Raw genomic sequence first — 72,089 nt, 5'->3', positions numbered from 1 at the left:
TTCTGGAAGTTGTTCTGGATTTGGGGACTGTGAAAAGACCCCTGGTGGCATGTCTGGCGGGGTAAGTGTGTGTGTGTCAGAGATTTGTGTAAGTTGACTATGCAAACAATTTGGTATTTAACGACTGTTTCTTATAATGTTGCAATCAGTCTCTCCTCTACTTCCATCCCAGAGAGACTGTATTGATCTTAGCCTTCTGATGACAAGACATGCCGCTCTGTTCTGGGCCAGCTGCAGCTTAACTAGGTCCTTCTTTGTTGCACCTGACCATATGACTGGACAATAATCAAGCTAAGATCGAACTAGAGCCTGCAGGACTTGACCATATGACTGGACAACACTCACGATAAGATCAAACTAGAGCCTGCAGGACTTTACCATATGACTGGACAACACTCACGATAAGATCAAACTAGAGCCTGCAGGACTTGCTTTTTGGAGGGTGGTGTCAGAAAAGCAGACACATCTCCCCATCTTTACAACCATTGAATCAATATGTTTTTACCATGACAGTTTACACTCTAAGTCAACACCAAGTAATTTAGTTTCCTCAACGTGTTTACCAGTTGAGGTATAGTTATGGTGCTGGAGGTGATGGCTGCTGTTTTACAGGCTCCTAACCAACTGGGCTATTTATTTTATTCACATTGTTTGTAACTTATTGTGTACATAATGTTGCTGCTACCGTCTCTTATGACCGAAAAGAGCTCCTGGTCATCTGAACAGCGATTACTCACCTCGAACTGGACGCAGAGTTTTTTTAATTTAATGAGTTCGAATGGAGGATGTAATGCTTTGTCAAGACGAGGCCCAAATCCCTGTCATCAGCGTGAAGAAAAGGGGAAGGAGGAAAAGGGGGAGGAGGGCGGGGTGCATTCTAAGAATTCGTAGACGAGTAGGTAAACCACGACTCCCCTCCGTATTATAAACCACGACTCCCCTCCGTATTATAAACCACGACTCCCCTCCGTATTATTGGCCAACGTGCTCATTGGAAAACAAACTGGGCCATCTACGATTTAAGACTCCTACCAACGGGACATTAAAACTAGTAATATGTTTCACCGAGACGTGTTTCCAACAGTTTGCCCATGTTTCTTCCTCCTCTCTAAGTCACCTCCCCCCGATGCCTGGCCAGGACAGTGTGCTGAGATGGGCTGGGAAGAAGTACGAGGAGTTGCCAATAGCACATATCAAAGCCACATATAACAAGTAAGCTGAGAGACAGTGATGTGAATAACTGATATATTTTAATGTCCAGGTGACAGACTGATGTGAATAACTGATATATTTTAATGTCCAGGTGACAGACAGTGATGTGAATAACTGATATATTTTAATGTCCAGGTGACAGACTGATGTGAATAGCTGATATTTTAACGTGTCCCCTCCAGTACACATGTCCAGGTGATATATATTAATGTCCCCCTCAGTACACATGTCCAGGTGATATACAGTGCCTTGCGAAAGTATTCGGCCCCCTTGAACTTTTGCCACATTTCAGGCTTCAAACATAAAGATATAAAACTGTATTTTTTTGTGAAGAATCAACAACAAGTGGGACACAATCATGAAGTGGAACGACATTTATTGGATATTTAACTTTTTTAATAAATCAAAAACTGAAAAATTGGGCGTGCAAAATTATTCAGCCCCCTTAAGTTAATACTTTGTAGCGCCACCTTTTGCTGCGATTACAGCTATAAGTCGCTTGGGGTATGTCTCTATCAGTTTTGCACATCGAGAGACTGACATTTTTTCCCATTCCTCCTTGCAAAACAGCTCGAGCTCAGTGAGGTTGGATGGAGAGCATTTGTGAACAGCAGTTTTCAGTTCTTTCCACAGATTCTCGATTGGATTCAGGTCTGGACTTTGACTTGGCCATTCTAACACCTGGATATGTTTATTTTTGAACCATTCCATTGTAGATTTTGCTTTATGTTTTGGATCATTGTCTTGTTGGAAGACAAATCTCCGTCCCAGTCTCAGGTCTTTTGCAGACTCCATCAGGTTTTCTTCCAGAATGGTCCTGTATTTGGCTCCATCCATCTTCCCATCAATTTGAACCATCTTCCCTGTCCCTGCTGAAGAAAAGCAGGCCCAAACCATGATGCTGCCACCACCATGTTTGACAGTGGGGATGGTGTGTTTAGCTGTGTTGCTTTTACGCCAAACATAACGTTTTGCATTGTTGCCAAAAAGTTCAATTTTGGTTTCATCTGACCAGAGAACCTTCTTCCACATGTTTGGTCGTCTCCCAGGTGGCTTGTGGCAAACTTTAAACAACACTTTTTATGGATATCTTTAAGAAATGGCTTTCTTCTTGCCACTCTTCCATAAAGGACAGATTTGTGCAATATACGACTGATTGTTGTCCTATGGACAGAGTCTCCCACCTCAGCTGTAGATCTATGCAGTTCATCCAGAGTGATCATGGGCCTCTTGGCTGCATCTCTGATCAGTCTTCTCCTTGTATGAGCTGAAAGTTTAGAGGGACGGCCAGGTCTTGGTAGATTTGCAGTGGTCTGATACTCCTTCCATTTCAATATTATCGCTTGCACAGTGCTCCTTGGGATGTTTAAAGCTTGGGAAATCTTTTTGTATCCAAATCCGGCTTTAAACTTCTTCACAACAGTATCTCGGACCTGCCTGGTGTGTTCCTTGTTCTTCATGATGCTCTCTGCGCTTTTAACGGACCTCTGAGACTATCACAGTGCAGGTGCATTTATATGGAGACTTGATTACACACGGGTGGATTGTATTTATCATCATTAGTCATTTAGGTCAACATTGGATCATTCAGAGATCCTCACTGAACTTCTGGAGAGAGTTTGCTGCACTGAAAGTAAAGGGGCTGAATAATTTTGCACGCCCAATTTTTCAGTTTTTGATTTGTTAAAAGTTTGAAATATCCAATAAATGTCGTTCCACTTCATGATTGTGTCCCACTTGTTGATTCTTCACAAAAAAATACAGTTTTATATCTTTATGTTTGAAGCCATAAAAAATGTGTCAAAAGGTCGCAAAGTTCAAGGGGGCCGAATACTTTCGCAAGGCACTGTATATTAATGTCTCCCTCCAGTACACATGTCCAGGTGACAGACTGTGAGGGCCAGTTCATGGTCAGAACATCGTGTGGAACCGAGGGGTTCAAGAACGTCAAGAAGTCCACTCCCATCGCTGCTCAGACAGCAGGCATCTCAGCTGCAGCGGTAAGATGAGACCACATGGAAAATATAGATCAAGTAGACGTATAGTTAATAGTTGTAGTCTGGCTGCTACAGACAACAGAGACATCGGTTCTCCACTAGATGGCACTAGAGCCTAAAACAAACTGGCAAAAAGATGAATTTGTGTTTCCTGATGAATGGTCCTGTATTCTTCTTCTCCTGGGCAGAAGGCCACAGCGGTGGGGGTGACGTTTGTCCGCGTGTTGGTGAAAGGTCTGGGTCCTGGACGCTTGGTGAGAACCTTTTTTGATGAAATGCAGAATTCATACCGTAGAGATAGTGTTCACATGATGCATCTCCCCCCACTCTGACGTTATCCCAGCAGTTTGCCAGCAGCAGACCACCCTGTATCCCACTGCTGGCTTTAACCAGCAGCAGACCACACTGTATCCCACTGCTGGCTTTAACCAGCAGCAGACCACACTGTATCCCACTGCTGGCTTTAACCAGCAGCAGACCACCCTGTATCCCACTGCTGGCTTTAACCAGCAGCAGACCACCCTGTATCCCAATGCTGGCTTTAACCAGCAGCAGACCAACCTGTATCCCAATGCTGGCTTTAACCAGCAGCAGACCAACCTGTATCCCACTGCTGGCTTTAACCAGCAGCAGACCACCCTGGCTTTAACCAGCAGCAGACCACCCTGAATCCCACTGCTGGTTTTAACCAGCAGCAGACCACCCTGTATCCCACTGCTGGCTTTAACCAGCAGCAGACCACCCTGTATCCCACTGCTGGCTTTAACCAGCAGCAGACCAACCTGTATCCCACTGCTGGCTTTAACCAGCAGCAGACCAACCTGTATCCCACTGCTGGCTTTAACCAGCAGCAGACCAACCTGTATCCCACTGCTGGCTTTAACCAGCAGCAGACCACCCTGTATCCCACTGCTGGCTTTAACCAGCAGCAGACCACCCTGTATCCCACTGCTGGCTTTAACCAGCAGCAGACCACCCTGTATCCCACTGCTGGCTTTAAACAGCAGCAGACCACCCTGTATCCCACTGCTGGCTTTAACCAGCAGCAGACCACCCTGTATCCCACTGCTGGCTTTAACCAGCAGCAGACCACCCTGTATCCCACTGCTGGCTTTAACCAGCAGCAGACCAACCTGTATCCCACTGCTGGCTTTAACCAGCAGCAGACCAACCTGTATCCCACTGCTGGCTTTAACCAGCAGCAGACCAACCTGTATCCCACTGCTGGCTTTAACCAGCAGCAGACCACCCTGTATCCCACTGCTGGCTTTAACCAGCAGCAGACCACCCTGTATCCCACTGCTGGCTTTAACCAGCAGCAGACCACCCTGTATCCCACTGCTGGCTTTAAACAGCAGCAGACCACCCTGTATCCCACTGCTGGCTTTAACCAGCAGCAGACCACCCTGTATCCCACTGCTGGCTTTAACCAGCAGCAGACCACCCTGTATCCCACTGCTGGCTTTAACCAGCAGCAGACCAACCTGTATCCCACTGCTGGCTTTAACCAGCAGCAGACCACCCTGTATCCCACTGCTGGCTTTAACCAGCAGCAGACCACCCTGTATCCCACTGCTGGCTTTAAACAGCAGCAGACCACCCTGTATCCCACTGTTGGCTTTAACCAGCAGCAGACCACCCTGTATCCCACTGTTGGCTTTAACCAGCAGCAGACCACCCTGTATCCCACTGTTTTAACAAGCAGCAGACCACCCTGCATCCCACTGCTGGCTTTAACCAGCAGCAGACCACCCTGTATCCCACTGCTGGCTTTAACCAGCAGCAGACCACCCTGTATCCCACTGCTGGCTTTAACCAGCAGCAGACCACCCTGTATCCCACTGCTGGCTTTAACCAGCAGCAGACCACCCTGTATCCCACTGTTTTAACCAGCAGCAGACCACTCTGCATCCCACTGTGTTAACCAGCTGCAGACCACCCTGCATCCCACTGCTGGCTTTAACCAGCATCAGCCCACCCTGCATCCCACTGTGTTAACCAGCAGCAGACCACCCTGTATCCCACTGCTGGTGTTAACCAGCAGCAGACCACCCTGTATCCCACTGCTGGCTTTAACCAGCAGCAGACCACCCTGTATCCCACTGCTGGCTTTAACCAGCAGCAGACCACCCTGTATCCCACTGCTGGCTTTAACCAGCAGCAGACCACCCTGTATCCCACTGCTGGCTTTAACCAGCAGCAGACCACCCTGTATCCCACTGCTGGCTTTAAACAGCAGCAGACCACCCTGTATCCCACTGCTGGCTTTAACCAGCAGCAGACCACCCTGTATCCCACTGCTGGCTTTAACCAGCAGCAGACCACCCTGTATCCCACTGCTGGCTTTAACCAGCAGCAGACCAACCTGTATCCCACTGCTGGCTTTAACCAGCAGCAGACCACCCTGTATCCCACTGCTGGCTTTAACCAGCAGCAGACCAACCTGTATCCCACTGCTGGCTTTAACAAGCAGCAGACCAACCTGTATCCCACTGCTGGCTTTAACCAGCAGCAGACCAACCTGTATCCCACTGCTGGCTTTAACCAGCAGCAGACCACCCTGTATCCCACTGCTGGCTTTAAACAGCAGCAGACCACCCTGTATCCCACTGTTGGCTTTAACCAGCAGCAGACCACCCTGTATCCCACTGTTGGCTTTAACCAGCAGCAGACCACCCTGTATCCCACTGCTGGCTTTAACCAGCAGCAGACCACCCTGTATCCCACTGCTGGCTTTAACCAGCAGCAGACCACCCTGTATCCCACTGCTGGCTTTAACCAGCAGCAGACCACCCTGTATCCCACTGTTTTAACCAGCAGACCACTCTGCATCCCACTGTGTTAACCAGCTGCAGACCACCCTGCATCCCACTGCTGGCTTTAACCAGCATCAGCCCACCCTGCAGACCACCCTGTATCCCACTGTGTTAACCAGCAGCAGACCACCCTGTATCCCACTGCTGGCTTTAACCAGCAGCAGACCACCCTGTATCCCACTGCTGGCTTTAACCAGCAGCAGACCACCCTGTATCCCACTGCTGGCTTTAACCAGCAGCAGACCACCCTGTATCCCACTGCTGGCTTTAACCAGCATCAGACCACCCTGTATCCCACTGCTGGCTTTAACCAGCAGCAGTCCACCCTGTATCCCACTGCTGGCTTTAACCAGCAGCAGACCACCCTGTATCCCACTGCTGGCTTTAACCAGCAGCAGACCACCCTGTATCCCACTGCTGGCTTTAACCAGCAGCAGACCACCCTGTATCCCACTGCTGGCTTTAACCAGCAGCAGACCACCCTGTATCCCACTGCTGGCTTTAACCAGCAGCAGACCAACCTGTATCCCACTGCTGGCTTTAACCAGCATCAGACCACCCTGCATCCCACTGTGTTAACCAGCAGCAGACCACCCTGTATCCCACTGCTGGCTTTAACCAGCAGCAGACCACCCTGTATCCCACTGCTGGCTTTAACCAGCAGCAGACCACCCTGTATCCCACTGCTGGCTTTAACCAGCAGCAGACCCCCCTGTATCCCACTGCTGGCTTTAACCAGCAGCAGACCACCCTGTATCCCACTGCTGGCTTTAACCAGCAGCAGACCACCCTGTATCCCACTGTTTTAACCAGCAGCAGACCAACCTGTATCCCACTGTGTTAACCAGCTGCAGACCACCCTGCATCCCACTGCTGGCTTTAACCAGCAGCAGATCACCCTGTATCCCACTGTGTTAACCAGCAGCAGACCACCCTGTATCCCACTGCTGGCTTTAACCAGCAGCAGACCACCCTGTATCCCACTGCTGGCTTTAACCAGCAGCAGACCACCCTGTATCCCACTGCTGGCTTTAACCAGCAGCAGACCACCCTGCATCCCACTGTGTTAACCAGCAGCAGACCACCCTGTATCCCACTGCTGGCTTTAACCAGCAGCAGACCACCCTGTATCCCACTGCTGGCTTTAACCAGCAGCAGACCACCCTGTATCCCACTGCTGGCTTTAACCAGCAGCAGACCACCCTGTATCCCACTGCTGGCGTTAACCAGCAGCAGACCACCCTGTATCCCACTGCTGGCTTTAACCAGCAGCAGACCACCCTGTATCCCACTGCTGGCTTTAACCAGCAGCAGACCACCCTGTATCCCACTGCTGGCTTTAAACAGCAGCAGACCACCCTGTATCCCACTGCTGGCTTTAACCAGCAGCAGACCAACCTGTATCCCACTGCTGGCTTTAACCAGCAGCAGACCAACCTGTATCCCACTGCTGGCTTTAACCAGCAGCAGACCACCCTGTATCCCACTGCTGGCTTTAACAAGCAGCAGACCAACCTGTATCCCACTGCTGGCTTTAACTAGCAGCAGACCAACCTGTATCCCACTGCTGGCTTTAACCAGCAGCAGACCACCCTGTATCCCACTGCTGGCTTTAAACAGCAGCAGACCACCCTGTATCCCACTGTTGGCTTTAACCAGCAGCAGACCACCCTGTATCCCACTGTTGGCTTTAACCAGCAGCAGACCACCCTGTATCCCACTGCTGGCTTTAACCAGCAGCAGACCACCCTGTATCCCACTGCTGGCTTTAACCAGCAGCAGACCACCCTGTATCCCACTGCTGGCTTTAACCAGCAGCAGACCACCCTGTATCCCACTGTTTTAACCAGCAGACCACTCTGCATCCCACTGTGTTAACCAGCTGCAGACCACCCTGCATCCCACTGCTGGCTTTAACCAGCATCAGCCCACCCTGCAGACCACCCTGTATCCCACTGTGTTAACCAGCAGCAGACCACCCTGTATCCCACTGCTGGCTTTAACCAGCAGCAGACCACCCTGTATCCCACTGCTGGCTTTAACCAGCAGCAGTCCACCCTGTATCCCACTGCTGGCTTTAACCAGCAGCAGACCACCCTGTATCCCACTGCTGGCTTTAACCAGCAGCAGACCACCCTGTATCCCACTGCTGGCTTTAACCAGCAGCAGACCAACCTGTATCCCACTGCTGGCTTTAACCAGCAGCAGACCACCCTGTATCCCACTGCTGGCTTTAAACAGCAGCAGACCACCCTGTATCCCACTGCTGGCTTTAAACAGCAGCAGACCACCCTGTATCCCACTGTTGGCTTTAACCAGCAGCAGACCACCCTGTATCCCACTGTTTTAATCAGCAGCAGACCACTCTGCATCCCACTGTGTTAACCAGCTGCAGACCACCCTGCATCCCACTGCTGGCTTTAACCAGCATCAGACCACCCTGCATCCCACTGTGTTAACCAGCAGCAGACCACCCTGTATCCCACTGTGTTAACCAGCAGCAGACCACCCTGTATCCCACTGCTGGCTTTAACCAGCAGCAGACCACCCTGTATCCCACTGCTGGCTTTAACCAGCAGCAGACCACCCTGTATCCCACTGCTGGCTTTAACCAGCAGCAGACCACCCTGTATCCCACTGCTGGCTTTAACCAGCAGCAGACCACCCTGTATCCCACTGCTGGCTTTAACCAGCAGCAGACCACCCTGTATCCCACTGCTGGCTTTAACCAGCAGCAGACCACCCTGTATCCCACTGTGTTAACCAGCAGCAGACCACCCTGTATCTCACTGCTGGCTTTAACCAGCCGCAGACCACCCTGTATCCCACTGTTTTAACCAGCAGCAGACCACCCTGTATCCCAAATTAGAATGTGTTCTCAGTCAATTTACCTGGTTAATTAAACATCTGGTTTTGAATCTGTCAGAATCTTGTAGAGATGAGGAAAAGTAATTTGACTCAGTTCTGATGCATTTCTCTCTGTGTGCAGTCTGCCATCAAGGGTCTGACCATGGGAGGATTGGAGGTTGTGTCCATCACAGACAACACCCCCGTACCACACAATGGTTGTCGCCCTCGCAAGGCTCGAAGAATATGAACAGGACCGTACCATCATGGACTGCAGGGGTCCAGCCATCTGTCTTGTAACATGCTTAATGTTGTTGTATGAAGACTATTTTTTTACTGGTATTTAAGCATTTTGGAAAATACTTGTACTTGCAGAAATGTTTAAAACATTCAGGGCCTGTTTCCCAGACACAGATTCATCCCTGGACTGAAAAACAAGTTCAATGTAGAATCTTCAGTCCAGGTCTTAATCTGTGTCTGGGGGAACTGGCTGAACCTGAATGCATGGACCAGCACATCTAGTAACAGATAGAAAATGATTCATCGATGTTTATTAAATCCATATACACCCAAACCCCTGTACAACATGTGTTTATAAATACAAGGCTTCCAGCAGGAGAGAACCTGGTCAGATCAGTCTAGCAGGAGAGAACCTGGTCAGATCAGTCCATCGGGAGAGAACCTGGTCAGATCAGTCCAGCAGGTTTGTCACTATAACTAACATGAGGTGAACAACCAAAACATGCAGTTATACAGAAACTAGTCAAATGTTGCTGACTTCCTTATTCCATCAAGGTGTACTGATAGGAGGGGTCAAACGTTGCTAACTTCCTGGTTCCATCAAGGTGTATTGATAGGAGGGGTCAAACGTTGCTAACTTCCTGGTTCCATCAAGGTGTACTGATAGGAGGGGTCAAACAGAACATCTCTGCTACTGTAGTCTAGTGTCTACAGTAGGTAACAGAACATCTCTGCTACTGTAGCCTAGTGTCTGTACAGTAGGTAACAGAACATCTCTGCTACTGTAGCCTAGTGTCTGTACAGTAGGTAACAGAACATCTCTGCTACTGTAGCCTAGTGTCTGTACAGTAGGTAACAGAACATCTCTGCTACTGTAGCCTAGTGTCTGTACAGTAGGTAACAGAACATCTCTGCTACTGTAGCCTAGTGTCTGTACAGTAGGTAACAGAACATCTCTGCTACTGTAGCCTAGTGTCTGTACAGTAGGTAACAGAACATCTCTGCTACTGTAGCCTAGTGTCTGTACAGTAGGTAACAGAACATCTCTGCTACTGAAGCCTAGTGTCTGTACAGTAGGTAACATAACATCTCTGCTACTGTAGCCTAGTGTCTGTACAGTAGGTAACAGAACATCTCTGCTACTGTAGCCTAGTGTCTGTACAGTAGGTAACAGAACATCTCTGCTACTGTAGCCTAGTGTCTGTACAGTAGGTAACAGAACATCTCTGCTACTGAAGCCTAGTGATCGGGAGGTCTATTACCATGTTATCCAACTGGTCTGACTAGCCAAAGAGATCTATTATCATGTTATCCAACTGGTCTGACTGGTCAAAGAGCTTTATTACCATGTTATCCAACTGGTATGACTGGCCAAAGAGCTCTTATCATGTTCTCCAACTGGTCTGACTGGCCAAAGAGCTCTATTACCATGTTATCGGACTGGCCAAAGAGCTCTATTACCATGTTATCCAACTGGCCAAAGAGCTCTTATCATGTTATCCAACTGGTCTGACTGGTCAAAGAGCTCTATTATCATGTTATCTGACTGGCCAAAGAGCTCTAGTACCATGTTATTCAACTGGCCAAAGAGCTCTTACCATGTTATTCAACTGGTCAAAGAGCTCTATTACCATGTTATCCAACTGGTCTGACTGGCCAAAGAGCTCTTATCATGTTATCCAACTGGTCAAAGAGCTCTTATCATGTTATTCAACTAATATAAACACCTGGAGTTTGATAAACGGCGTTGGTGCTTTGGTCACTCCCACCAGTGGTATACAGTATGTAATAGTGAGTGCTATACGGAATAGGGGGCGCTGTACGGAATAGTGGGCGCTGTACGGAATAGTGGGCGCTGTACGGAATAGTGGGCGCTGTACGGAATAGGGGGCGCTGTACGGAATAGTGGGCGCTGTACGGAATAGGGGGCGCTGTACGGAATAGGGGGCGCTGTACGGAATAGGGGGCGCTGTACGGAATAGGGGGCGCTGTACGGAATAGTGGGCGCTGTACGGAATAGTGGGCGCTGTACGGAATAGGGGGCGCTGTACGGAATAGGGGGCGCTGTACGGATAGCTTCTTAGTCAGATGTTTTATATCAGCTCGAAGGACAACTTGTCATCAACCAGACTCCCAGGTACTTATATTGAGAAACAAGCTCAATGTGGGCTCACACTTGTCATCAATCCAGACTCCCAGGTACTGATATTGGGAAACCAGCTCAATGTGGGCTCACACTTGTCATCAATCCAGACTCCCAGGTACTGATATTGGGAAACCAGCTCAATGTGGGCTCACACTTGTCATCAATCCAGACTCCCAGGTACTGATATTGGGGAAACCAGCTCAATGTGGGCTCACACTTGTCATCAATCCAGACTCCCAGGTACTGATATTGGGGAAACCAGCTCAATGTGGGCTCACACTTGTCATCAATCCAGACTCCCAGGTACTGATATTGGGAAACCAGCTCAATGTGGGCTCACACTTGTCATCAATCCAGACTCCCAGGTACTGATATTGGGGAAACCAGCTCAATGTGGGCTCACACTTGTCATCAATCCAGACTCCCAGGTACTGATATTGGGAAACCAGCTCAATGTGGGCTCACACTTGTCATCAATCTAGACTCCCAGGTACTGATATTGGGAAACCAGCTCAATGTGGGCTCACACTGGTCATCAATCCAGACTCCCAGGTACTGATATTGGGGAAACCAGCTCAATGTGGGCTCACACTTGTCATCAATCCAGACTCCCAGGTACTGATATTGGGAAACCAGCTCAATGTGGGCTCACACTTGTCATCAATCCAGACTCCCAGGTACTGATATTGGGGAAACCAGCTCAATGTGGGCTCACACTGGTCATCAACCCAGACTCCCAGGTACTGATATTGGGGAAACCAGCTCAATGTGGGCTCACACTGGTCATCAACCCAGACTCCCAGGTACTGATATTGGGGAAACCAGCTCAATGTGGGCTCACACTTGTCATCAATCCAGACTCCCAGGTACTGATATTGGGAAACCAGCTCAATGTGGGCTCACACTTGTCATCAATCCAGACTCCCAGGTACTGATATTGGGAAACCAGCTCAATGTGGGCTCACACTTGTCATCAATCCAGACTCCCAGGTACTGATATTGGGAAACCAGCTCAATGTGGGCTCACACTGGTCATCAATCCAGACTCCCAGGTACTGATATTGGGGAAACCAGCTCAATGTGGGCTCACACTTGTCATCAATCCAGACTCCCAGGTACTGATATTGGGAAACCAGCTCAATGTGGGCTCACACTTGTCATCAAGCCAGACTCCCAGGTACTGATATTGGGGAAACCAGCTCAATGTGGGCTCACACTGGTCATCAACCCAGACTCCCAGGTACTGATATTGGGGAAACCAGCTCAATGTGGGCTCACACCTGTCATCAATCCAGACTCCCAGGTACTGATATTGGGGAAACCAGCTCAATGTGGGCTCACTCTGGTCATCAATCCAGACTCCCAGGTACTGATATTGGGGAAACCAGCTCAATGTGGGCTCACACTTGTCATCAATCCAGACTCCCAGGTACTGATATTGGGGAAACCAGCTCAATGTGGGCTCACACTTGTCATCAATCCAGACTCCCAGGTACTGATATTGGGGAAACCAGCTCAATGTGGGCTCACACTTGTCATCAATCCAGACTCCCAGGTACTGATATGGGGGAAACCAGCTCAATGTGGGCTCACACTTGTCATCAATCCAGACTCCCAGGTACTGATATTGGGGAAACCAGCTCAATGTGGGCTCACACTGGTCATCAATCCAGACTCCCAGGTACTGATATTGGGAAACCAGCTCAATGTGGGCTCACACTTGTCATCAATCCAGACTCCCAGGTACTGATATTGGGAAACCAGCTCAATGTGGGCTGATGGAATGGCAGCACATATGCAGATTTCCTTGGAAAACTTCCTGTTAACAACGTTAAATTAAAAATGTGGGCTACTGAGACGGCAATAAGAGGTGATGCACACTTCAGCACGACCAGGCTCCAAATGATCAGGGGATTCGATCATGTCTAACGTTAACAAAGCATCCAGGACTTCTTTATCAGTGAATTTCAGAAAAAAGGAAAACTCCTGAGCAGCATTTCCACCAAGCTGCCTTTGATATACATTCAGAGATAAAGGTGATTTAAACCCATTAATGATATCCATGTTGTCAGTAATAGGGCCAGGGAATCTAAATGAATTCATGTATTTTCACTATCATTCAATAGATTTCCACCAAGCTGCCTTTGATATACATTCAGAGATAATGGTGGTTTAAACCCATTAATGATATCCATGTTGTCAGTAATAGGACCAGGGAATCTAAATGAATTCATGTATTTTCACTATCATTCAATAGATTTCCACCAAGCTGCCTTTGATATACATTCAGAGATAAAGGTGATTTAAACCCATTAATGATATCCATGTTGTCAGTAATAGGGCCAGGGAATCTAAATGAATTCATTTATTGAGGGAGAGAAGAAGAGATACATCCCTTCAGGGATTTTAACAGCTTCCCAAAATGTAGCTGAGTTCCCTGTACATTCAGATAGTGTATTGGCTTAATGGATTTAGCTTTTTAAAACTTATTTTACACGGATTTCTCAACTTCCTGAAAGACTGCCAGTCTGGGAATCTAGCTTTGGCCCAGGCAGCATCCCTGATGTGCATGACTTCAGATAGCTCTGGACTGAACCAAGGGCAAGACCTACTTTTAATTCTATTAATTCTAAGGGAACATGTTTATCTACAATACAATGTAAAACATGAGACGTGGTTCAGAGCCCACTCTGGGTCAGGTACAGAAGCAATACAATGTAAAACATGAGACGTGGTTCAGAGCCCACTCTGGATCAGGTACAGAAGCAATACAATGTAAAACATGAGACGTGGTTCAGAGCCCACTCTGGGTCAGGTACAGAAGCAATACAATGTAAAACATGAGACGTGGTTCAGAGCCCACTCTGGGTCAGGTACAGAAGCAATACAATGTAAAACATGAGACGTGGTTCAGAGCCCACTCTGGGTCAGGTACAGAAGCAATACACTGTAAAACATGAGACGTGGTTCAGAGCCCACTCTGGGTCAGGTACAGAAGCAATACAATGTAAAACATGAGACGTGGTTCAGAGCCCACTCTGGGTCAGGTACAGAAGCAATACAATGTAAAACATGAGACGTGGTTCAGAGCCCACTCTGGGTCAGGTACAGAAGCAATACGATCAAAGTCACCAAAATAAAGGTCACCAATAAAAGGCCAGTTCGTTGAAATGTTTAAAATGTCTCTCGTTGATAAAATGAGGCTTGGATCGAGGCATCTGGATATCCCTGACACAAACAATGGGACAGCGGTCACTAATATCCACAGCAAATACCCCAGAATATTACTCTGGAGTATTTGTAAATATGAGGTCAATCAAAGTCGATTTCATAGAGTCCTTTAAGTTTGGACGAGTGGGCTTTGTAATCAGCTGGGTCAAATTTAGATTAGTACAACAGTTATGTAGGCAGTCAGCTTCCAGCATCCATGCAAGATTAAAATATCCAGCGATCAACACCTCTGGGGTAATAAAAATGGTAATTAAATCAGGGAGTTTGTTTAGTACACACTTCTTGGCGGAAGGTAGACGGTAGATTCCTATAACTGTTATTCTTGACTTTGAACACAACTGAAGACTTAAAGCCAACAAGTATAATAGTTTAGGACTGGAGGTGGCCTTTAACAGAGACACAGAAAGAAGATTCCTTGTGTAAATAGCAACACCACCACCGTTGCCTTTCCTACCAGCCCTAAACACATTGTAACCATCCATAGAAACACCACCACCGTTGCCTTTCCTACCAGCCCTAAACACATTGTAACCATCCATAGAAACACCACCACCGTTGCCTTTCCTACCAGCCCTAAACACATTGTAACCATCCATAGAAACACCACCACCGTTGCCTTTCCTACCAGCCCTAAACACATTGTAGCCATCCATAGAAACACCACAACCGTTGCCTTTCCTACCAGCCCTAAACACATTGTAACCATCCATAGTAACACCACCACCGTTGCCTTTCCTACCAGCCCTAAACACATTGTAACCATCCATAGTAACACCACCACCGTTGCCTTTCCTACCAGCCCTAAACACATTGTAACCATCCATAGAAACACCACCACCGTTGCCTTTCCTACCAGCCCTAAACACATTGTAACCATCCATAGAAACACCACCACCGTTGCCTTTCCTACCAGCCCTAAACACATTGTAACCATCCATAGTAACACCACCACCGTTGCCTTTCCTACCAACCCTAAACACTTTGTAACCATCCATAGAAACACCACCACCGTTGCCTTTCCTACCAGCCCTAAACACATTGTAACCATCCATAGAAACACCACCACCGTTACCTTTCCTACCAGCCCTAAACACATTGTAACCATCCATAGAAACACCACCACCGTTGCCTTTCCTACCAGCCCTAAACACATTGTAACCATCCATAGAAACACCACCACCGTTGCCTTTCCTACCAGCCCTACACACATTGTAACCATCCATAGAAACACCACCACCGTTGCCTTTCCTACCAGCCCTAAACACATTGTAACCATCCATAGTAACACCACCACCGTTGCCTTTCCTACCAGCCCTAAACACATTGTAACCATCCATAGCAACATTAGAGTCCAGGGTTTTATCAGTTAACTCGGTCTCAGATACAATACAAAATATCAGAGGCCCAGATCTTGACATTTTTTAGGTAATAAACTACACATATTAAGTAAAAATGTAAAACCATTTCTGCATTTAAAATCATAGAGTTTCAATACTTTGAGATTTCAGAACAACAGATTATATCTGTCAGGAAAATAAAACAAAGATTAGATTACAGCTACTCCTCAGAGCAGGTGAGTCTCCTGTATTGTGTCAGTCACCTGTATCTCTCTCCCCTCCTCAGAGCAGGTGAGTCTCCTGTATTGTGTGTCAGTTACCTGTATCTCTCTCCACTCCTCAGAGCAGGTGAGTCTCCTGTATTGTGTCAGTTACCTGTATCTCTCAATTCCTCAGAGCAGGTGAGTCTCCTGTATTGTGTGTCAGATACCTGTATCTCTCTCCCATCCTCAGAGCAGGTTAGTCTCCTGTATTGTGTGTCAGTTACTGGTATCTCCTCACTCCTCAGAGCAGGTGAGTCTCCTGTATTGTGTCAGATACCTGTATCTCTCTCCCCTCCTCAGAGCAGGTGAGTCTCCTGTATTGTGTGTCAGTTACTGGTATCTCTCTCCCCTCCTCAGAGCAGGTGAGTCTCCTGTATTGTGTTAGTAACCTGTATCTCTCTCCACTCCTCAGAGCAGGTGAGTCTCCTGTATTGTGTTAGTAACCTGTATCTCTCTCCCCTCCTCAGAGCAGGTGAGTCTCCTGTATTGTGATCAAACAGACGTCTGACCTCAGGGAGCCCATCCTAATGAAATGTACTAGAACATGAAATATTGGACAACAAAGCATTACTGACCGTAAAGAAACACCATTTCAGAATCAACACAACCAATTAGATGGGATATAGATAGATGGGTTTTACAGTCTCGCTGACATCCTCTCTGACAGAACCGTTTAAATATGACCCAGAAGGCTAACGAGGGTTTAAACCATTTAAATATGACCCAGAAGGATAACGAGGGTTTAAACCATTTAAGTATGACCCAGAAGGATAACGAGGGTTTAAACCATTTAAGTATGACCCAGAAGGATAACGAGGGTATAAACCATTTAAATATGACCCAGAAGGATAACGAGGGTTTAAACCATTTAAATATGACCCAGAAGGATAACGAGGGTATAAACCGTTTAAATATGACCCAGAAGGATAACGAGGGTTTAAACCATTTAAGTATGACCCAGAAGGATAACGAGGGTTTAAACCATTTAAATATGACCCAGAAGGATAACGAGGGTATAAACCATTTAAGTATGACCCAGAAGGATAACGAGGGTTTAAACCATTTAAGTATGACCCAGAAGGATAACGAGGGTTTAAACCATTTAAATATGACCCAGAAGGATAACGAGGGTATAAACCATTTAAGTATGACCCAGAAGGATAACGAGGGTTTAAACCATTTAAATATGACCCAGAAGGATAACGAGGGTATAAACCATTTAAATATGACCCAGAAGGATAACGAGGGTATAAACCATTTAAATATGACCCAGAAGGATAACGCGGGTATAGGGGAAGGGCGCAGGTGGGAGGGGTGCAGGGGGGAAGGGGCGCAGGGGGGAAGGGGCGCAGGGGCGCAGGGGCAAGGGGCGCGACCAAACAGATGTGGGACCATATCATAGCTGGATAGTTTTATTCTGTACAAAGTGTTTCAGTCTGATAAACATGGTACAACTCGTCAAATCTGTGCTACTTCAACATATTTACAACTTCACTCATATACAAAAATACATTTATTTTGAACATTTGTCCTTTCTTTACACAGACATCCATCCAGAGGGAGATCGATAGGAAATCACCCACCAACCACGAGGCCTCCCATTGGACAGGGCAGCACGTTTCCACCAATAAGAGGGAATTTAACACGGCTATTCCCTTCTCCGTCACGCCACCCCCCTCAGATAACCACTACTGTCCTCCCCACCGTACTCACTCAGACCGCAGGACTTTAAAAGGTTTAGATATACAGTTAATATATGGTTATCACGTGATATGTAGAGGGAGGGACGCACTGAGAGGCAGTCCAGACAGACAACTCTGGACCTGGGGGGGGCCAGTCCTGACAGACAGACAACTCTGGACCTGGGGGGGCCAGTCCTGACAGACAGACAACTCTGGACCTGGGGGGGCAGTCCTGACAGACAGACAACTCTGGACCTAGGGGGCCAGTCCTGACAGACAGACAACTCTGGACCTGGGGGGGCCAGTCCTGACAGACAGACAAATCTGGACCTTGGGGGGCAGTCCTGACAGATAGACAACTCTGGACCTTGGGGGGCCAGTCCTGACAGACAGACAACTCTGGACCTTGGGGGGCAGTCCTGACAGATAGACAACTCTGGACCTGGGGGGGCAGTCCTGACAGACAGACAACTCTGGACCTGGGGGGGCAGTCCTGACAGACAGACAACTCTGGACCTTGGGGGGCCAGTCCTGACAGACAGACAACTCTGGACCTTGGGGGGCAGTCCTGACAGACAGACAAATCTGGACCTGGGGGGGCAGTCCTGACAGACAGACAACTCTGGACCTTGGGGGGCAGTCCTGACAGACAGACAAATCTGGACCTGGGGGGGCCAGTCCTGACAGACAGACAACTCTGGACCTGGGGGGGCCAGTCCTGACAGACAGACAAATCTGGACCTGGGGGGGCAGTCCTGACAGACAGACAACTCTGGACCTGGGGGGGCCAGTCCTGACAGACAGACAAATCTGGACCTGGGGGGGCAGTCCTGACAGACAGACAACTCTGGACCTGGGGGGGCAGTCCTGACAGACAGACAACTCTGGACCTTGGGGGGCCAGTCCTGACAGACAGACAACTCTGGACCTGGGGGGGCCAGTCCTGACAGACAGACAAATCTGGACCTGGGGGGGCCAGTCCTGACAGACAGACAACTCTGGACCTGGGGGGGCCAGTCCTGACAGACAGACAAATCTGGACCTTGGGGGGCAGTCCTGACAGACAGACAAATCTGGACCTGGGGGGGCAGTCCTGACAGACAGACAGACAGACAACTCTGGACCTGGGGGGGCCAGTCCTGACAGACAGACAGACAGACAACTCTGGACCTTGGGGGGCAGTCCTGACAGACAGACAACTCTGGACCTGGGGGGGCTGTCCTGACAGACAGACAACTCTGGACCTTGGGGGGCCAGTCCTGACAGACAGACAACTCTGGACCTGGGGGGGCCAGTCCTGACAGACAGACAAATCTGGACCTGGGGGGGCCAGTCCTGACAGACAGACAACTCTGGACCTGGGGGGGCCAGTCCTGACAGACAGACAAATCTGGACCTTGGGGGGCAGTCCTGACAGACAGACAAATCTGGACCTGGGGGGGCAGTCCTGACAGACAGACAGACAGACAACTCTGGACCTGGGGGGGCCAGTCCTGACAGACAGACAACTCTGGACCTGGGGGGGGGCAGTCCTGACAGACAGACAACTCTGGACCTGGGGGGCCAGTCCTGACAGACAGACAACTCTGGACCTGGGGGGGCAGTCCTGACAGACAGACAACTCTGGAGTTTTTGGTATCTTGTAGATATTGCACTATGAAAGAGAAGGGGAGAGAGGGATGGGGGGGGGGGGGGGCGGGGGATTGATTGTGCGTTAAACGGTACGCCCCTTCAGCGTGGGAGCGAGAGGCAGAGAACAGAGAACAGATCGGCACCAGAAGGATGGAGCGAGAGGCAGAGAACAGATCGGCACCAGAACGGTGGAGCGAGAGACAGAGAACAGATCAGCACTAGAAGGATGGAGCGAGAGGCCGAGAACAGATCGGCACCAGAAGAATGGAGCGAGAGGCAGAGAACAGATCGGCACCAGAAGAATGGAGCGAGAGGCAGAGAACAGATCGGCACCAGAAGGATGGAGGAGCGAGAGGCAGAGAACAGAGAACAGATCGGCACCAGAAGGATGGAGCGAGAGGCAGAGAACAGATCGGCACCAGAACGGTGGAGCGAGAGACAGAGAACAGATCAGCACTAGAAGGATGGAGCGAGAGGCCGAGAACAGATCGGCACCAGAAGAATGGAGCGAGAGACAGAGAACAGATCGGCACCAGAAGGATGGAGGAGCGAGAGGCCGAGAACAGATCGGCACCAGAAGGATGGAGCGAGAGGCAGAGAACAGATCGGCACCAGAAGGATGGAGGAGCGAGAGGCCGAGAACAGATCGGCACCAGAAGGATGGAGCGAGAGGCAGAGAACAGATCGGCACCAGAAGGATGGAGCGAGAGGCCGAGAACAGATCGGCACCAGAAGGATGGAGCGAGAGGCAGAGAACAGATCGGCACCAGAAGGATGGAGGAGCGAGAGGCCGAGAACAGATCGGCACCAGAAGGATGGAGCGAGAGGCCGAGAACAGATTGGCACCAGAAGGATGGAGCGAGAGGCAGAGAACAGATCGGCACCAGAAGGATGGAGCGAGAGACAGAGAACAGATCGGCACCAGAAGGGTAGAGCGAGAGACAGAGAACAGATCGGCACCAGAAGGATGGAGCGAGAGGCCGAGAACAGATCGGCACCAGAAGAATGGAGCGAGAGGCAGAGAACAGATCGGCACCAGAAGGATGGAGGAGCGAGAGGCCGAGAACAGATCGGCACCAGAAGGGTAGAGCGAGAGGCAGAGAACAGATCGGCACCAGAAGGGTGGAGCGAGAGGCCGAGAACAGATCGGCACCAGAAGGATGGAGCGAGAGGCAGAGAACAGATCGGCACCAGAAGGATGGAGGAGCGAGAGGCCGAGAACAGATCGGCACCAGAAGGGTGGAGCGAGAGGCCGAGAACAGATCGGCACCAGAAGGGTGGAGCAAGAGGCCGAGAACAGATCGGCACCAGAAGGGTAGAGCGAGAGGCAGAGAACAGATCGGCACCAGAAGGGTGGAGCGAGAGGCCGAGAACAGATCGGCACCAGAAGGATGGAGCGAGAGGCAGAGAACAGATCGGCACCAGAAGGATGGAGGAGCGAGAGGCCGAGAACAGATCGGCACCAGAAGGGTGGAGCGAGAGGCCGAGAACAGATCGGCACCAGAAGGGTGGAGCGAGAGAAAGGTTAAAGGGTCATCTCTGGAGAGTTCACCCTTCACTCAGACCCCTCTTCTTAGATCCTACATTCCTTCCTCTTCCTCATTTGCCCTGAAAGTTACTGAGCTCCATCTCATCTTTGCGTCGTCTCTGCTGGGCGAACAGAGAGCTGAAGGGGTACAGCTTCGCCTTGGCTGGGTATCTCTGTCCTGCTATATCCACCTCGTAATCTCCCCTGTTGATGAAGTCTGGGGTCACCGCGGCAGGGGAGCCGTCCAGGGAGGGCGGCGAGACAAAGCCCAGACACACGTGTCTCTCCAGGGTGTAGGAGTAGGCAGAGGAGGTGGTGGTACCACACAGCTCCCCATTCCTGAAGAGACAGAGAGAGAAAAAGACAGAGAGAGAAAGAGACAGAGAGAGAAAGAGACAGAGAGAGAAAGAGACAGAGAGAGACAGACAGAGACAGACAGAGAAAGAGAGAGCGACAGAGAAAGAGAGAGAGAAAAAGACAGAAAGAGAGTGAGAGAAAAAGACAGAGAGAAAGAGAGAGAGCGACAGAGAAAGAGAGAGCGACAGAGAAAGAGAGAAAGAAACAGAGAAAGAGAGAGAGATAGATGAGATGACAGAGAGAGAGACGGAGAGAGAGCGACAGAGAGAGAGCGACAGAGAGAAAGAGACGAGACAGAGAGCATTAGATGGTGAAAATAAAACATTATTGATCCTGTAACCCTCTGATAGCCTCTTCATCCAGACTGTGTGTGTAAGGCAGTTCATAGGTTCAGAGGATAGGGCAGTTCAGAGTCTAGGGCAGTTTAGGGGTTCAGAGTCTAGGGCAGTTTAGGGGTTCAGAGTCTAGGGCAGTTTAGGGGTTCAGAGGCCAGGGCAGTTTAGGGGTTCAGAGGCTAGGGCAGTTTAGGGGTTTAGAGGCTAGGGCAGTTTAGGGGTTCAGAGGCTAGGGCAGTTTAGGGGTTCAGAGGCTAGGGCAGTTTAGGGGTTCAGAGTCTAGGGCAGTTTAGGGGTTCAGAGGCCAGGGCAGTTTAGGGGTTCAGAGGCTAGGGCAGTTTAGGGGTTTAGAGGCCAGGGCAGTTTAGGGGTTCAGAGGCCAGGGCAGTTTAGGGGTTTAGAGGCTAGGGCAGTTTAGGGGTTCAGAGGCCAGGGCAGTTTAGGGGTTCAGAGGCTAGGGCAGTTTAGGGGTTCAGAGTCCAGGGCAGTTTAGGGGTTCAGAGGCCAGGGCAGTTTAGGGGTTCAGAGGATAGGGCAGTTTAGGGGTTCAGAGGATAGGGCAGTTTAGGGGTTCAGAGGCCAGGGCAGTTTAGGGGTTCAGAGGCTAGGGCAGTTTAGGGGTTCAGAGGCTAGGGCAGTTCAGATGCTAGGGCAGTTTAGGGGTTCAGAGGCTAAGCAGTTTAGGGGTTCAGAGGATAGGGCAGTTCAGAGGCTAGGGCAGTTTAGGGGTTCAGAGGCTAGGGCAGTTTAGGGGTTCAGAGGCTAGGGCAGTTCAGAGGCTAGGGCAGTTTAGGGGTTCAGAGGCTAGGGCAGTTCAGATGCTAGGGCAGTTTAGGGGTTCAGAGGCTAAGCAGTTTAGGGGTTCAGAGGATAGGGCAGTTCAGAGGCAAGGGCAGTTTAGGGGTTCAGAGGCTAGGGCAGCGGACAGCTACTATTGTAGTGTCTGCCGAGCAGTTTAGGGGTTCAGAGGCTTGTCTAACCTGTAGATGGGTTCTCCCCACCAGGGCCACAGGTCCAGCTCTGTGTCATGATCCTCCAGGACCAACATGATGAAGCGACGGCTCACCCCCTCCTGACGCTGATGCAGCAGAGACGCTCGACCCAGGAAGTCTATGTCCTGGAGGAGGGGACAGAGAGGAGGAGGAGGAGGGGACAGAGAGAGGAGGAGGAGGGGACAGAGGGAGGAGGGGACAGAGGGAGGAGGGGACAGAGAGAGGAGGGGACAGAGAGAGGAGGAGACAGAGAGAGGAGGAGGAGGATGGGACAGAGATAGGAGGAGGAGGAGGGGACAGAGAGAGGAGGAGGAGGAGGAGGGGACAGAGAGAGGAGGAGGGGACAGAGAGAGGAGGAGGGGACAGAGAGAGGAGGAGGGGACAGAGAGAGGAGGAGGAGGAGGGGACAGAGAGAGGAGGAGGAGGAGGGGACAGAGAGAGGAGGAGGGGACAGAGAGGAGGAGGAGGGGACAGAGAGAGGAGGGGGACAGAGAGAGGAGGGGGACAGAGAGAGGAGGGGGACAGAGAGAGGAGGGGGACAGAGGGAGGAGGAGGGGACAGAGAGAGGAAGAGGAGGGGACAGAGAGAGGAAGAGGAGGGGACAGAGAGAGGAAGAGGAGGGGACAGAGAGAGGAGGAGGGGGTACAGAGAGAGGAGGAGGGGGTACAGAGAGAGGAGGATGGGGTACAGAGAGAGGAGGATGGGGTACAGAGAGAGGAGGATGGGGTACAGAGAGAGGAGGATGGGGTACAGAGAGAGGAGGATGGGGTACAGAGAGAGGAGGATGGGGTACAGAGAGGTGGAGGATGGGGTACAGAGAGGAGGAGGGGACAGAGAGATTAGGATAGGGGATAGAGAGAGGAGGAGGGGATAAGACCAAACATCAACCAGACCTCATCAGTAACACAGTACAGGACTAAGGACCTGTTCAGACCAAACTAAATATTGGGGTCCGTGGGTCGTACCGTGTCAAACTTGACCCTGAACTCCCGTCCACACTCCAGGGGAGTGGTGAAAGGATCCAGGTCCTGACCCCAGAAGGCAAAGAACTTCTCTATTCGGAGAGAACGCAGGGCGTAGTACCCAGCGTTACGGATCCCATACTTCTGGCCCACTGACATCACCTCGTTGTAGACATGGAGCGCATACTGGAGGAGACGAGGGGGAGAGAGGGAGAGAGAGGGGGAGAGAGAGAGAGAGGGGAGAGAGGGGAAAGAGAGGGGGAGAGAGAGAGAGAGGGAGAGAGAGAGAGAGAGAGAGAGAGAGAGAGAGAGAGAGAGAGAGAGAGAGAGAGAGAGAGAGAGAGAGAGAGAGAGAGAGAGAGAGAGAGAGAGAGAGAGAGAGGGGAGAGAGAGAGTGTTAAGGGAATTTTATCAATGATGACTAATTATGTATACATTTCAATCAGGACTGACTAATCAGAATACTATTATGTTACTGTATATGTACTAATCAGAATACTATTATGTTACTGTATATGTACTAATCAGAATACTATTATGTTACTGTATATGTACTAATCAGAATACTATTATGTTACTGTATATGTATGAGTTTTCTTTCTAGTAGTATATAACCAGTAGTATATACCCAGTAGTGTATAACCAGTAGTATATAACCAGTAGTATATAACCAGTAGTATATAACCAGTAGTGTATAACCAGTAGTGTATAGTAGTCTAGTAGTATATAACCAGTAGTATATAACCAGTAGTGTATAACCAGTAGTGTATAGTAGTCTAGTAGTATATAACCAGTAGTATATAACCAGTAGTGTATAACCAGTAGTGTATAGTAGTCTAGTAGTATATAACCAGTAGTATATAACCAGTAGTATATAACCAGTAGTATATAACCAGTAGTATATAACCAGTAGTGTATAACCAGTAGTGTATAGTAGTCTAGTAGTATATAACCAGTAGTATATACCCAGTAGTATATAACCAGTAGTATATAACCAGTAGTATATAACCAGTAGTATATAACCAGTAGTATAACCAGTAGTATATAACCAGTAGTATATAACCAGTAGTGTATAACCAGTAGTGTATAGTAGACTAGTAGTATATAACCAGTAGTATATAACCAGTAGTATATAACCAGTAGTATATACCCAGTAGTATATAGTAGTCTAGTAGTATATAACCAGTAGTATATAACCAGTAGTATATACCCAGTAGTATATAACCAGTAGTATATAACCAGTAGTGTATAACCAGTAGTGTATAGTAGACTAGTAGTATATAACCAGTAGTATATAACCAGTAGTATATAACCAGTAGTATATACCCAGTAGTGTATAGTAGTCTAGTAGTATATAACCAGTAGTATATAACCAGTAGTATATACCCAGTAGTATATAACCAGTAGTATATAACCAGTAGTATAACCAGTAGTATATAACCAGTAGTATATAACCAGTAGTATATAACCAGTAGTATATAACCAGTAGTATAGAACCAGTAGTATATACCCAGTAGTATAGAACCAGTAGTGTATAGTAGTCTAGTAGTATATAACCAGTAGTATATAGTATAGTGTGTATCTCACCTCTATAGGTATGTAAAGCATGAAGCCCGGCTCTCCTGTATGGTATATAACCAGTAGTATATAACCAGTAGTGTATAGTAGTCTAGTAGTATATAACCAGTAGTATATAACCAGTAGTGTATAGTAGTCTAGTAGTATATAACCAGTAGTATATAACCAGTAGTATATAACCAGTAGTATATACCCAGTAGTATAGAACCAGTAGTATAGAACCAGTAGTATATAACCAGTAGTGTATAGTAGTCTAGTAGTATATAACCAGTAGTATATAACCGGTAGTATATAACCAGTAGTATATAACCAGTAGTATATAACCAGTAGTATAGAACCAGTAGTATATACCCAGTAGTATAGAACCAGTAGTGTATAGTAGTCTAGTAGTATATAACCAGTAGTATATACCCAGTAGTATAGAACCAGTAGTATATAACCAGTAGTATATACCCAGTAGTATAGAACCAGTAGTATAGAACCAGTAGTATATAACCAGTAGTATATAACCAGTAGTATATAACCAGTAGTATATACCCAGTAGTATATAACCAGTAGTATATAACCAGTAGTGTAGAGTAGTCTAGTAGTATATAACCAGTAGTATATAACCAGTAGTATATAACCAGTAGTATAGAACCAGTAGTATATACCCAGTAGTATAGAACCAGTAGTGTATAGTAGTCTAGTAGTATATAACCAGTAGTATATACCCAGTAGTATAGAACCAGTAGTGTATAGTAGTCTAGTAGTATATAACCAGTAGTATATACCCAGTAGTATAGAACCAGTAGTATATAACCAGTAGTATATAACCAGTAGTATATACCCAGTAGTATAGAACCAGTAGTATATAACCAGTAGTATATACCCAGTAGTATATAACCAGTAGTATATAACCAGTAGTATATACCCAGTAGTATATAACCAGTAGTATATAACCAGTAGTGTATAGCCAGTAGTATATAACCAGTAGTGTATAGTAGACCAGTAGTATATAACTAGTAGTATATAACCAGTAGTATATAACCAGTAGTGTATAACCAGTAGTGTAGAGTAGTCTAGTAGTATATAACCAGTAGTATATAACCAGTAGTATATAACCAGTAGTATATACCCAGTAGTATATAACCAGTAGTATATAACCAGTAGTATATAACCAGTAGTATAGAACCAGTAGTATATAACCAGTAGTATATAACCAGTAGTATATAACCAGTAGTATATAACCAGTAGTATATAACCAGTAGTATATAACCAGTAGTATATAACCAGTAGTGTAGAGTAGACCAGTAGTATATAACCAGTAGTATATAACCAGTAGTATATAACCAGTAGTATATAACCAGTAGTATAGAACCAGTAGTGTATAGTAGTCTAGTAGTATATAACCAGTAGTATATAGTATAGTGTGTATCTCACCTCTATAGGTATGTAAAGCATGAAGCCCGGCTCTCCTGTATAGTATATAACCAGTAGTATATAACCAGTAGTGTATAGTAGTCTAGTAGTATATAACCAGTAGTATATAACCAGTAGTGTATAGTAGTCTAGTAGTATATAACCAGTAGTATATAACCAGTAGTACACTGCTCAAAAAAATAAAGGGAACACTTAAACAACACAATGTAACTCCAAGTCAATCACACTTCTGTGAAATCAAACTGTCCACTTAGGAAGCAACACTGATTGACAATACATTCCACATGCTGTTGTGCAAATGGAATAGACAACAGGTGGAAATTATAGGCAATTAGCAAGACACCCGCAATAAAGGAGTGGTTCTGCACGTGGGGACCACAGACCACTTCTCAGTTCCTATGCTTCCTGGCTGATGTTTTGGTCACTTTTGAATGCTGGAGGTGCTTTCACTCTAGTGGTAGCATGAGACGGAGTCTACAACCCACACAAGTGGCTCAGGTAATGCAGCTCATCCAGGATGGCACATCAATGCGAGCGGTGGCAAGAAGGTTTGCTGTGTCTGTCAGCGTAGTGTCCAGAGCATGGAGGCGCTACCAGGAGACAGGCCAGTACATCAGGCGACGTGGAGGAGGCCGTAGGAGGGCAACAACCCAGCAGCAGGACCGCTACCTCCGCCTTTGTGCAAGGAGGAGCAGGAGGAGCACTGCCAGAGCCCTGCAAAATGACCTCCAGCAGGCCACATATGTGCATGTGTCTGCTCAAACGGTCAGAAACAGACTCCATGAGGGTGGTGTGAGGGCCCGACGTCCACAGGTGGGGGTTGTGCTTACAGCCCAACACCGTGCAGGACGTTTGGCATTTGCCAGAGAACACAAAGATTGGCAAATTCGCCACTGGCGCCCTGTGCTCTTCACAGATGAAAACAGGTTCACACTGAGCACGTGACAGACATGACAGAGTCTGGAGACGCCGTGGAGAACGTTCTGCTGCCTGCTACATCCTCCAGCATGACCGGTATGGCAGTGGGTCAGTCATGGTGTGGGGTGGCATTTCTTTGGGGAGCCGCACAGCCCTCCATGTGCTCGCCAGAGGTAGTCTGACTGCCATTAGGTACTGAGATGAGATCCTCAGACCCCTTGTGAGACCATATGCTGGTGCGGTTGGCCCTGGGTTCCTCCTAATACAAGACAATGCTAGACCTCATGTGGCTGGAGTGTGTCAGCAGTTCCTGCAAGAGGAAGGCATTGATGCTATGGACTGGCCCGCCCGTTCCCCAGACCTGAATCCAATTGAGCACATCTGGGACATCATGTCTCGCTCCATCCACCAACGCCATGTTGCACCACAGACTGTCCAGGAGTTGGCGGATGCTTTAGTCCAGGTCTGGTAGGAGATCCCTCAGGAGACCATCCGCCACCTCATCAGGAGCATGCCCAGGCGTTGTAGGGAGGTCATACAGGCACGTGGAGGCCACACACAGTACTGAGCCTCATTTTGATTTGTTTTAAGGACATTACATCAAAGTTGGATCAGCCTGTAGTGTGGTTTTCCACTTTCATTTTGAGTGTGACTCCAAATCCAGACCTCCATGGGTTGATAAATTTGATTTCCATTGATAATTTTTGTGTGATTTTGTTGTCAGCACATTCAACTATGTAAAGAAAAAAGTATTTAATACGAATATTTGATTAATTCAGATCTAGGATGTGTTATTTTAGTGTTCCCTTTATTTTTTGGGGCAGTGTATATAGTATAGTGTGTATCTCACCTCTATAGGTATGTAAAGCATGAAGCCCGGCTCTCCTGTATGGGTCATACTCATTACTCGGATCCCATTGGCGTAGCCCACACTCATTTCCTGTTGACACACACCAAAGGTCAGGACAACAACACACACAACCTTCGACCTTGTGATGAGCCACGATAAACATAACATGACCGGGCGAAAACAGGTTCCTCACCTTACAGAAGAGGGACGGGAAGTGTTCGGGAGTCATGGAGACATACGATAGTTCTCCTAGGACGTCCATCGCCCGCGGACCAATAAGATTCAGCGCTGTAGAAGGGAGGCCGGGGGTGGGGAAAGGGTTCAGAACAGAAATGCATTGTGGGGAACTGAGGGGAAGATCGAGGTTCTGCAGCGATAGTTCTCACCGGTGTACTTCCAGCTGACGTCCTCTAGGTGGAGCTGTGGGTCGTCGGGCATGTGCTTCTTCAACCACGACCAGCAGTGGACCTGCTGATCTGTAGGAGAGATGATGAAGAAGCTACAGAGACAGAGACAGAAAGAGAGATAAAGGGAGAGATGGAGAGAGAAAGGGAGAGATGGAGAGAGAGAGAGATGGAGAGAGAGAGAGAGATGGAGAGAGAGAGAGAGAAAGATGGAGAGAAAGCGAGAGATGGAAAGGGAGAGAGGAAAACATTTAGATGAGGAACTAACCCGTCGCTCCTATGTGACCCTCGTCCCTCAACAGACAGTGGAGACGAATGTGGAGCTGTCTGACATAAGACAAGGTGGTTCAGTCTATCCTGTTCATTTAGAGGACATTCACACGAGTTAGCCCCCAGGTGGAGTTAGCCCCCAGGTGGAGTTAGCCCCCAGGTGGAGTTAGCCCCCAGGTGGAGTTAGCCCCCAGGTGGAGTTATGAACAGCTGGCTAAACTCTCACCTGTTCTTCTTAATGGCTAAACTCTCACCTGTTCTTCTTAATGGCTAAACTCTCACCTGTTCTTCTTAATGGCTAAACTCTCACCTGTTCTTCTTAATGGCTAAACTCTCACCTGTTCTTCTTAATGGCTAAACTCTCACCTGTTCTTCTTAAATGGCTAAACTCTCACCTGTTCTTCTTAATGGCTAAACTCTCACCTGTTCTTCTTAATGGCTAAACTCTCACCTGTTCTTCTTAATGGCTAAACTCTCACCTGTTCTTCTTAATGGCTAAACTCTCACCTGTTCTTCTTAATGGCTAAACTCTCACCTGTTCTTCTTAATGGCTAAACTCTCACCTGTTCTTCTTAATGGCTAAACCCTCACCTGTTCTTCTTAATGGCTAAACTCTCACCTGTTCTTCTTAAATGGCTAAACTCTCACCTGTTCTTCTTAATGGCTAAACTCTCACCTGTTCTTCTTAATGGCTAAACTCTCACCTGTTCTTCTTGACTCTGACCACGCTGCAGTCGTTCTCATATCCGCCCCTCTCGTTCAGCATGCCCGTATGAACGATGTGACCCACTGGCACATCGAGGTCATTGGCACACAGGTGCTGCAGCAATGCCAACGCCTGGTCATCTGTAGACTGGCACAGAAAGAAAAGTAGTGACCGAGGGTGGTCTAACTATGGAGATAATGTCATTCACATTATATCTGTGACCGAGGGTGGTCTAACTATGGAGATAATGTCATTCACATTATAGCTGTGACCGAGGGTGGTCTAACCATGGAGATAATGTCATTCACATTATAGCTGTGACCTAGGGTGGTCTAACTATGGAGATAATGTCATTCACATTATAGCTGTGACCGAGGGTGGTCTAACCATGGAGATAATGTCATTCACATTATAGCTGTGACCTAGGGTGGTCTAACCATGGAGATAATGTCATTCACATTATAGCTGTGACCGAGGGTGGTCTAACCATGGAGATAATGTCATTCACATTATAGCTGTGACCTAGGGTGGTCTAACCATGGATATAATGTCATTCACATTATAGCTGTGACCTAGGGTGGTCTGGCCATAGAGATAATGTCATTCACATTATAGCTGTGACCTAGGGTGGTCTAACCATGGAGATAATGTCATTCACATTATAGCTGTGACCTAGGGTGGTCTAACCATAGAGATAATGTAATTCACATTATAGCTGTGACCTAGGGTGGTCTAACCATGGAGATAATGTCATTCACATTATAGCTGTGACCTAGGGTGGTCTAACCATGGAGATGTCATTCACATTATAGCTGTGACCTAGGGTGGTCTAACCATGGAGATAATGTCATTCACATTATAGCTGTGACCTAGGGTGGTCTAACCATGGAGATAATGTCATTCACATTATAGCTGTGACCTAGGGTGGTCTAGTCAGAGATAATGTCATTCACATTATAGCTGTGACCTAGGGTGGTCTAGTCAGAGATAATGTCATTCACATTATAGCTGTGACCTAGGGTGGTCTAACCATGGAGATAATGTCATTCACATTATAGCTGTGACCTAGGGTGGTCTAACCATGGAGATAATGTCATTCACATTATAGCTGTGACCTATGGTGGTCTAACCATGGAGATAATGTCATTCACATTATAGCTGTGACCTAGGGTGGTCTAGTCAGAGATAATGTCATTCACATTATAGCTGTGACCTAGGGTGGTCTAGTCAGAGATAATGTCATTCACATTATAGCTGTGACCTAGGGTGGTCCAGCCATAGAGATAATGTTATTCACATTATAGCTGTGACCTAGGGTGGTCTAGTCAAAGATAATGCAATTCACATTATAGCTGTGACCTAGGGTGGTCCAGCCATAGAGATAATGTAATTCACATTATAGCTGTGACCTAGGGTGGTCTAACCATAGAGATAATGTAATTCACATTATAGCTGTGACCTAGGGTGGTCCAGCCATAGAGATAATGTCATTCACATTATAGCTGTGACCGAGGGTGGTCCAGCCATCGAGATAATGTCATTCACATTATAGCTGTGACCGAGGGTGATCCAGCCATAGAGATAATGTCATTCACATTATAGCTGTGACCGAGGGTGGTCCAGCCATAGAGATAATGTAATTCACATTATAGCTGAGACCGAGGGTGGTCCAGCCATAGAGATCATGTAATTCACATTATAGCTGTGACCGAGGGTGGTCCAGCCATAGAGATCATGTAATTCACATTATAGCTGTGACCGAGGGTGGTCCAGCCATAGAGATAATGTAATTCACATTATAGCTGTGACCGAGGGTGGTCCAGCCATAGAGATAATGTAATTCACATTATAGCTGTGACCGAGGGTGGTCCAGCCATAGAGATAATGTAATTCACATTATAGCTGTGACCGAGGGTGGTCCAGCCATAGAGATAATGTAATTCACATTATAGCTGTGACCGAGGGTGGTCCAGCCATAGAGATAACATTCCTTTTTCTATTTCATTCTGTGGGTCCAGGGGTCAGATGATACCTCACTTCCCCTCCTCTCCCTCTCCTTTCCAGGGGTCAGATGATACCCCACTTCCCCTCCTCTCCCTCTCCTTTCCAGGGGTCAGATGATACCCCACTTCCCCTCCTCTCCCTCTCCTTTTCAGGGGTCAACTACCTACAGCTTCCATCATAGGAGGAAGTTGATACCTCACTTCCCCTCCTCTCCCTCTCCTTTTCAGGGGTCAGCCACCTACAGCTTCCATCATAGGAGGAAGTTGATACCTCACTTCCCCTCCTCTCCCTCTCCTTTTCAGGGGTCAGCCACCTAGAGCTTCCATCATAGGAGGAAGTTGATACCTCACTTCCCCTCCTCTCCCTCTCCTTTTCAGGGGTCAGCCACCTACAGCTTCCATCATAGGAGGAAGTTGATACCTCACTTCCCCTCCTCTCCCTCTCCTTTTCAGGGGTCAGCCACCTAGAGCTTCCATCATAGGAGGAAGTTGATACCTCACTTCCCCTCCTCTCCCTCTCCTTTCCAGGGGTCAGATGATACCCCACTTCCCCTCCTCTCCCTCTCCTTTTCAGGGGTCAGCCACTTACAGCTTCCATCATAGGAGGAAGTTGATACTTCACTTCCCCTCCTCTCCCTCTCCTTTTCAGGGGTCAGCCACCTAGAGCTTCCATCATAGGAGGAAGTTGATACCTCACTTCCCCTCCTCTCCCTCTCCTTTTCAGGGGTCAGATGATACCTCACTTCCCCTCCTCTCCCTCTCCTTTCCAGGGGTCAGATGATACCTCACTTCCCCTCCTCTCCCTCTCCTTTTCAGGGGTCAGCCACCTACAGCTTCCATCATAGGAGGAAGTTGATACCTCACTTCCCCTCCTCTCCCTCTCCTTTTCAGGGGTCAGCCACCTACAGCTTCCATCATAGGAGGAAGTTGATACCTCACTTCCCCTCCTCTCCCTCTCCTTTTCAGGGGTCAGCCACCTACAGCTTCCATCATAGGAGGAAATTGATACCTCACTTCCCCTCCTCTCCCTCTCCTTTCCAGGGGTCAGCCACCTACAGCTTCCATCATGGGAGGAAGTTGATACCTCACTTCCCCTCCTCTCCCTTCCCTCTCCTTTCCAGGGGTCAGCCACCTACAGCTTCCATCATAGGAGGAAGTTGATACCTCACTTCCCCTCCTCTCCTTTTCAGGGGTCAGCCACCTACAGCTTCCATCATAGGAGGAAGTTGATACCTCACTTCCCCTCCTCTCCCTTCCCTCTCCTTTCCAGGGGTCACTCACAGTGAGCTCAAACTTGGTGAAGGAGGACATGTCGATGACACAGACGGCCTCCTTGCAGCATTTCACCTCCGCCCCCACGATGTCAAACCAGTCAGGCTTATAGAACGTCTTACTGGCATCCAGGGACAGCAGGTCTGAGAACAGATGATAGAATTGTTTAACTAACAGACAGACACAGGTCTGAGAACAGATGATAGAACTGTTTAACTAAACAGACAGACACAGGTCTGAGAACAGATGATAGAACTGTTTAACTAAACAGACAGACACAGAGCTAAAATACAGCAGGTCTGAGAACAGAGGAACATGGTTTAGCTCTGATTGACAGAAGCATTGGGAAATTGTGGTGTGTGGGGTGAGGTGGGGTGTGTGTGTGTGGGGTGGGGTGTGTGTGGTCTGCCTCACCCTTCCCTGCAGGGATGAAGTACTTGGCCCTCTCAAAGCCGTGTTTCTCCATCCATCTGGCTCCCTGTGTGTCCAGACGGTCGTACAGGGGAGAAGTCCTCAGCTGCCGGCCCGTCTGGAAGTCCCAACGAGGAACCTTTAGGTTATACAGCAGGGCTGGTGAGAGACAGACAGTCAGAAACCAAGAGAGAGAGAGACAGAAAGACAGAAACCGAGAGAGAAGAAAGAAAGAAAAAAAGAGAGAGAGAGAGAGCAGAACAGTCAGTCAGACACAGAGAAAGAGAGCAGGACAGACAGTCAGACACAGAGAGAGAGGGACAGTCAGTCAGACACAGAGAGAGAGGGCAGAACAGACAGGCAGACACAGAGAGAGCAGGACAGACACAGAGAAAGCAGGACAGACACAGAGAGAGAGGGACAGTCAGGCAGACACAGAGAGAGAGGGACAGTCAGGCAGACACAGAGAGAGAGGGACAGTCAGGCAGACACAGAGAGAGAGGGACAGTCAGGCAGACACAGAGAGAGGGACAGTCAGTCAGACACAGAGAGAGAGGGACAGTCAGGCAGAGAGAGGGACAGTCAGGCAGAGAGAGGGACAGTCAGGCAGAGAGAGGGACAGTCAGGCAGAGACAGGGACAGTCAGGCAGAGACAGGGACAGTCAGGCAGAGACAGGGACAGTCAGGCAGAGACAGGGACAGTCAGGCAGAGACAGGGACAGTCAGGCAGAGAGAGGGACAGTCAGGCAGAGAGAGGGACAGTCAGGCAGAGAGAGGGACAGTCAGGCAGAGAGAGGGACAGTCAGGCAGAGAGAGGGACAGTCAGGCAGAGAGAGGGACAGTCAGGCAGAGAGAGGGACAGTCAGGCAGACATTACTAACAGGGAGTGTGATTGTGTTTGCTCTGGTCAGGACTCACGCATGACCTCCATGACCCTGTGTCGGAGGAAGGTTCGGCTGCTCTGAAGGTTGCCGAAGCGTTTGATGTCCAGCGGCCAGACGTTAGCCGTGGGGTAACCATACGTCATCCACTCTGCCAGGTACCTGACGACAGAACACACTGCTTTGATCCAGTTCATTTAGCCCACCACTATACACTAACCCTGCACTGTAACCTCTAACTTCTAACCCTGACAGACAGGACAGACGTTAGCCGTGGGGTAACCATACGTCATCCACTCTGCCAGGTACCTGACGACAGAACACACTGCTTTGATCCAGTTCATTTAGCCCACCACTATACACTAACCCTGCACTGTAACCTCTAACCTCTAACCCTGACAGACAGGACAGACGTTAGCCGTGGGGTAACCATACGTCATCCACTCTGCCAGGTACCTGACGACAGAACACACTGCTTTGATCCAGTTCATTTAGCCCACCACTATACACTAACCCTGCACTGTAACCTCTAACCTCTAACCCTGACAGACAGGACAGACGTTAGCCGTGGGGTAACCATACGTCATCCACTCTGCCAGGTACCTGACGACAGAACACACTGCTTTGATCCAGTTCATTTAGCCCACCACTATACACTAACCCTGCACTGTAACCTCTAACCTCTAACCCTGACAGACAGGACAGACGTTAGCCGTGGGGTAACCATACGTCATCCACTCTGCCAGGTACCTGACGACAGAACACACTGCTTTGATCCAGTTCATTTAGCCCACCACTATACACTAACCCTGCACTGTAACCTCTAACCACAGACAGGACAGTCGTAACCTCTAACCCTGACAGACAGGACAGACGTTAGTCATGGGGTAACCATACGTCATCCACTCTGCCAGGTACCTGACGACAGAACACACTGCTTTGATCCAGTTCATTTAGCCCACCACTATACACTAACCCTGCACTGTAACCTCTAACCACAGACAGGACAGTCGTAACCTCTAACCCTGACAGACAGGACAGACGTTAGCCATGGGGTAACCATACGTCATCCACTCTGCCAGGTACCTGACGACAGAACACACTGCTTTGATCCAGTTCATTTAGCCCACCACTATACACTAACCCTGCACTGTAACCTCTAACCACAGACAGGACAGTCGTAACCTCTAACCCTGACAGACAGGACAGACGTTAGCCATGGGGTAACCATACGTCATCCACTCTGCCAGGTACCTGACGACAGAACACACTGCTTTGATCCAGTTCATTTAGCCCACCACTATACACTAACCCTGCACTGTAACCTCTAACCTCTAACCCTGACAGACAGGACAGACGTTAGCCGTGGGGTAACCATACGTCATCCACTCTGCCAGGTACCTGACGACAGAACACACTGCTTTGATCAAGTTCATTTAGCCCACCACTATACACTAACCCTGCACTGTAACCTCTAACCTCTAACCCTGACAGACAGGACAGACGTTAGTCATGGGGTAACCATACGTCATCCACTCTGCCAGGTACCTGACGACAGAACACACTGCTTTGATCCAGTTCATTTAGCCCACCACTATACACTAACCCTGCACTGTAACCTCTAACCACAGACAGGACAGTCGTAACCTCTAACCCTGACAGACAGGACAGACGTTAGTCATGGGGTAACCATACGTCATCCACTCTGCCAGGTACCTGACGACAGAACACACTGCTTTGATCCAGTTCATTTAGCCCACCACTATACACTAACCCTGCACTGTAACCTCTAACCACAGACAGGACAGTCGTAACCTCTAACCCTGACAGACAGGACAGACGTTAGTCATGGGGTAACCATACGTCATCCACTCTGCCAGGTACCTGACGACAGAACACACTGCTTTGATCCAGTTCATTTAGCCCACCACTATACACTAACCCTGCACTGTAACCTCTAACCACAGACAGGACAGTCGTAACCTCTAACCCTGACAGACAGGACAGACGTTAGTCATGGGGTAACCATACGTCATCCACTCTGCCAGGTACCTGACGACAGAACACACCGCTTTGATCCAGTTCATTTAGCCCACCACTATACACTAACCCTGCACTGTAACCTCAAACCTCTAACCCTGACAGACAGGACAGACGTTAGTCATGGGGTAACCATACGTCATCCACTCTGCCAGGTACCTGACGACAGAACACACTGCTTTGATCCAGTTCATTTAGCCCACCACTATACACTAACCCTGCACTGTAACCTCTAACCACAGACAGGACAGTCGTAACCTCTAACCCTGACAGACAGGACAGACGTTAGCCATGGGGTAACCATACGTCATCCACTCTGCCAGGTACCTGACGACAGAACACACTGCTTTGATCCAGTTCATTTAGCCCACCACTATACACTAACCCTGCACTGTAACCTCTAACCTCTAACCCTGACAGACAGGACAGACGTTAGCCGTGGGGTAACCATACGTCATCCACTCTGCCAGGTACCTGACGACAGAACACACTGCTTTGATCAAGTTCATTTAGCCCACCACTATACACTAACCCTGCACTGTAACCTCTAACCTCTAACCCTGACAGACAGGACAGACGTTAGTCATGGGGTAACCATACGTCATCCACTCTGCCAGGTACCTGACGACAGAACACACTGCTTTGATCCAGTTCATTTAGCCCACCACTATACACTAACCCTGCACTGTAACCTCTAACCACAGACAGGACAGTCGTAACCTCTAACCCTGACAGACAGGACAGACGTTAGTCATGGGGTAACCATACGTCATCCACTCTGCCAGGTACCTGACGACAGAACACACTGCTTTGATCCAGTTCATTTAGCCCACCACTATACACTAACCCTGCACTGTAACCTCTAACCACAGACAGGACAGTCGTAACCTCTAACCCTGACAGACAGGACAGACGTTAGTCATGGGGTAACCATACGTCATCCACTCTGCCAGGTACCTGACGACAGAACACACTGCTTTGATCCAGTTCATTTAGCCCACCACTATACACTAACCCTGCACTGTAACCTCTAACCACAGACAGGACAGTCGTAACCTCTAACCCTGACAGACAGGACAGACGTTAGTCATGGGGTAACCATACGTCATCCACTCTGCCAGGTACCTGACGACAGAACACACTGCTTTGATCCAGTTCATTTAGCCCACCACTATACACTAACCCTGCACTGTAACCTCTAACCACAGACAGGACAGTCGTAACCTCTAACCCTGACAGACAGGACAGACGTTAGTCATGGGGTAACCATACGTCATCCACTCTGCCAGGTACCTGACGACAGAACACACTGCTTTGATCCAGTTCATTTAGCCCACCACTATACACTAACCCTGCACTGTAACCTCTAACCACAGACAGGACAGTCGTAACCTCTAACCCTGACAGACAGGACAGACGTTAGTCATGGGGTAACCATACGTCATCCACTCTGCCAGGTACCTGACGACAGAACACACTGCTTTGATCCAGTTCATTTAGCCCACCACTATACACTAACCCTGCACTGTAACCTCTAACCACAGACAGGACAGTCGTAACCTCTAACCCTGACAGACAGGACAGACGTTAGTCATGGGGTAACCATACGTCATCCACTCTGCCAGGTACCTGACGACAGAACACACTGCTTTGATCCAGTTCATTTAGCCCACCACTATACACTAACCCTGCACTGTAACCTCTAACCACAGACAGGACAGTCGTAACCTCTAACCCTGACAGACAGGACAGACGTTAGTCATGGGGTAACCATACGTCATCCACTCTGCCAGGTACCTGACGACAGAACACACTGCTTTGATCCAGTTCATTTAGCCCACCACTATACACTAACCCTGCACTGTAACCTCTAACCTCTAACCCTGACAGACAGGACAGACGTTAGCCGTGGGGTAACCATACGTCATCCACTCTGCCAGGTACCTGACGACAGAACACACTGCTTTGATCCAGTTCATTTAGCCCACCACTATACACTAACCCTGCACTGTAACCTCTAACCTCTAACCCTGACAGACAGGACAGACGTTAGTCATGGGGTAACCATACGTCATCCACTCTGCCAGGTACCTGACGACAGAACACACTGCTTTGATCCAGTTCATTTAGCCCACCACTATACACTAACCCTGCACTGTAACCTCTAACCACAGACAGGACAGTCGTAACCTCTAACCCTGACAGACAGGACAGACGTTAGTCATGGGGTAACCATACGTCATCCACTCTGCCAGGTACCTGACGACAGAACACACTGCTTTGATCCAGTTCATTTAGCCCACCACTATACACTAACCCTGCACTGTAACCTCTAACCACAGACAGGACAGTCGTAACCTCTAACCCTGACAGACAGGACAGACGTTAGTCATGGGGTAACCATACGTCATCCACTCTGCCAGGTACCTGACGACAGAACACACTGCTTTGATCCAGTTCATTTAGCCCACCACTATACACTAACCCTGCACTGTAACCTCTAACCACAGACAGGACAGTCGTAACCTCTAACCCTGACAGACAGGACAATCGTAACCTCTAACCCTGACAGACAGGACAGTCGTAAACTCTAACCCTGACAGACAGGACAGTCGTAACCTCTAACCCTGACAGACAGGACAGCCGTAACCTCTAACCCTGACAGACAGGACAGCCGTAACCTCTAACCCTGACAGACAGGACAGCCGTAACCTCTAACCCTGACAGACAGGACAGCCGTAACCTCTAACCCTGACAGACAGGACAGCCGTAACCTCTAACCCTGACAGACAGGACAGCCGTAACCTCTAACCCTGACAGACAGGACAGCCGTAACCTCTAACCCTGACAGACAGGACAGCTGTAACCTCTAACCCTGACAGACAGGACAGCCGTAACCTCTAACCCTGACAGACAGGACAGTCGTAACCTCTAACCCTGACAGACAGGACAGCTGTAACCTCTAACCCTGACAGACAGGACAGCTGTAACCTCTAACCCTGACAGACAGGACAGTCGTAACCTCTAATCCTGACAGACAGGACAGTGGAGTGATAAGTATGTAAGTCAATCATCAAACATTACTCCACTCCTACATGAACCAGATTAGGGTGGTCACGATACTACATGAACCAGATTAGGGTTGTCACGATACGACGTGATCCAGATTAGGGTGGTCGCGATACGACGTGACCCAGATTAGGGTGGTCGCGATACGACGTGACCCAGATTGGTGTTGTTACGATACTACATGAACCAGATTAGTGTGGTCACGATACTACATGAACCAGATTAGGGTTGTCACGATACGACGTGACCCAGATTAGGGTGGTCGCGATACGACGTGACCCAGATTAGGGTGGTCGCGATACGACGTGACCCAGATTAGGGTGGTCGCGATACGACGTGACCCAGATTAGGGTGGTCGCGATACGACGTGACCCAGATTAGGGTGGTCGCGATACGACGTGACCCAGATTAGGGTGGTCGCGATACTACGTGACCCAGATTAGAGTTGTTACGATACGACGTGAGCCAGATTAGTGTTGTCACGATACGACGTGAGCCAGATTAGTGTTGTCACGATACGACGTGAGCCAGATTAGGGTGGTCGCGATACGACGTGACCCAGATTAGGGTGGTCGCGATACGACGTGACACAGATTAGGGTGGTCGTGATACGACGTGACCCAGATTAGGGTGGTCGCGATACTACGTGAACCAGAGGTGTTCCCTCTTCCCTGGTGGCTGAACCTCAATCATAGGTTGATTTTCTGTGTTTTCTGGTGTTGTTACGATACTACGTGAACCAGAGGTGTTCCCTCTTCCCTGGTGGTTGAACCTCAATCACAGGTTGGTTTTCTGTGTTTTCTGGTGTTGTTACGATACTACGTGAACCAGAGGTGTTCCCTCTTCCCTGGTGGTTGAACCTCAATCGAAGGTTGGTTTTCTGTCTTGTGAACAAAACAATGTAAATAGCCAAGAAACACAAGGACAGATTCCCCCTTTACTAAACTTGGTTTCAGGTAAATTAGACCAATTTTTATGCCTGTGCACAGCGCTTCTAAAACAATCTTTCACACAGCCCAGTGTCGCAGCAGGAAGTAGAATAGGCTACATAGGATTCAAACATAATGAGGTTCATCCACCAACTACTAAACAAAACGTCAGATACTTTGAAAACTGACCAGACCAGACCTGAGCACCCGCCAGCTCACACTGTGGAGACCTGAGCACCCGCCAGCTCACACTGTGGAGACCTGAGCACCCGACACTGTGGAGACCTGAGCACCCGCCAGCTCACACTGTGGAGACCTGAGCACCCGCCAGCTCACACTGTGGAGACCTGAGCACCCGACACTGTGGAGACCTGAGCACCCGACACTGTGGAGACCTGAGCACCCGCCAGCTCACGCTGTGGAGACCTGAGCCCCCGCCAGCTCACACTGTGGAGACCTGAGCACCCGCAAGCTCACGCTGTGGAGACCTGACCACCCGCCAGCTCACGCTGTGGAGACCTGACCATCCGACACTGTGGAGACCTGACCACCCGACACAGTGGAGACCTGACCACCAGACACCGTGGAGACCTGACCACCCGACACCGTGGAGACTTGACCACCCGACACCGTGGAGACCTGACCACCCGACACCGTGGAGACCTGACCACCCGACACCGTGGAGACCTGACCACCCGACACCGTGGAGACCCGACCAACCGACAACGTGGAGACCTGACCACCCGACACCGTGGAGACCTGACCACCCGACACCGTGGAGACCTGACTACCCGACACCGTGGAGACCTGACACCGGCCAGCTCGCACCGTGGAGACCTGACCACCCGACACTGTGGAGACCTGACCACCCGACACGAATTATGTTCTCAAGGTTCATAACCCAATTAAATTATACTACTCAGTCTGCAACCCCGAATTTGTAAGATACGGGTTGAAATGAAATTAAAATAGTCAAAAAGGTTTCTTCACGAGGGCGCTGGTCTGTTGTTCAAAACCATTCATTTAATACTGGCTCCTTAAGCACATACTTTCACACAAACATTAGGTATCCTACACACACACTGTCCTGCTACCCAGCCCACAAACATTAGGTATCCTACACACACACTGTCCTGCTACCCAGCCCACAAACATTAGGTATCCTACACACACACTGTCCTGCTACCCAGCCCACAAACATTAGGTATCCTACACACACACTGTCCTGCTACCCAGCCCACAAACATTAGGTATCCTACAAACACACACACACACTGTCCTGCTACCCAGCCCACAAACATTAGGTATACTACACACACACTGTCCTGCTACCCAGCCCACAAACATTAGGTATCCTACACACACACTGTCCTGCTACCCAGCCCACAAACATTAGGTATCCTACACACACACTGTCCTGCTACCCAGCCCACAAACATTAGGTATCCTACACACACACTGTCCTGCTACCCAGCCCACAAACATTAGGTATCCTACACACACACTGTCCTGCTACCCAGCCCACAAACATTAGGTATCCTACACACACACTGTCCTGCTACCCAGCCCACAAACATTAGGTATCCTACACACACACTGTCCTGCTACCCAGCCCACAAACATTAGGTATCCTACACACACACTGTCCTGCTACCCAGCCCACAAACATTAGGTATCCTACACACACACTGTCCTGCTACCCAGCCCACAAACATTAGGTATCCTACACACACACTGTCCTGCTACCCAGCCCACAAACATTAGGTATCCTACACACACACTGTCCTGCTACCCAGCCCACAAACATTAGGTATCCTACACACACACTGTCCTGCTACCCAGCCGACAAAGATTAGGTATCCTACACACACACACTGTCCTGCTACCCAGCCCACAAACATGAGGTATCCTACACACACACTGTCCTGCTACCCAGCCCACAAACATTAGGTATCCTACACACAAACACTGTCCAGCTACCCAGCCGACAACCATTAGGTATCCTACACACACACTGTCCTGCTACCCAGCCCACAAACATTAGGTATCCTACACACACACTGTCCTGCTACCCAGCCCACAAACATTAGGTATCCTACACACACACTGACCTGCTACCCAGCCGACAAAGATTAGGTATCCTACACACACACACTGTCCTGCTACCCAGCCCACAAACATTAGGTATCCTACACACACACACTGTCCTGCTACCCAGCCCACAAACATTAGGTATCCTACACACACACACACACTGTCCTGCTACCCAGCCCACAAACATTAGGTATACTACACACACACTGTCCTGCTACCCAGCCCACAAACATTAGGTATCCTACGCACACACTGTCCTGCTACCCAGCCCACAAACATAAGGGGAGTCCGTGAGAATCACTCCCCATCCTCCCTCAAGATAGGGAGACCCTGGGAGGTACTCTGTGGCCCCCAGCCAAGGTCGGCACCGAATCTGGCTCAGACAGTCTGGTTTTAAGATACTATAAGACATATTGTACAGATATATTGTTATACCCTAATTCTGACTAAAAACTACACTCCTATATAATTCTACTGACTAAACCCACACACATCATTAGAATAATCTCATGATTCTAATCAATTTCATACAATCATATGGTTTCAGGGTGGAATATTCTAATCATTCATTAAACGTATAAATCCCATTATTAACACCACCCGACACCGTGGAGACCTGACCACCCGACACCGTGGAGACCTGACCACCCGACACCGTGGAGACCTGACCACCCGACACCGTGGAGACCTGACCACCCGACACCGTGGAGACCTGACACCTGCCAGATCGCACCGTGGAGACCTGACCACCCGACACTGTGGAGACCTGACCACTCGACACTGTGGAGACCTGAGCACCCGACACTGTGGAGACCTGACCACCCGACACTGTGGAGACCTGACCACTCGACACTGTGGAGACCTGAGCACCCGACACTGTGGAGACCTGAGCACCCGACACTGTGGAGACCTGAGCACCCGACACTGTGGAGACCTGAGCACCCGACACTGTGGAGACCTGAGCACCCGACACTGTGGAGACCTGAGCACCCGCCAGCTCAAGCTGTGGAGACCTGAGCACCCGCCAGCTCACGCTGTGGAGACCTGAGCACCCAACACTGTGGAGACCTGAGCACCCGCCAGCTCACGCTGTGGAGACCTGAGCACCCGCCAGCTCACGCTGTGGAGACCTGAGCACCCGCCAGCTCACGCTGTGGTGACCTGACCACCCGCCAGCTCACGCTGTGGTGACCTGAGCACCCGCCAGCTCACACTATGGAGACCTGAGCACCCGCCAGCTCACACTGCGGAGACCTGAGCACCCGACAGCTCACACTGTGGAGACCTGACCACCCGACACCGTGGAGACCTGACCACCCGACACCGTGGAGACCTGACCACCCGACACCGTGGAGACCTGACCACCCGACACCGTGGAGACCTGACCACCCGACACCGTGGAGACCTGACCACCCGACACCGTGGAGACCTGACCACCCGACACCGTGGAGACCTGACCATCCGACACCGTGGAGACCTGACCACCCGACACCGTGGAGACCTGACCATCCGACACCGTGGAGACCTGACCATCCGACACCGTGGAGACCTGACCATCCGACACCGTGGAGACCTGACCACCCGACACCGTGGAGACCTGACCACCCGACACCATGGAGACCTGAAAGACGTCTTGCACGCCAAAATCTACCCGCATTTGGCATACTCCGTCTACCATACTCCGTCTACCATACTCAGTCTACCATACTCAGTCTACCATACTCAGTCCACCATACTCAGTCCACCATACTCAGTCCACCATACTCAGTCTACCATACTCAGTCTACCATACTCAGTCTACCATACTCAGTCTACCATACTCAGTCTACCATACTCAGTCTACCATACTCAGTCTACCATACTCAGTCTACCATACTCCATGGGGAGAACATGAACCAGACTAATATTAGGTTGGTTGTAACATCAGGACTGTTTTCATCAACAAATTCAGTCCTTAAATGTTCATGTTTTGTTTGCTTGCCATCATAGATGTACTGGAAATGTCCTGTAGTTCTCACGTTCAACCCTAAAGTAGATGTACTGGAAATGTCCTGTCGTTCTCACTCTCAACCCTAAAGTAGATGTACTGGAAATGTCCTGTCGTTCTCACGTTCAACCCTAAAGTAGATGTACTGGAAATGTCCTGTCGTTCTCACGTTCAACCCTAAAGTAGATGTACTGGAAATGTCCTGTTGTTCTCACTCTCAACCCTAAAGTAGATGTACTGGAAATGTCCTGTTGTTCTCACTCTCAACCCTAAAGTAGATGTACTGGAAATGTCCTGTCGTTCTCACTCTCAACCCTAAAGTAGATGTACTGGAAATGTCCTGTTGTTCTCACGTTCAACCCTAAAGTAGATGTACTGGAAATGTCCTGTTGTTCTCACTCTCAACCCTAAAGTAGATGTACTGGAAATGTCCTGTCGTTCTCACGTTCAACCCTAAAGTAGATGTACTGGAAATGTCCTGTCGTTCTCACTCTCAACCCTAAAGTAGATGTACTGGAAATGTCCTGTCGTTCTCACGTTCAACCCTAAAGTAGATGTACTGGAAATGTCCTATCCTTACTTTCCTGCTCCGCCAGCGAAGGCCAGGCCAGAGGCGTTCATTCCAGCCAGGACGAAGTAGCCGTGCACCCCCGGTGTCTCCCCCATCAGACAGCGCATGTCTGGGGTGAACGACTCAGGACAGTTGACCAGCTGCTGGATCTCACACACCTCTAGTTCTGGCATCCTCCTCAACAGGGCTGACAGCATGGGTTCTACAGGGGGAGGGAGGGGGTAAGAGAGGGGGTAAGAGAGGGGGTTAGGTAGAGACACTATGGACCGGTCAGTTATTATGGTATATAACCACCTCACATAAACACAGTATATAACCAGTATGGGTTCGATTCCCACTGGGGCCAACCCATACTGTCTCAGTTGGTAAGAGTGTGTGCCAACATCATGGGTTCGATTCCCACTGGGGACAACCCATACTGTCTCAGTTGGTAAGAGTGTGTGCCAACATCATGGGTTCGATTCCCACTGGGGACAACCCATACTATCTCAGTTGGTAAGAGTGTGTGCCAACATCATGAGTTCGATTCCCACTGGGGACAACCCATACTGTCTCAGTTGGTAAGAGTGTGTGCCAAAATCATGGGTTCGATTCCCACTGGGGACAACCCATACTGTCTCAGTTGGTGAGAGTGTGCGCCAACATCATGGGTTCGATTCCCACTGGGGACAACCCATACTGTCTCAGTTGGTAAGAGTGTGTGCCAACATCATGGGTTCGATTCCCACTGGGGCCAACCCATACTGTCTCAGTTGGTAAGAGTGTGGTGCCAACATCATGGGTTCGATTCCCACTGGGGACAACCCATACTGTCTCAGTTGGTGAGAGTGTGGCGCCAACATCATGGGTTTGATTCCCACTGGGGACAAACCATACTGTCTCAGTTGGTAAGAGTGTGTGCCAACATCATGGGTTTGATTCCCACTGGGGACAACCCATTTTAAAATGTATGCACTCACAGCACAAAGTCGCTATGGAAAACAAAACTAAATGGACTCCATGTTTTACAGTAGCCGTGGCAACATAAACAGAACAGGGTGCCATTATAGAAAAATCACCCCATCTCTTACCGAAGTGGTCCCAGTCCTCCTGCATGGTCTGGATCTCCAGCTGGTTACGTCCCTCGGTGAAGATGGGTTTAGGGTTCTTCTCAAATCCACCAGACAGGACCCCTCCCTGCCACGCTCTCACATAGATCCTCCCGTCCATATCCATCACCACTAGAGAGAACACACAGAGACACACAGTTACAACACAGTCTAACCCTGACCCTAACCACCAGACAGGACAGAGTTCAGGCCAGCGGAGGCTCCTCAGAGGAGGAAGGGGAGGACCATCCTCCTCAGTGAATTTCATAAACATGTAAATAGTAAAACATTAAAAAGGTTATCCCATTTAGATAAAACTACACAACAAAAAGATTTGCATGTTACCAAATCATTGATTAAAACACACCGTTTTGCAATGAAGGTCACAGTAGCCTCAGCAGCACCATAGTGTAGCCGGAGGACAGCTAGTTTCCGTCCTCCTCTGAGCACATCGACTTCAAAACAAAACCTAGGAGGCTCATGGTTCTCACCCCCTTCCATAGACTTACACAGTAATTACGACAACTTCCGGAGGACGTTCTCCAACCTATGGATGTTACATTGAACTGGGTGAATATGAATGACAGTAACCTAAACCTGTCACTGTTACATTGAACTGCGTGAATATGAATGACAGTAACCTAAACCTGTCACTGTTACATTGAACTGGGTGAATATGAATGACAGTAACCTAAACCTGTCACTGTTACATTGAACTGGGTGAATATGAATGACAGTAACCTAAACCTGTCACTGTTACATTGAACTGGGTGAATATGAATGACAGTAACCTAAACCTGTCACATTGAACTGGATGAATATGAATGACAGTAACCTAAACCAATCACTGTTACATTGAACTGGGTGAATATGAATGACAGTTATCCAATACGCTGTAATAGAAATAAGGCCGTGCTCATCTGGACTGAGCGGTACCAGCTCTAACTCCTTCTGGACTGAGCGGTACCAGCTCTAACTCCTTCTGGACTGAGCGGTACCAGCTCTAACTCCTTGAAGAAACCATACGTGGATTATTTGTATCTGGGCTGTAAAGGAGGTAGTCTCACCTGGGGTTCTGGACTGTAGAGGCTCTGATAGGAGGTAGTCTCACCTGGGGTTCTGGACTGTAGAGGCTCTGATAGGAGGTAGTCTCACCTGGGGTTCTGGGCTGTAGAGGAGGGAGTCTCACCTGGGGTTCTGGACTGTAGAGGCTCTGATAGGAGGTAGTCTCACCTGGGGTTCTGGGCTGTAGAGGAGGTAGTCTCACCTGGGGTTCTGGACTGTAGAGGCTCTGATAGGAGGTAGTCTCACCTGGGGTTCTGGGCTGTAGAGGAGGGAGTCTCACCTGGGGTTCTGGGCTGTAGAGGAGGTAGTCTCACCTGGGGTTCTTGGCTGTAGAGGAGGGAGTCTCACCTGGGGTTCTGGGCTGTAGAGGAGGTAGTCTCACTTGGGGTTCTGGGCTGTAGAAGAGGTAGTCTCACCTGGGGTTCTGGGCTGTAGAAGAGGTAGTCTCACCTGGGGTTCTGGGCTGTAGAGGAGGTAGTCTCACTTGGGGTTCTGGGCTGTAGAAGAGGTAGTCTCACCTGGGGTTCTGGGCTGTAGAGGAGGTGGACTCACCTGGGGTTCTGGGCTGTAGAGGCTCTGAGAGGAGGTAGTCTCACCTGGGGTGCTGGGCTGTAGAGGCTCTGGTAGAGGTTTGGAGAGCAGGTAGAAGTGTTCACATCCATGGAGAGGAACAGACACCTTGGTCTCACTGGCCTGGCCCAGCTCATACGCCCACTGTAGAACATACATAGGACAGTTATAACATATCATATAGCATTCATAACCCCCTATTATATGAACACTTTTAGAGGAACAGACACCCTGGTTTCACTGGCCTGGCCCAGCTCTCTCAGAGACAGCTAGATACAACACTTCACTGGTCCAGCTCCCTCAGAGACAGCTAGATTACAACACTTCACTGGTCCAGCTCCCTCAGAGACAGCTAGATTACAACACTTCACTGGCCCAGCTCCCTCAGAGACAGCTAGATTACAACACTTCACTGGTCCAGCTCCCTCAGAGACAGCTAGATACAACACTTCACTGGTCCAGCTCCCTCAGAGACAGCTAGATTACAACACTTCACTGGTCCAGCTCCCTCAGAGACAGCTAGATTACAACACTTCACTGGTCCAGCTCCCTCAGAGACAGCTAGATACAACACTTCACTGGCCCAGCTCCCTCAGAGACAGCTAGATTACAACACTTCACTGGCCCAGCTCCCTCAGAGACAGCTAGATACAACACTTCACTGGTCCAGCTCCCTCAGAGACAGCTAGATTACAACACTTCACTGGTCCAGCTCCCTCAGAGACAGCTAGATTACAACACTTCACTGGTCCAGCTCCCTCAGAGACAGCTAGATACAACACTTCACTGGCCCAGCTCCCTCAGAGACAGCTAGATTACAACACTTCACTGGTCCAGCTCCCTCAGAGACAGCTAGATACAACACTTCACTGGCCCAGCTCCTACACCCAGAGAGTATTTAGATTAGAAACCTCAGAGACAGCCAGTTACAACACTTCATATACAGCATGACTGTGTCCCAAATGGTTCCTTATTCTAGTGCACTAAATAGGACCCATCCTATCATTCATAACGCGTTCTGAAACCTTACAGATCAGTTGGGCTGAAGAGAGCTGTCTAGCTGTTAACTGTCTAAAGACTAGTGGAGGGAGAGACGCCATGTCATTTACAGTCACACACACACACACACACACACACACACACACACACACACAATGGATAGAGGTTCACCTGTCCTGCACAGTTGACAAAGTATTCACACTCGATGGCTCCTCTGTCCGTCTCCACCGCTGTCACATGTCCCTTCTCCATCATCACATGGTTAACTGTGGTGCGCTCATGGATCTGGACTCCTGGAGATCAGAACATGGTTAACTGTGGTGCCTCATGGATCTGGACTCCTGGAGATCAGAACATGGTTAACTGTGGTGAGCTCATGGATCTGGACTCCTGGAGATCAGAACATGGTTAACTGTGGTGCCTCATGGATCTGGACTCCTGGAGATCAGAACATGGTTAACTGTGGTGAGCTCATGGATCTGGACTCCTGGAGATCAGAACATGGTTAACTGTGGTGAGCTCATGGATCTGGACTCCTGGAGATCAAGAACATGGTTAACTGTGGTGCCTCATGGATCTGGTTTCCTGGAGATCAGAACATGGTTAACTGTGGTGCCTCATGGATCTGGTTTCCTGGAGATCAGAACATGGTTAACTGTGGTGAGCTCATGGATCTGGTTTCCTGGAGATCAGAACATGGTTAACTGTTGAAGTCAGAAGTTTACATTCACCGTAACCAAATGCATTTAAACTCAGTTTTTCCAAATGTCCATTCCTGACATTTGATCCTAGTATAAATTCCCTGTCTTAGGTCAGTTAGGATCACCACCTTATTTTACGAATGTGAAATGTCAGAATAATAGTAGAGAGTATGATTTATTTCAGCTTTTATTTCTTTCATCATATTCCCAGTGGGTCAGATGTTTAGATACACTCAATTAGTATTTGGTAGCGTTGCCTTTAAATTGTTTAACTTGGGTCAAACGTTTCGGGTAGCCTTCCACAAGCTTCCCACAATAAGTTGGGTGAATTTTGTCCCATTCCTCCTGACAGAGCTGGTGTAACTGAGTCAGGTTTGTAGGCCTCCATGCCCGCACACACTTTTTCAGTTCTATCCACAAATTTTCTATAGGATTGAGGTCAGGGCTTTGTGATGGCCACTCCAATACCTCGACTTTGTTGTCCTTAAGCCATTTTGCCACAACTTTGGAAGTATGCTTGGAGTCATTGTCCATTTGGAAGACCCATTTGTGACCAAGCTTTAACTTCCTGACTGATGTCTTGAGATGTTGATTCAATATATCCACATAATTTTCCATCCTCATGATGCCATCTAGTTTGCTAAGTGCACCAGTCCCTCCTGCAGCAAAGCATGATGCTGCCAGCCCCGTGCTTCACGGTTGGGATGGTCTTCTTCGGCTTGCAAGCCTCCCCCTTTTTCCTCCAAACATTACGATGGTCATTATGGCCAAACAGTTCTATTTTTGTTTCATCAGACCAGAGGACATTTCTCCAAAAAGTACAATCTTTGTTCCCATGTGCAGTTACAAACCGTAGTCTGGCTTTTTTATAGCGGTTTTGGAGCAGTGGCTTCTTCCTTGCTGAGCGGCTTCTTCCTTGCTGAGCGGCTTCTTCCTTGCTGAGCGGCTTCTTCCTTGCTGAGCGGCCTCTTCCTTGCTGAGCGGCCTCTTCCTTGCTGAGCGGCCTCTTCCTTGCTGAGCGGCCTCTTCCTTGCTGAGCGGCTTCTTCCTTGCTGAGCGGCCTCTTCCTTGCTGAGCGGCTTCTTCCTTGCTGAGCGGCCTCTTCCTTGCTGAGCGGCCTCTTCCTTGCTGAGCGGCCTCTTCCTTGCTGAGCGGCCTCTTCCTTGCTGAGCGGCCTCTTCCTTGCTGAGCGGCCTCTTCCTTGCTGAGCGGACTCTTCCTTGCTGAGCGGCCTCTTCCTTGCTGAGCGGCCTCTTCCTTGCTGAGCGGCCTCTTCCTTCCAGGTTATGTCGATATAGGATATATACTCGCGTACTGTTGTTTGTACAGATGAATGTGGTTCCTTCAGGCATTTGGAAATTGCTCCCAAGGATGAACCAGACTTGTGGAGGTCTACAATTATTTTGTCTGAGGTCTTGGCTGATTTCTTTTGATTTTCCCATGATGTCAAGCAAAGAGGCACTGAGTTTGAAGGTAGGCCTTGAAATACATCCACAGGTACACCTCCAATTGACTCAAATGATGTCAATTAGCCTATCAGAAGCTTCTAAAGCCTTGACATCATTTTCTGGAATTTTCCAAGCTGTTTTAAAGGCAGTCAATTTAGTGTATATAAACTTCTGACCCACTGGAATTGTGATATAATTCACTGTAAGTGAAATAATCTGTCTGAAAACAATTGTTGGAAAATGTATTTGTGTCATGCATAAAGTAGATGTCCTAACCGACTTGCCAAAACTATAGTTTGTTAACAAGATATTTGTGGAGTGGTTGAAAAACGAGTTTTAATGACTCCAACCTAAGTGTAACTTCCAACTTCAAATGTACATGTATTCATGTAGAAAGGTACAATGTGATCAAACATGACAAACACTATCAATAGTTCATCGTTCGTTTGATTGGAGTAGCATGATGTCAAATTAGCCAAAGAGATGCCCCCTGGGCACCGACTACCTCACTCTGATTGGCAGGCCTTACCTTGGCCCCTTGGCAGGCCACACCTTGGCAGGCCACACCTTGGCAGGCCACACCTTGGCAGGCCACACCTTGGCAGAACACACCTTGGCCCTTGGCAGGCCACACCTTGGCAGGCCACACCATGGCAGGCCACACCTTGGCAGGCCACACCTTGGCAGGCCACACCTTGGCAGGCCACACCTTGGCCCTTCCCTCCAGAAGCTTTGCTTTCTGGCTTCATTCTAACTGATGGCGAAACCACATGGTTGTAACTTTCTATTGAAACCTCCACTACAGATAGGCTTGCAGGATTTTTCCTAAAATTCAGTTTTTCCAGAAATCCCAGTTGGAAAATTCCCCCAAATCAGGATGGAACAAGCAGGAAATCTGGAATCATCCAATCAGGATTTCTGGAAAACCTGGGAATTTTTGGTTTGCAAGCCGAACAATAGTCCATCCTTGGTTTTACTGTCTCACCGTGTCCGGCTGCTGCCGTGGCGAGGGCGTGGTTGACGTCAGGCGGTGACACCACGGCATCCCCCGGCAGGTGGAGCGCCCCCACCAGGTCATGAATATTCACCAGGGGGTGGAGCTTGGACACCTCTTTGGGTTTGATCACGTTACAGGGGATCCCCATCACACTGAGGAAGGAGGAGAGAGAGGAGAGAGGAGAGAGAGGAGGAGGAGAGAGAGGGAGGGAGGGAGGAGAGGAGGAAGGGAGGAGAGAGGGAGGAGGAGAGAGGGAGGAGGAGAGAGGTTAGGGAGAGACTGGACCAGAGAGAGGACTGAGCTATAATTCAGACCAGAGGAGAGGGTCAGGGAGAGACTGGACCAGAGAGAGTACTGAGCTATAATTCAGACCAGAGGAGAGGGTCAGGGAGAGACTGGACCAGAGAGAGTACTGAGCTATAATTCAGACCAGAGGAGAGGGTCAGGGAGAGACTGGAACAGAGAGAGTACTGAGCTATAATTCAGACCAGCGGAGAGGGTCAGGGAGAGACTGGAACAGAGAGAGTACTGAGCTATAATTCAGACCAGAGGAGAGGGTCAGGGAGAGACTGGATCAGAGAGAGTACTGAGCTATAATTCAGACCAGAGGAGAGGGTCATTGAGAGACTGGACCAGAGAGAGTACTGAGCTATAATTCAGACCAGAGGAGAGGGTCAGGGAGAGACTGGACCAGAGAGAATACTGAGCTATAATTCAGACCAGAGGAGAGGGTCAGGGAGAGACTGGACCAGAGAGAATACTGAGCTATAATTCAGACCAGAGGAGAGGGTCAGGGAGAGACTGGACAAGAGAGAGTACTGAGCTATAATTCAGACCAGAGGAGAGGGTCAGGGAGAGACTGGACCAGAGAGAGTACTGAGCTATAATTCAGACCAGAGGAGAGGGTCAGGGAGAGACTGGACCAGAGAGAGAGTACTGAGCTATAATTCAGACCAAAGGAGAGGGTCAGGGAGAGACTGGACCAGAGAGAGAATACTGAGCTATAATTCAGACCAGAGGAGAGAGTACTGAGCTATAATTCAGACCAGAGGAGAGGCAGGGTCAGGTTAGGGAGGGAAGAGAAAGGCGGTTAGGGAGGGACTTACTTCAGCCTGGATGCCAGGCGCTTCAGGGAGAGGAAACGGTCCTGATTCTGGGCCAGACATAGAGAGCCTGTTTTCACGTAACCTGGAACAAACACACACACACACACATCAGGACTGCCAAGTCATGAGTCATCTCGTGTTAAACCACACAAGGCAACGCCCTGCCATACTGTCTGGATGTTGGCACAAGACTAAATACCACTGGTAAATCTGTTGTTCCACAAGACTAAACACCACTGGTAAATATGTTGTTCTACAAGACTAAATACCACTGGTAAATCTGTTGTTCCACAAGACTAAATACCACTGGTAAATCTGTTGTTCCACAAGACTAAATACCACTGGTAAATCTGTTGTTCCACAAGACTAAATACCACTGGTAAATCTGTTGTTCCACAAGACTAAATACCACTGGTAAATCTGTGTTTATACAAGACTAAATACCACTGGTAAATCTGTGTTTATACAAGACTAAATACCACTGGTAAATCTGTCTTTATACAAGACTAAATACCACTGGTAAGTCTGTTGTTCATACAAGACTAAATACCACTGGTAAATCTGTTGTTCCACAAGACTAAATACCACTGGTAAATCTGTTGTTCCACAAGACTAAATACCACTGGTAAATCTGTGTTTATACAAGACTAAATACCACTGGTAAATCTGTGTTTATACAAGACTAAATACCACTGGTAAATCTGTTGTTCCACAAGACTAAATACCACTGGTAAATCTGTGTTTATACAAGACTAAATACCACTGGTAAATCTGTTGTTCCACAAGACTAAATACCACTGGTAAATCTGTTGTTCCACAAGACTAAATACCACTGGTAAATCTGTTGTTCCACAAGACTAAATACCACTGGTAAATATGTTGTTCCACAAGACTAAATACCACTGGAAATATGTTGTTCCACAAGACTAAATACCACTGGTAAATCTGTGTTTAAACAACACTAAATACCACTGGTAAATATGTGTTTATACAAGACTAAATACCACTGGTAAATCTGTGTTGAAACACAAACTGAAACAGCATGTGAGAGGAGGAGGGGGAAGCACTGGTAGGATACAGCCAGTCACATGACCTCATAGATAATATATAATAATTGATTCAACAACCAAAACAACTGGCTAAAACACAATCAGAAGACAGACCACACAGCAAAGACATGTTCATAAACCCATTGAGGTACGTTGAAACAGACTGGAACTGTACTACAGCGAGCAGGAGAGGCAAACTAACCAGCTTCCAGAGACATTCACTGATAAGGAGTTAGTACAAATGGAGCGGAACTCAGGCTAGAGTCATACTGTAGGAATGTTAGTACAAATGGAGCGGAACTCAGGCTAGAGTCATACTGTAGGCATGTTAGTACAAATGGAGTGGAACTCAGGCTAGTCATAGTGTAGAAGTCCATCCCACCTGTCTTGACCCCAGTCTCCTCCTCCAGGTGTTCATACAGGGAGTTGGAGTAGTCAGCCATTTTACACTCAATAGAGATGGGCTTGGCCACGCTGACGATCCCAGCACACAGCCTGGTGGTGCCAGCACCTAACCTAGCACACAGAGAGATGAGGACAACATGGTTAGGTACAGCACCCAGACTAGCACACGGAGAGATGACAACAACATGGTTAGCTGTACCTAGCCTAGCACACAGAGAGATGACAACAACATGGTTAGGTACAGCACCTAGCCTAGCACACAGAGAAATGACAACAACATGGTTAGCTGTACCCAGCCTAACACCCAGCCTAACACCCAGCCTGTTGGTACCAGCACCCAGCCTAACACCCGGCCTGGTGGTGCCAGCACCCAGCCTAACACCCAGCCTGGTAGTGCCAGCACCCAGCCTAACACTCAGCCTGGTGGTACCAGCACCCAGCCTAACACCCAGCCTAACACCCAGCCTGGTGGTACCAGCACCCAGCCTAACACCCAGCCTAACACCCAGCCTGGTGGTACCAGCACCCAGCCTAACACCCAGCCTGGTGGTACCATCACCCAGCCTAACACCCAGCCTGGTGGTACCAGCACCCAGCCTAACACCCAGCCTAACACCCAGCCTGGTGGTGCCAGCACACAGCCTAACACCCAGCCTAACACCCAGCCTGGTGGTGCCAGCACCCAGCCTAACACCCAGCCTAACACCCAGCCTAGTGGTGCCAGCACCCAGCCTAACACCCAGCCTGGTGGTACCAGCACCCAGCCTAACACCCAGCCTGGTGGTACCAGCACCCAGCCTAACACCCAGCCTAACACCCAGCCTGTTGGTACCAGCACCCAGCCTAACACCCAGTCTGGTGGTGCCAGCACCCAGCCTAACACCCAGCCTAACACCCAGCCTAACACCCAGCCTAACACCCAGCCTGGTGGTGCCAGCACCCAGCCTAACACTCAGCCTGGTGGTACCAGCACCCAGCCTAACACCCAGCCTAACACCCAGCCTGGTGGTACCAGCACCCAGCCTAACACCCAGCCTAACACCCAGCCTGGTGGTACCAGCACCCAGCCTAACACCCAGCCTAACACCCAGCCTGGTGGTACCAGCACCCAGCCTAACACCCAGCCTGGTGGTACCAGCACACAGCCTAACACCCAGCCTGGTGGTACCAGCACACAGCCTAACACCCAGCCATGCTGCCTAACACTCAGCCTGGTGGTAACAGCATGCAGCCTAACACCCAGCCTGGTGGTACCAGCACTCAGCCTATAACACTAGGGGTGAAAGTAAGGCGGTTCACTAAATAGTGGGGGTACGCCGTACCAGGTAAACCGTGAGCCTATCACAATAACTAAAACAAAGATGCCAAGAAAAGCTATTTCACCACTATTTAAAGGCTCAGTGCAGTGAAAAACGTGATTTGCCTGTATTTTATAAATATTTACACAAGGTTGTTAGATCAGATGAAAACATCATGACTGGTTGTGTTAATGGCTCATTAAAAGGTCATGCATAATACAGACGAGATGCCCAATCCTTACAAGGCCCATGAGATCACAATAATTCATAGGGATTCATTATGGGATTCTATGATCCGCAATTATACAGACAGTAGATCCTATAACTGTAAGAAATGCCATCTACTTTCCCCACCGTCTAACACACACAGAGGACCACACAGTAGATCACACACACAGAGGACCACACAGTAGATCACACACACAGAGGACCACACAGTAGATCACACACACACACAGTGGACCACACAGTAGATTACACACACAGAGGACCACACAGTAGATCACACACACACAGTGGACCACACAGTAGATCACACACACAGAGGACCACACAGTAGATCACACACACAGAGGACCACACAGTAGATCACACACACACACAGTGGACCACACAGTAGATCACACACACAGAGGACCACACAGTAGATCACACACACAGAGGACCACAACCCAGCAGGGTGAGTAATGAGACATAAGACCATGGTTCCTTGTGATTTCTAGATGTTATCATTGATTACATAAGGTCTCGTAGGCTAGTCCATGTTTTCACTGTGTTGGTCTCCCATCCCCTGACAAGCCCAGTAAAACAATGAACTCATGAAATCATGATATATTGTCCACCTACCCACAGATAAAGTGTTCTGGAAACATGCACCCCCCTCTTGTAAACAGACCACATAATTTAGCCTCTCCTACCTTCCCTGCTCCAATAGTACTATCTCAGTCCAGCCCAGCTTGGCCAGGTGATAGGCCACAGACGTCCCTACGATGCCCCCTCCACAGATCACCACCCGGGCTTGGCTGGGCAGGGGGATGGGCTGCGTGGTCTCTACAGCCGAGGCCAGTCTCCGAGGGGAGCTCCAGATACCCCTAGGCCTGGTCCCCGGAGCCCAGCATCCTGCATGGGACAGCAGCCTAGGGAGCAGGGCAGGGGACAGAGCCCTGGAGCTCCATACACAGCTGCAGTGCATGGCTTGGAGGAACCTGGAGAATCAGAACACAACAGGCCAGGAGGATCAGAACACAACAGGCCAGGAGGATCACAACACAACAGGCCTGGAGGATCAGAACACAACAGGCCTGGAGGATCAGAACACAACAGGCCTGGAGGATCAGAACACAACAGGCCAGGAGGATCACAACACAACAGGCCAGGAGGATCACAACACAACAGGCCAGGAGGATCACAACACAACAGGCCAGGAGGATCACAACACAACAGGCCAGGAGGATCACAACACAACAGGCCTGGAGGATTAGAACACAACAGGCCCGGAGGATCAGAACACAACAGGCCCGGAGGATCAGAACACAACAGGCCCGGAGGATCAGAACACAACAGGCCCGGAGGATCAGAACACAACAGGCCCGGAGGATCAGAACACAACAGGCCAGGAGGATCACAACACAACAGGCCTGGAGGATCAGAACACAACAGGCCCGGAGGATCAGAACACAACAGGCCTGGAGGATCACATTAGCAAGCATGCAGACTTAGGTACTAGGTACCACAGCTAACTTTCGTACTGTCTTTCAAACAAGCTACAGTTAGCTAGCGAACTTTAGCTAACGTTAGTTGATCAGCTGGCTCAATGATAACTATCACTTGTTGCTAATGCCAACAGTAAATCTGAAGTTTGCTTGTGTTCGACCTTCGCTCCAAGGAGAACAACACCCCGATCCAAACGTCTTTGCATTGGTAATACGCTAGCGGCCTTCTGACATTCGTCTAGCTAATGATAATGCTAGTTAGCATTATCATTATCATGTAGCAAACTCACCGACTCACTCCACTCCAAAAGTAATGAAATCTCTATTCGGCTTGAAGCAGATTTCAGTCCTGCGCCTCGATGACAGCAGAATGTTTCAGTCAGACCTTCTTCGGCCAAACAAACTGCATTGTTTATTTACACCGCCGTGAAACAGGCAACAAAAACTAACTACTTCCGGGTCGCGGATTTTTTTGAAATCCGTCAGAATAAAAGTTCCATCCTGTATACTTGGTAAATTAATAATTATGACATTTTTTACAATTATTTACAAAAATATAAACGCAACAATTTAAACCAATTTACGGAGTAACAGTTCATATAAGGAAATCAGTCAATTGAAATAATATGAATGACAGGCCAGTGGTGGCCTGTCATTCAGGGCAGGTGAGCCCCACCTGTTTTGAGACCCACCTGTTTAGCAAAAAAATATATGTTTTTCATGTTATTTTTTACATAAATACATGTCACATATCAGTTTGCAAACAATGTAAAAATATATATATTTTAGCTAATAAAGCCGCATACAAACATGGTTGCTTTCTTGAGGAAGGCATCTCCAAAATGCAGGGGTTTCAGCCTAGCTTAGTGCTTTCTGCGGTGGAGGGGCAGCCAGTGGAAAATACTGGGGTTAGTAATGTACTCTAGTTGCGCCGTGATTGGCTCACTTCTGTCACTATGTGACACTATGTCAGCGCAAAATCTACAGAGCGAGAGCTTGAAAATTCAAGCCCCTTGGGTGTTGCCATTGATTTATATTAGAAGTGCCCATCCAAGAAGGCTCAAAGTCATTGGCCGCAAATAAAATGACATCAAATCACGTCATATCTACAGCAGCTTGAATTGGACTTTCAAAATCTTAGCTAGCAAGATAGACAAGCGGCCATCGTCACGAATCAATAATCTACTGGCAAATCCTTTTCAAGCCTTGTCGTAAAATAAATTATAGATTAAAAAATCATGTTGGTGCTCATCGGCCATTGGACATTAACATTACACATGAATTTGGAAATCGCAAATATAACAATGAGTGATTTGGAAGGAACCTTTTACTGCTGCTCTTTAATTAATACTTTTTTTATGGTCTATTTTTTACTTAATACTTATTTTTCTTAAAACTGCATTGTTGGTTAGGGGCTTGTAAGCATTTCACTGTGAGGTCTACTACACCTGTTGTATTCAGCATTTCACTGTAAGGTCTACCTGTTCACCTGTTGTATTCAGCATTTCACTGTAAGGTCTACCTGTTCACCTGTTGTATTCAGCATTTCACTGTAAGGTCTACTACACCTGTTGTATTCAGCATTTCACTGTAAGGTCTACTACACCTGTTGTATTCAGCATTTCACTGTAAGGTCTACTACACCTGTTGTATTCATCATTTCACTGTAAGGTCTACTACACCTGTTGTATTCGGCACATGTGACAAATACAATTTGATTTGATCCGTGGCTAACTGCAAGTGTTGCAAAGCAATCACTAGCTTGCTACTCAGTGGAGAGGGTGTGTGGTCCAAATCTGTGTTTAAGGGTTTCTTTTTCAAGCTTAAAAGGATAAACAGTCACATGTAACACTGTGGGCCAGAAAAGGTTGAATACATTGGCCACACTGTCGACCTAGTACAACTTCTGCCGCATTCAAAACAAGTGTAAACTTGGAACTGACTTCAGTGAGTTCAAGACAACTGGGAAAAAAACGAGCTCAGACTGGAAAAATACGCTTTCAATCCAACTCGGGAACTCAGGCCTCTTTCTAGAGCTCCGACCTGAAGATCACTGACGTCATGATTCAACCTTTAATAAATTTTTTCGTTCCCAGTTATCTTGAAAGCACCATAAATCTAGAGAATGCCAGACTTTGATGACAAAATTTGCCCACAAGAAGAACCGCTGCGCCACCTTCCTGTTCAAGTGAGCACAGCACAACAATGTACGTCCAAAATGGTATTATATGCTGCTGCAAAAATGATGTAATATGCCAGGGAGATATGTCCCTTCCCCCTCATAAGTTAGCCTACTGTTCTGACTTGGTGGTGCACATGTAGCCTATAGTCTGTTTAGATAAATGCCATCATCGAGAATTGTAAGAGCTTTCATTGTCTACTCATATGCCCCCTTTATTTATCCTACGGTTCTGACTTGGTGTACAGGGAGAATACTGTAAGAACGGGCCATGTTTTGAATTCTGTCGCTGTACATTTCAAAAGTGCTGAACAAATACTTATACTGACTACATCCGTCTTAGCTCTTAGCTCTTAAACAAAATTACGGATGTGAATTTGAATACATTGGCTAGCTAGTTAGCGGTGGTGCAGTAGCCAGTGTAACGGATGTGAAATGGCTAGCTAGTTAGCGGTGGTGCAGTAGCCAGTGTAACGGATGTGAAATGGCTAGCTAGTTAGCGGTGGTGCAGTAGCCAGTGTAACGGATGTGAAATGGCTAGCTAGTTAGCGGTGGTGCAGTAGCCAGTGTAACGGATGTGAAATGGCTAGCTAGTTAGCGGTGGTGCAGTTGTAACAGTATCATTTTTTTAACCGTCCCCTCGCCCATACCCGGGCGCGAACCAGGGACCTTCTGCACACATCAACAACTGACACCCACAAAGCATCGTTACCCATCGCTCCACAAAAGCCACGGCCCTTGCAGAGCAAGTGGAACTACTACTTCAAGGTCTCAGAGCAAGTGACGTCACCGATTGAAACGCTATTTAGCGCACACTGCTAACTAAACTAGCCGTTTCACATCCGTTACACTCACCCCCCTTTTGACCTTCCTCCTTTTTCCGCAGCAACCAGTGATCCGTGTCAACAGCATCAATGTAACAGTATAATTTTAAACCGTCCCCTCGCCCATACCCGGGCGCGAACCAGGGACCTTCTGCACACATCAACAACAGTCACCCACGAAGCGTCGTTACCCATCGCTCCACAAAAGCCGCGGTCCTTGCAGAGCAAGGGAACTACTACTTCAAGGTCTCAGAGCAAGTGACGTCACCGATTGAAACGCTATTTAGCGCACACTGCTAACTAAACTAGCCGTTTCACATCTGTTACACAGTAGCCAGTGTAACGGATGTGAAATGGCTAGCTAGTTAGCGGTGGTGCAGTAGCCAGTGTAACGGATGTGAAATGGCTAGCTAGTTAGCGGTGGTGCAGTAGCCAGTGTAACGAATGTGAAATGGCTAGCTAGTTAGCGGTGGTGCAGTAGCCAGTGTAACGGATGTGAAATGGCTAGCTAATTAGCGGTGGTGCAGTAGCCAGTGTAACGGATGTGAAATGGCTAGCTAGTTAGCGGTGGTGCGCGCTAATAGCGTTTCAATCGGTGACGTCACTTGCTCTGAGACCTTGAAGTAGTGGTTCCCTTTACTCTGCAAGGGCACGGCTTTTGTGGAGCGATGGGTAACGATGCTTCGAGGGTGACTGTTGATATGTGCAGAGGGTCCCTGGTTCGCGCGAGGGGACGGACTAAAGTTATACTATTACATCCGCTCATCGTTCCCTTGTACATCTCAATTGTCCGCATTAACCACATTTTGTTTAAGCGAAGCAGCCATATCAGATATATTTTTTTTAAATGCCAGTAAATGAGGCTGAATGAACTGTTTCCCTGCCAGACAAGGCTCCACTGATAGCCAGGTGTAGCAGTGGTAAGGATCCCCTCCATGGTGCTGGAAACAAGGCTCAACTGATAGCCAGGTGTAGCGGTGGTAAGGATTCACTCCATGGTGCTGAAAATAAATCTCTGCTGTTGGGACAGCTTTATGTTGGCCCTAACAGTTAGTGGGCATCGTTTGTCACCGTTATAGTGTAATTAATGTATTGCTTAGTGTTGTGGCTTTGCTGGAATGCATCAACATTTTTTTGAGTTTGCCCCACCAAATGTACATGCTAAAATCACCACTGCATAAAACCAGTCAGTATCTGGTGTGACCACCGTGCAGCGCGACTCCTTCGCATGGAGTTGATCAGGCTGTTGATTGTGGAATGTTGTGCCACTCCTCTTCATTGGTTGTGTGCAGTTGCTGGATATTGGCGGGAACTGGAACACGCTGTCATACACGTCGATCCAACAGTGGAGGCCCCTCAGAGGAGGATCATCCTCCTCAGTGAATTTATAAAACATTTAAAAAGTTATCCTTTTAGATAAAACTACACTAAATATATTCACGTCACCAAATAATTGATTCAAACAAACTGTTTGGCAATGTTGGGGTTTGGCCGTCATTGTAAATACGATTTTGTTCTTAACTGACTTGTCTAGTTAAGTAAAGGTTAAATAAAAATTAAATATCCAATATGAAAAACGTACTGAACATTGTGTAATGGAAATGGGATCATTAACAATGGGATTTTAAAGTGTTTTCTAAAGTCGATTACAATTATACCAATAATATTATGAATATTATTACTAAATGTAGCATTCAAAATGTGTTGTTTTACTGTTACCATGATAACTATCTAGTATCATTTATTTTTAATGCTGCTAACAATAATGTCAATGCTATATTAGCATTTATGGCAAAAACTATATTTTTTTTATATTGTTAAACAAATTTCAAAATTTGCTAACATTTCCCCATAAACAGTAACTCTTATCGACCTTTTTTATTATTTTTCACCATCTTCATTGCCGGACTTTTATATTGAAGGAAAACTGCCAAGGTCAGGGCATTATTCTTGCTGGTGGAACGGAGGTAATGTTTACGATCCCATCGCCGCTGCGTGAACAGCATCTTCACGAAACGTCATTGGTCATTACTGTACTAGTCAAATGTCAAAAAATGTCCACGTGTGTCATTGTTTCGATACATTAATATTGTTCCATTTATGAGGAAAGGAGAGACTGCTCTTATCCAGTTGTCTTCAATACAAACATATGTTAGAAATACATTGCTTTCCTATCGCATGACACCAACAGTCATTCTGAAATACATTGCTTTCCTATCGCATGACACCAACAGTCATTCTGAAATACCCAACATGGACACCATGAGGTAAAAATATGCAGACAATTTTATTAAATTGACAAAATGTTCATCTGTACAGCAAAAAAAAAGCACAATGTAAAATCTCAATATTACATCGTGGCATAACCTGAACAAAAAATATAACAGCAGATCCATAACGTTGTACAGAAAGAAAAGGACAAAACTGGTTATCATCATCAGTCTGTTTCAAAGAAGTCTCACTTCAAACCAACCAAAACAGACAGGAAGAAGGACAAACTTTTGTTTAAAATGAATAGAGCGTCCAGGTGTTGCTGAAGCAGGAGAGAGGTCCAGCTCCTGGAGAGCAGAGGAGCTTTGTGACCTTCTCATGTAGTTCAAACGGTCTCACGGAGGGCCTCGGTGTCCAGACTCTCCCCTCGTTTCTGTTTCCAGGGTTGAGATGTGGAGGATGGTGGTGCCAGATTTACAACAGGGCCAGATCTGGCCCAAGATGACCTCTAAAGGGGCCTAATGTTACTCTAAGGTCCAAGGCCCTTCTGTTATTTTCATAGGGAGACTGGAAGCCAAAACAGACACTCCATCTAAACATGAATCAGATTCTCAACTGCGATACATTTCTAGAAACATAAAACCCTTGTCACTTTCATATCACATCGAAATAATTTCACAAATGTAAAATACACATTTACTGAAGTGGTGTGAAGTCCTTCAGTGAAACGTTTTTGGGGTATCTGTACTTTATTTATATTTTTACTTCACTACATTCCTGAAAATAATGTACTTTTTACTCCATACATTTTCCCTGACACCCAAAAAGTACATTTTGAATGCTTAGCAGGACAGGAAAATGGTCTAATTTATACACTTATCAAGAGAACACGGTCATTTATACTTTTACCTTTTGATCTGTAAGTATAGTTTAGCAATTATGTTGCCTTTTTATACTGATGTATATTTAAAACCAAAGACTTTTAACTCAAAGAACAAACTTTTGTTTGAAATGAATAGAGCGTCCAGGTGTTGCTGAAGCAGGAGAGAGGTCCAGTTCCTGGAGAGCAGAGGTGCTTTGTGACCTTCTCATGTAGTAGTATTTTACTGGGTGACTCACTTTCACCTGAGTCATTTTCTATTAAAGTATCTTTACTTTTACTCAAGTATGATAATGCATTTTTTACACTGCTGCTGTACACCGTTTTGACCAGCTATATCACAGTTGCAGCCGACAGAATATTTCAGTGACAACACGTTTTCTGGCGGTCTGCTTCCATTTCACACAGGTGTCAGGCGCATGCTAGATATCTAACTAGCACAGGTGTCAGGTGAATGCTAGATATCTAATTAGCACAGGTGTCAGGTGCATGCTAGATATCTAACTAGCACAGGTGTCAGGTGCATGCTAGATATCTAATTAGCACAGGTGTCAGGTGCATGCTAGATATCTAATTAGCACAGGTGTCAGGTGCATGCTAGATATCTAATTAGCACAGGTGTCAGGTGCATGCTAGATATCTAATTAGCACAGGTGTCAGGCGCATGCTAGATAGCTAACTAGCACAGGTGTCAGGTGCATGCTAGATATCTAATTAGCACAGGTGTCAGGCGCATGCTAGATATCTAATTAGCACAGGTGTCAGGTGCATGCTAGATATCTAATTAGCACAGGTGTCAGGTGCATGCTAGATATCTAATTAGCACAGGTGTCAGGTGCATGCTAGATATCTAATTAGCACAGGTGGTGTCTCGGTGGTCCGTCGACACTAACATGGATTCATTCAAACTGGACACAGCAGATCATCTAGATGACAGCGTCAACCGAGAAAATACCTTTCTGAAAACTCCCCCCCCCGACTCTAACACCATCTGATTCCTAATTAAAACAGAAAAACATTTCTCAAATAAATAGCTTCTCATTTTCAGTTTATTGAGAAAAAATTGTAATTATTGAATTAGAATTTCAGTTTATTTCCTGAACTGACCAACTTCTATTGGAATGGATCCCAACAGGCCCCTGACCTCTGTGGAGCAAGACATATTGAGGATGCATCCCAACAGGCCCTTGACCTCTGACCTCTGTGGAGCAAGACATATTGAGGATGCATCCCAAAATGCACCTCATTCCCTACATAGCGCACTACATTTGACCACGACCCATAGGGCCCTGGTCCAAAGTAGTGCAGTTAATAGGGAATAGGGAGGCCTTTTGTTACAGAGACGCAGAACGACTTCCCTATTCAATGCTAGCAGCTATAACAGGAGCCACGTACTGTAGTAGGGACACAGTGGACGTAAACACAATAGAAAAACAACCTGACAACACACCATCATCATCATCACAGTCAAAACAACCAGCTCAGGTAGCAGAACAAACACATTTACAATCAACATGAATTGTTGTTCTTGTACAATATGACATTTATTTAACTTTAGCATTTACTAAAGGAGGCACATACATGACCAACAGGCCAGTGTCCCAAATTGAATCCTATCCCCTCTGTCGTGCACTACTATTGACCAGGGCCCATAGGGTAAAGGGGACACTACTGTTGACCAGGGCTCATAGGGTGAAGGGGACACTACTGTTAACCAGGGCCCATAGGATAAAGGGAACACTACTGTTGACCAGGGCCCATAGGATAAAGGGAACACTACTGTTGACCAGGGCCCATAGGGTGAAGGGGGGACTACTGTTGACCAGGGCCCATAGGGTAAAGGGGGCACTACTGTTGACCAGGGCCCATAGGGTGAAGGGGACACTAGTGTTGACCAGGGCTCATAGGGTGAAGGGGACACTACTGTTGACCAGGGCTCATAGGGTGAAGGGGACACTACTGTTGACCAGGGCCCATAGGGTAAAGGGGACACTACTGTTGACAAGGGCCCATAGGGTAAAGGGGACACTACTGTTGACCAGGGCCCATAGGGTGAAGGGGACACTACTGTTAACCAGGGCCCATAGGGTAAAGGGGACACTACTGTTAACCAGGGCCCATAGGATAAAGGGGACACTACTGTTAACCAGGGCCCATAGGGTGAAGGGGACACTACTGTTGACCAGGGCCCATAGGATAAAGGGGACATTACTGTTGACCAGGGTCCATAGGATAAAGGGGACACTACTGTTGACCAGGGTCCATAGGGTAAAGGGGACACTACTGTTAACCAGGGCACATAGGATAAAGGGGACACTACTGTTGACCAGGGTCCATAGGGTAAAGGGGACACTACTGTTAACCAGGGCACATAGGATAAAGGGGACACTACTGTTGACCAGGGCCCATAGGGTAAAGGGGACACTACTGTTGACCAGGGCCCATAGGGTAAAGGGGACACTACTGTTGACCAGGGCCCATAGGGTAAAGGGGACACTACTGTTGACCAGGGCCCATAGGATAAAGGGGACAATACTGTTAACCAGGGCCCATAGGGTAAAGGGGACACTACTGTTGACCAGGGCCCATAGGGTAAAGGGGACACTACTGTTGACAAGGGCCCATAGGGTAAAGGGGACACTACTGTTGACCAGGGCCCATAGGGTGAAGGGGACACTACTGTTAACCAGGGCCCATAGGGTAAAGGGGATACTACTGTTAACCAGGGCCCATAGGATAAAGGGGACACTACTGTTAACCAGGGCCCATAGGGTGAAGGGGACACTACTGTTGACCAGGGCCCATAGGATAAAGGGGACACTACTGTTAACCAGGGCCCATAGGGTAAAGGGGACACTACTGTTGACCAGGGCCCATAGGGTGAAGGGGACACTACTGTTAACCAGGGCCCATAGGATAAAGGGGGCACTACTGTTGACAAGGGCCCATAGAGTGAAGGGGGCACTACTGTTGACCAGGGCCCATAGGGTAAAGGGGACACTACTGTTGACCAGGGCCCATAGGGTGAAGGGGACACTAGTGTTGACCAGGGCTCATAGGGTGAAGGGGACACTACTGTTGACCAGGGCTCATAGGGTGAAGGGGACACTACTGTTGACCAGGGCCCATAGGGTAAAGGGGACACTACTGTTGACCAGGGCCCATAGGGTAAAGGGGACACTACTGTTGACCAGGGCTCATAGGGTAAAGGGGACACTACTGTTGACCAGGGCCCATAGGGTAAAGGGGACACTACTGTTGACCAGGGCCCATAGGGTAAAGGGGACACTACTGTTGACCAGGGCCCATAGGGTAAAGGGGACACTACTGTTGACCAGGGCCCATAGGGTAAAGGGGACACTACTGTTGACCAGGGCCCATAGGGTAAAGGGGACACTACTGTTGACCAGGGCCCATAGGGTAAAGGGGACACTACTGTTGACCAGGGCCCATAGGGTGAAGGGGACACTACTGTTAACCAGGGCCCATAGGATAAAGGGGACACTACTGTTAACCAGGGCCAATATGATAAAGGGGACACTACTGTTAACCAGGGCCCATAGGGTGAAGGGGACACTACTGTTAACCAGGGCCCATAGGGTAAAGGGGACACCCCCCCCCCCCCCCATCCATAGAGACTGGTAAAAATCCACCATCATGTCTTCAAGGCGCCCCCCCCCTCCTCATTGGACTAGACCGGGTTATCCAGATATGAGACACTTCATAAAAACTCTGAATCAATATTAGTAAACAATAAACAAGTCTGCAAAACAAACAAACAAACAACCAGTAGGACCAACAGCCTTCTTCAAGAGGAGGTTCAGGGCCAGTTTTAGGTCCAACAGTAGCCAGCTTCAAGAGGAGGTTCAGGGCCAGTTTTAGGACCAGTAGGACCAACAGCCTTCTTCAGGGGGAGGTTCAGGGCCAGTTTTAGAACCAGTAGGACCAACAGCCTTCTTCAAGAGGAGGTTCAGGGCCAGTTTTAGGACCAGTAGGACCAACAGCCTTCTTCAAGAGGAGGTTCAGGGCCAGTTTTAGGTCCAACAGTAGCCAGCTTCAAGAGGAGGTTCAGGGCCAGTTTTAGGACCAGTAGGACCAACAGCCTTCTTCAAGAGGAGGTTCAGGGCCAGTTTTAGGACCAGTAGGACCAACAGCCTTCTTCAAGAGGAGGTTCAGGGCCAGTTTTAGGACCAACAGTATCCAGCTTCAAGAGAAGAGTCTGGGCCAGTTTTAGGACCAACAGCCTTCTTCAAGAGGAGGTTCAGGGCCAGTTTTAGAACCAGTAGGACCAACAGCCTTCGTCAAGAGGAGGTTCAGGGCCAGTTTGAGAACCAGTAGGACCAACAGCCTTCTTCAAGAGGAGGTTCAAGTTTTCGTTCCAACAGTAGCCAGCTTCAAGAGGAGGTTCAGGGCCAGTTTTAGGACCAACAGTATCCTGCTTCAGGAGGAGGTTCAGGGCCCGTTTTAGGTCCAACAGTATCCTGCTTCAGGAGGAGGTTCAGAACCAGTTTTAGGACCAGTAGGACCAACAGTAGCCTGCTTCAGGAGGAGGTTCAGGGCCAGTTTTAGGACCAACAGCCTGCTTCATGAGGAGGTTCAGGGCCAGTTTTAGGACCAGTAGGACCAACAAGACACTTCATAAAAACTCTGAATCAATATTAGTAAACAATAAACAAGTCTGCAAAACAAACAAACAAACAACCAGTAGGACCAACAGCCTTCTTCAAGAGGAGGTTCAGGGCCAGTTTTAGGTCCAACAGTAGCCAGCTTCAAGAGGAGAGTCTGGGCCAGTTTTAGGACCAACAGTAGCCAGCTTAAAGAGGAGGTTCAGGGCCAGTTTTAGGACCAGTAGGACCAACAGCCTGCTTCAGGAGGAGGTTCAGGGCCAGTTTTAGGACCAGTAGGACCAACAGCCTGCTTCAGGAGGTGGTTCAGGGCCAGTTTTAGGACCAACAATATCCTACTTCAGAAGGAGGTTCAGAGCCAGTTTTAGGACCAACAGTATCCTGCTTCAGGAGGAGGTTCAGGGCCAGTTTTAGGACCAACAGTATCCTACTTCAGGAGGAGGTTCAGAGCCAGTTTTAGGACAAGTAGGGCCAACAGTATCCTGCTTCAGGAGGTTGTTCAGGGCCAGTTTTAGGACCAACAGTATCCTGCTTCAGGAGGAGGTTCAGAGCCAGTTTTAGGACCAGTATGGCCAACAGTATCCTGCTTCAGGAGGAGGTTCAGGGCCAGTTTTAGGACCAACAGTATCCTACTTCAGGAGGAGGTTCAGAGCCAGTTTTTGGACTAGTAGGGCCAACAGTATCCTGCTTCAGGAGGAGGTTCAGGGTCAGTTTTAGGACCAACAGTATCCTGCTTCAGGAGGAGGTTAAGGGTCAGTTTTAGGACCAACAGTATCCTGCTTCGGGAGGTGGTTCAGGGCCAGTTTTAGGACCAGTAGGGCCAACAGTATCCTGCTAAAGGAGGAGGTTCAGGGCCAGTTTTAGGACCAACAGTATCCTACTTCAGGAGGAGGTTCAGAGCCAGTTTTTGGACTAGTAGGGCCAACAGTATCCTGCTTCAGGAGGAGGTTCAGGGTCAGTTTTAGGACCAACAGTATCCTGCTTCAGGAGGAGGTTAAGGGTCAGTTTTAGGACCAACAGTATCCTGCTTCGGGAGGTGGTTCAGGGCCAGTTTTAGGACCAGTAGGGCCAACAGTATCCTGCTAAAGGAGGAGGTTCAGGGCCAGTTTTAGGACCAACAGTATTCTGCTTCAGGGGGAGGTTCAGGGCCAGTTTTAGGACCAACAATATCCTGCTTCAGGGGGAGGTTCAGGACCAGTAGGGGCAACAGTATCCTGCTTCAGGGGGAGGTTCAGGGCCAGTTTTAGGACCAACAGTATCCTGCTTCAGGAGGTGGTTCAGGGCCAGTTTTAGGACCAACAGTATCCTGCTTCAGGAGGAGGTTCAGGGCCAGTTTTAGGACCAACAGTATCCTGCTTCAGGAGGAGGTTCAGGGCCAGTTTTAGGACCAACAGTATCCTGCTTCAGGAGGAGGTTCAGGGCCAGTTTTAGGACCAGTAGGACCAACAGTATCCTGTTTCAGGGCAACTTCTCAGTAGTAGTGGAGTGGATCAGTTTCTGGTGGGGGGGTGTCTTAACATGCCTCCTCTGGCTCTGTGGAGCTTGGCTGGTTACGGGTGGACCCCAAGACTGGGGCTCTGGGTGGTGATAGGGGGGCTGGAGAGGGGCGGAGGTGGCTGGGGCAAGCCCGGGCTGTTTTTTTTTAGTTGGGCCTTTGGAAGAGACAGTCTGTTTCTGCCTACCAGGTGGAACCCTGTTCCCTACATAGTGCAGTACTTCTGACCAGAGACCCATAGAGTTAGTTCTCACACAAAGCCAGTTGATGAAGTGGACCAAGGAGATGACAACATTGATATTTTTCTGTGATGTCAGGTCCAGGTATGAAGGACCCCCACAGGGCTCTGGTCACAAGTAGTGCACTATATAGGCAATAGTACCATTTGGGAGTCAGTCTGTCCCAGGGAGGTCCGTCCGTCCCAGGGAGGTCCGTTCATCCCCCCTCTCTCTACCTGTCCTTCAGTTCCCTGGTGACTCTCTTGGTGATGCGTCCACACAGCAGGCCGACCAGGAAGAGGACAATCACCCCCAGGGAGATTATAAACAGGATGTAATTCTTAGAGGGGGAGGTCATCACCTGCATGGCAAGGTCTGAAAAACCCTCTGCTGGAGCGACCTGGGGGGGAGAGGGGGAATTATTAGAGGGGGAGGTCACCACCTGAGGGGGGGAGAGGGGGAATTATTAGAGGGGGAGGTCGCCACCTGGGGGGGAGATCACTACCTGGGGGGGAAAGAGAGGGAATTATTAGAGGGGGAGGTCACCACCTGGGGGGGGGGGGGGGAAATATTAGAGGGGGAGGTCACCACCTGGGGGGGAGAGAGGGGATTATTAGAGGGGGAGATCACTACCTGGGGGGGAGAGAGAGGGAATTATTAGAGGGGGAGGTCACCACCTGGGGGGAGAGAGGTTATTAAAGGGGAACCCATTGCAGCAACCAGGTTATTAAAGGGGAAACCACTGCAGGTGTCAGGTTATTAAAGGGGAAACCACTGCAGGTGTCAGATTATTAAAGGGGAAACCCCTGCAGGTGTCAGGTTATTAAAGGGGAAACCACTGCAGGTTATTAAAGGGGAAACCACTGCAGGTGTCAGGTTATTAAAGGGGAAACCACTGCAGGTGTCAGGTTATTAAAGGGGAAACCACTGCAGGTGTCAGGTTATTAAAGGGGAAACCACTGCAGGTTATTAAAGGGGAACCCACTGCAGGTGTCAGGTTATTCAAGGGGAAACCACTGCAGCAACCAGGTTATTAAAGGGGAAACCACTGCAGGTGTCAGGTTATTAAAGGGGAAACCACTGCAGGTGCCAGGTTATTAAAGGGGAAGCTACTGCAGGTTATTAAAGGGGAACCCACTGCAGGTGTCAGGTTATTAAAGGGGAAACCACTGCAGGTGTCAGGTTATTAAAGGGGAACCCACTGCAGGTTATTCAAGGGGAAACCACTGCAGGTGCCAGGTTATTAAAGGGGAAGCTACTGCAGGTTATTAAAGGGGAACCCACTGCAGCTGCCAGGTTATTAAAGGGGAAACCACTGCAGGTGTCAGGTTATTAAAGGGGAAACCACTGCAGGTGTCAGGTTATTAAAGGGGAAACCACTGCAGGTGTCAGGTTATTAAAGGGGAAACCACTGCAGGTGTCAGGTTATTAAAGGGGAAACCACTGCAGGTGTCAGGTTATTAAAGGGGAAACCACTGCAGATGTCAGGTTATTAAAGGGGAAACCACTGCAGCTGCCAGGTTATTAAAGGGGAAAGCACTGCAGGTGTCAGGTTATTAAAGGGGAAACCACTGCAGGTGTCTGGTTATTAAAGGGGAAACCACTGCAGGTTATTAAAGGGGAAACCACTGCAGATTATTAAAGGGGAAACCACTGCAGGTTATTAAAGGGGAAACCACTGCAGCTGCCAGGTTATTAAAGGGGAACCCACTGCAGCTGCCAGGTTATTAAAGGGGAACCCACTGCAGCTGTCAGGTTATTAAAGGGGAAACCACGGCAGCTGCCAGGTTATTAAAGGGGAACCCACTGCAGGTTATTAAAGGGGAACCCACTGCAGGTGTCAGGTTATTAAAGGGGAAACCACTGCAGGTGTCAGATTATTAAAGGGGAAACCACTGCAGGTTATTAAAGGGGAAACCACTGCAGCTGCCAGGTTATTAAAGGGGAAACCACTGCAGGTTATTAAAGGGGAACCCACTGCAGGTGTCAGGTTATTAAAGGGGAACCCACTGCAGGTGTCAGGTTATTAAAGGGGAAAGCACTGCAGGTGTCAGGTTATTAAAGGGGAAACCACTGCAGGTTATTAAAGGGGAAACCACTGCAGGTGTCAGGTTATTAAAGGGGAAACCACTGCAGGTGTCAGGTTATTAAAGGGGAAACCACTGCAGGTGTCAGGTTATTAAAGGGGAAACCACTGCAGCTGTCAGGTTATTAAAGGGGAAACCACTGCAGGTTAT

The 72,089-nt window shown here is 48.4% G+C and overlaps 3 protein-coding genes and 1 long non-coding RNA gene across 6 annotated transcripts in view; 2 read left to right on the top strand and 2 right to left on the bottom strand.

Moving 5' to 3' along the window:
- mrps11 (mitochondrial ribosomal protein S11) overlaps nt 1–9,446 on the top strand; it is an 11,952-nt gene extending 2,506 nt beyond the window's left edge. The window contains exons 3-6 of the mRNA XM_090222040.1: nt 1,114–1,212; nt 3,083–3,212; nt 3,398–3,463; nt 9,015–9,446. Of these exons, the coding sequence (XP_090078166.1) occupies nt 1,114–1,212; nt 3,083–3,212; nt 3,398–3,463; nt 9,015–9,122 (403 nt within the window). The 3' untranslated portion in view covers nt 9,123–9,446. The remainder of the gene's footprint in view (nt 1–1,113; nt 1,213–3,082; nt 3,213–3,397; nt 3,464–9,014) is intronic.
- Nucleotides 9,447–19,400: 9,954 nt separating this feature from the next.
- On the bottom strand, nt 19,401–57,879 carry pdpr (pyruvate dehydrogenase phosphatase regulatory subunit). Its single transcript, XM_036964280.2, has 19 exons — nt 57,711–57,879; nt 56,626–56,913; nt 54,388–54,521; nt 52,957–53,038; nt 51,839–52,002; nt 48,876–48,997; nt 47,732–47,849; nt 46,053–46,202; nt 44,992–45,184; nt 34,330–34,454; nt 33,415–33,570; nt 33,010–33,143; nt 29,724–29,872; nt 28,732–28,844; nt 28,539–28,633; nt 28,346–28,435; nt 23,581–23,763; nt 22,604–22,740; nt 19,401–21,270 (listed from the first exon to the last, which is right to left on the bottom strand). Exons 2-19 carry the CDS (start codon nt 56,898–56,900, stop codon nt 21,003–21,005), a joined length of 2,688 nt encoding a protein of 895 aa, XP_036820175.1. The 5' UTR covers nt 56,901–56,913; nt 57,711–57,879; the 3' UTR covers nt 19,401–21,002.
- Nucleotides 57,880–67,633: 9,754 nt separating this feature from the next.
- LOC149971506 (uncharacterized) lies at nt 67,634–68,137 on the top strand. Its single transcript, XR_016492206.1, has 3 exons — nt 67,634–67,773; nt 67,878–68,010; nt 68,066–68,137. It is a non-coding gene; the product is annotated as an uncharacterized LOC149971506 (long non-coding RNA).
- Nucleotides 67,713–72,089, bottom strand: part of glg1b (golgi glycoprotein 1b) — a 78,371-nt gene continuing 73,994 nt past the window's right edge. For all 3 annotated transcript variants that reach the window (XR_016492205.1, XM_090222037.1, XM_090222039.1), the window contains one exon: nt 67,713–70,252. Coding sequence is in view for 2 of the 3 variants with exons in the window: in XM_090222037.1 (XP_090078163.1) it covers nt 70,085–70,252 (168 nt within the window). In the remaining variant the exon portion in view is untranslated. The remainder of the gene's footprint in view (nt 70,253–72,089) is intronic.

This window comes from Oncorhynchus mykiss, chromosome 26 (assembly GCF_057628025.1).
Source record: "Oncorhynchus mykiss isolate SJ-2025 chromosome 26, ASM5762802v1, whole genome shotgun sequence".
NCBI classification, from domain to species: Eukaryota; Metazoa; Chordata; class Actinopteri; order Salmoniformes; family Salmonidae; genus Oncorhynchus; species Oncorhynchus mykiss.
This window is presented reverse-complemented; position numbering and strand designations above follow the sequence as displayed.

Coding starts and splice junctions, on each gene's coding strand:
- pdpr (XM_036964280.2), bottom strand. CDS start 56,900: ATGCACTGCAGCTGTGTATGGAGCTCCAGGGCTCTGTCCCCTGCCCTG. Junction 54,522..56,625: donor GTACTATTGGAGCAGGGAAG/GTAGGAGAGGCT, acceptor TCTGTGTGCTAG/GTTAGGTGCTGGCACCACCA. Junction 28,845..29,723: donor GTCAGAGTCAAGAAGAACAG/GTGAGAGTTTAG, acceptor CTGTCTCTGTAG/CTTCTTCATCATCTCTCCTA.